Genomic DNA, 71,118 nt, shown 5'->3' with positions numbered 1-71,118 from the left:
TCAAGCTCATCACCCCCTCTCTTCCTTCCGCATGCGACCAGATCCTGCAGCGCAGCATTGCCTCCATCACACTGACCCAGCCTTTTATATGTGCCAACATTCTTCTTTTTAGCTGTCTCCTTCCCCTTCTCTGTCTCCAGCCTCGAACCACTCTCATCTACTTGCATAGGTCGAGTTTGTCTGCACCTCCCTTTCCAGCCACGTCATCCACAACTTCTTTCTCCTTCCCCTTCTCCAAAACTTCCTACCCATCAAACAGAGATCTCCTCGTCCCGTCACCCCCCTTTGGTGGGTCAATCTTTCTCAAAGGGCTAGTAACCTCATCATCCCCCTCCTCCTCCTTCCTTCCCCCTTCATCTCCTTCCCTCGGAAGTTTACACCAAGAAGGTCCGTCACTCCCCCTTCTATCAGAGGAAGAACGAACAGAGCCACTCCCCCAACTGCCCCGGCTCCCACCACCTCCCGACCTAAGATGCACCACAAATTTGCTACCAGGGAACCTGTCACCTCCACCTTTCTCCCATCTCCTTTTTTCTAGGATGAATCGCAGCTTCTTGCTGTATGCTTGCGCTTCGCCCTTGCCTAGCTGCACCTCACACACTTTATCAACATACCCAGTGATGACCAATGATCCACACGTGTAACAAAAGTCCGGCAAAAATTCATACACCAGTGGACACCACAAAGGCTTCTCTTCTTCCCCAACACTGAGAGTTACCCCACGCATCAGGGTTTACGGATATCCAGCCGCACCTTGATGCGCAGGACCTGACCCACCGCGGTATCATCCTCTTCTACATCCATCTCCATAAACTCCACAATTTCACCTCCAATTGCCATCCCCGTCGCCTTATTCATCGCCCCAGCAGCATCTTCATCGCCCTCACCCATAAGGGGATGAAAGCGAATTCCATCCCCTCCAGGACCTTTGTTTCGTCGTACTCCAACATAATCACGAGATCCTTCCCGAACATCCAAGACCCCTCATCCAAAGCCCGCCGTTTCCCCAATGCCTGAAGGAATGTGAAAAAAAAGTGATTCTCACCAAGATCCTTGCAGTTGACACCCTTGATCGGGCACCACCAGCGCCTGCGCAATCCCCTCTGCATTGATAGGTTTCTCCGCCGGCACCTTCCTGATCGCCTGAGGGCTAGAGGGTTTAGCCCTAGCCTGTCCACCGCTGCCCAGCTTGATGCCCTTCTTCTCCGCCTCCGAGAGGTTCATGCGTTGCATCAGTCCCACCACCGCCTCCATTCTCGGATCAGCAGCACATGAGAACACCGGAAACAAAAGCTTCAGGAAACTAGGGTTTAGGGTTCCTGGCACCACACGTGAGGTTTAAGGCTAGCAGATCGTGGCTAGGCTCCAGAATGGAGATCTGAACGTGGACGCGTACATGGGATGGGACGTGGACACTCGATCCAAGAGGCAGACCTCGGATCAGGAACTAGATGGGAAAGGAGAAGAGGGGATTGCCTTCGGGGACCCTAATTGCCGTACCCACCTCGAGTCCCCTAAGCGCCAATGAAACCAGAAAAAAGAAAAGCTTGAAAATATTGTTAGACTAAAGCTTGGAAAGAAGACGTTAATGAGGAAAATTTTCAATAGGGAGGGAAGGGAATGGGATTGGAAAACGTTTGGAGAACTGTTTAAAGACAGTCACCATTTAAATAAAACGCAGGACATTAATGAGGAAAGATAAATAAATTTGAAAAAAAATTATGCACCAGCCGGGGGAATCGAACCCGGGTCTGTACCGTGGCAGGGTACTATTCTACCACTAGGCCACTGGTGCTGTTATGCTGAAACAGAGAATGCTGATTTATATTTATGTTTAGGTTAAATAAGTTGTTCATGAGATTAGCCTAAAGATCCATACTAATCCCTAGTGCAATAGCACTTTGGGAATGTTGAGTACCACTCTTGGTCTATATTTTGTATTCTGGCTCTTCACAGACAGCTTCGGTAGCAGAGCATATGGAAATTCATGGGCTAAAGTCACAGATTATGCAATAACTCATGACCAAGAAACTGAAACAGCAGGCCATCTTCTTAGCAAATGTGTCTTTGCTAAGCAAATGTTGAATTATTGTAACCTTCCAGGAGAACCTTCAAGATTGGAGGTTACTCCTAAGATGATTGCCGCAGAAACTCGGTTGGCAGCCGTGTGAACAAACCAGGAGAGAAGCTCGTGACTGCAAGACTGGACGATAACTAGTTTTAATTAAGCACCTTGATAGATTAAGGTTGCAACCATACACCGCTTATCATTTTTCGCTTCAGCCTTCAGGTATCTGCCAGGGTTGTTTACGTGAGTAGGCATATGGTGGATTTCATTATTTGTTGATATTTACTTTAGATGCGAAATAACTACATGAACAGCGCAACAAGCTAGTGTTGTGTCACTGAACCAATGCAAGGAGGCAAAAAAAAGAATGTTTTTTATCTTTATAGAGTGAGTATTCTAGCTGGAACGTAAGAGTTTCCATCTTAAGCTAGCTTCCCTCCTTTACAAATGTGGTTCTTTCGATTTGCGTGGTGTTGTATCATTTTCAACAATTTTTTTTGAATTCTAGTGAATTAAACAACCCTGACATTTTCTCCTCAAGGTACAGCTGTAGCGGTATGCATCTATCTTTTCCAACATTTCAGTTTTGCATGTGTACTAAGGGCCGCGGTAGCGTGGCAAAAAGAAGAGATCTTAAGCTAAAAAGATGACCTTAAGGTTGAACTTACACGCACAACATAGCATGCGACCTTCTGGTCAAAATGTATATGGTCTGGTCTGAGACCTCGAGCAATAGAATATATTATTTCATTCTTCTCTCTCCACAAATCTCAATTACTAAACTACAGCAAACTGCCACCCACCAGCTACAGTTGCATCCTGCTAGCCGTTGAGTGCTGCGTCTCCTAGTCGTTGGCTTCTGTGGGTGCCATTGGTTTGCAGCAGTGAAGCACTAGTACACAGATACTCATTAATCCCGGTTGGGAAACCTCCTGTAGTAGTCCTGTAGTCCTAGTTTCCCAACACGGACCGCCAATCCGGAACTAAAGGCCTTAGTCTTTAGTTCCGGATTAAGCAACCAGGACTAACCCAGACCTTTAGTCCGTGTTGGTAACACCAACCGGGACTAAAGGGGGCCCTGCCTCCCGATTGGTGTTACCAATAGGGACTAAGGGTTTTTTTTATTTTTCCTGTATTACTTTCGATTCATTTCTTTTTTGTTTCAGTTATATTTCGATATTTGAAATTACGTAGTCTTCTATAATATTGTTTTATGTTCCTACACGCTTGTTCGAACTGAGTATGAAATACATTAATATATTATTATTCAACGCACGTGCGACACCCACAACTTCAGTAAGCGGAAATAAAACCTAGCCACAACCCCCAATTACTGCCCCATCCGCAAAAGCAATAATGACGGTCAAGTTGAACGACAGGCAAGCAAACTAAATTCTATATTATAAAAGTTCAAACAATTAAAACTCTTTCTCACCAAGGTTAGACCCACCGAACCACTCGCCGAGGTCCCACTTACTAGCGTGGGAGGTTTGATAGGAGGTGTGGAGATCCACGAAATTGATATTTCTAAAATGTTTCTACCAAAATTTTAATACTTTTTACACCAAAGCCTTCTACATACCCACCCGGTGTACCCGTCGCATGGAGCACCCTCACGCGCACAATTAAGGGAGAAAATAGATTCCCGCATATTTCTTTCCTTATACATAAATAGGAAACAGAGTAGTATAAATGGAGGAGCATAAATTAAATAGTATAAATTCTTTCTAAACTAAATAAATTAAGATGTCCCTATCAATCAACCAAGAGGCTAAATGCAACAGACCTGCATAATTAACGGAGAAAATTGATCCCCGCATATTTCTTCCCTTATGCAAAAAAAACTCGACTTATAAATATTTCTTTCCTTACTTATGAATCACTCATATGGATAAATAGCAAATAGAGTAGTATACATAGAGGGGCATAAATTAAGCAGTATAAATTATTTCCATACTAAATCAAGATATCCCTATCAATCAAGGGGCTAATTGCAGGTGCTCTGATTGCCGCAGGAAGCCTTTCCAAAAGCATGATGTCTCTCTACCTTCCATCACCACACCTATAAAGCCATACACCTCTAGGGTCAATCAGTGAAGCGTCCCCCCATCAGGGAAGACTTAAAAGTGTGAATTTATCAGTCCCAGGAGGCTGATAACACTTCTATTACAACAGATGGTACATCACCGTACAACTCTTCGCGGTAATGGGCAGTGAAGCGCCACTATCGCGAGGATTACAACTAAAACCCACACCACTACACTAGTTACGAAAAGAGGATCATCAGAGTCTTGCGCCATGCGGAATCCAACGGTGGCCTCAACCACAGGCAAGACTGGGTGCAGGACGAAACCCTACTCGTTGTCTTCGGGGACGTAGTCTGGGTCTTCCACTGTAAAAGTAAGAGAGGGGTGAGTACAAACGTACTCAGCAAGTCCAATCACACCCACGGAGGGGGGGGTATAATAGAATTTAATGCACAGGATAATCCAAGGATAAGGTTACGGTTCATTTGCGGAAAACACAGTTATATGCAGGGGTTCGTTTTAAAAGCACTTTTCAAAACAGGTTTTCTTATACCAAGGAGCACACAGTGTTGATCCACACAGGATCCAAGTTTGAAAATGCTACCGGACTCCCCGTCCGCCGTAGCTCACGGCACAACTGCCGGACACCTTCCAAACGACTCACACCAGCCCAATCATTCCCAGAGAGAAACACTAGTTATGTAACCACACCATAACTTGCCCAATACCGTGGGCACGGCTATTCGAATAGGTTTTAACTCTGCAGAGGTGTGCAACTTTACCCACAGGTGGGGTACCACAGCACGAACACCTTAGTGCCGGTGCAGATCCCAACAAAGCCATTACCCACCTTAGCTAGACCTGACTAGCCACCACGGGATCCGTCAAGGGGTCATTTGACCTATTTGACCGGGGCATAAGTCACACAGAGCTTATCCCTTCTCCTTGATCACCCGTTGCTCTCAGCTCTCCTGATGGCTATCAGACTAACTAGTGGGATTTATGCTAAGCCGTTGCCCATACAACGGTCAAGTGGTTTGCACGACAGGAAGCTAGGTGAGATGACACATCAACTCGGTCCTTAGGGTGACAAGATGGATATCTCCCCTCCACGCTCAACCACACAGGTACGAGCACACCAACGGCAATTCACACAGAAATGCCATCCATCCCGTCCGACTCGTTTCTCAAATCCACATTTTACCCTTCCCCACACACACGCATTTTCTTTATAAAATCAGGTGGTCAAGGTATGGTTGTCACAACAAGGGTGGCTATCCTACCATGGTTACAGCACGTAAAACCATGCAATTTTATAAAACGGGCCATGGGGTTGCGTCTATAAAAACTAGGATAAAAATATGCATCAAAGGGCGGAATTGAACTTGCCATCATCAAACCCTTGTGGGAGGTCCTGATCGAAGCACTGTCCCTCGGGTTCGGGGTCGCAGAACTGGTCCTCGGTTGCTTGGTCGCAGTCGGAAACTCCTTCGTTCACTCCGTGTCCTACGACGCAAACAAACAGGCATGCAATCAAGCGAGAGAACTAAAAGCTTTTATTGTTAAGCTCGAATCGGAAATAATTTGGTTGCGGAGTTAGGGGTGATATCTTTGGGTGGTTTCTTAATGGTATGGCTAAAACTATACTAGAAGCGGAGTGGTAAAGTTTCGGGTCAATCGGAGGTCGTTTCGCACATAAAATGACGAGTTATAGAGGGTTCGGGTGGTTAAACAGGGTTCCAGGGGCTTATACGTAATTATCTGGAGGGGGTAAGGGCCTAATCGCAAATTTCTAGAAATACTCAGGACCTGCTAAAGGTGTCGGGTACATTTAGGTTTATGTAATGGAGGGGTTTGGTTTGAAAAGCTGGAAAGGATAGGGTTTCTTTTGCAAAAAGATAGTAAAAGGGGGGGTCCTCATTTTAGGAGAAAAGGAAAAAGGCCAGGGGCCTTGTGGCAATTTTGCCACCTTCTTCCCCTTCTCCCCATACAGAACAGAGGAGGGGTTGGGGGGGGCGCCGGCGGCCAAATCCCGGCCGGCCAGGGCCAAGGGCGGCTCGGGGGTATGGGGGATGAGGGAGAGGGGGGCATGGGGATCCCATCCCCGGCCTCACCTTGAGCCGAGGTGGAGCGAGGGGCCGGGCGACGGTGGCCTGCGGGTGGCGACCGAGCGGCGTGCGGCGGCGGAGCTGGGAGCGAGGGAGGTGGCAAGCGGTGGCAGTGGAGGCCGTGGGAAGGGTGGAGCGGGGTGGGGCTGCACTTATAGGCCGGCGGGGCGGTGAGGTAGGGGGTTGGCCGGCGGCTCCGCGGACGGCCTTTAATGGCGCTTGGCCGTGCGCGGACGTCGTGGGGCGGCGTGGCGGCGAGGGCGCCGAGGTGCCGTACGTGGAGCTGTGCCGGCACAGGAGCGGGGAGTGATGGCGCGTGCAGTGGGGCGGGATGCGGCACGGCGGGCGGCACGGCCTGTCGACGGGCGGCGCGGCGTGCCGTGCAGCCCCGGGGCCGTGTGCGCAAGCGCGTGGGCGCGAGCGTACGCGAGCCAGAGCACGCGTGCGCGGGGAATGCGGGGAGCAGGGACGCGTGGGCGCGTGCGCGGCGGCTCGGGCGGAGTGCGGCAGCGGCGGGCGGCGCGGCGTCGTGGCGCCGGGCGCGCGCGCGTGCGCGCACGGCACGTGTGGCGCGGGCCAGGGGCGAGGCGCGGCGCGGCGTGGCGCGCGGCTACGCGGCGCGTGCGCGCGTGCGGCACGGCCGGGCGGGGCCGGCGCACAGCAGCGCTCGGGCGCGCAGCAAGGGGAAGGGAAGGGGAGAAGGGAGGAAGGGGGAAAGAAGAAAGGAGGAAGGGAAGAAAGAAAGGAAAGAAAAAGGAGAAAAAGAGAGATTGAAAAGAAATGGGAGAGAGGAAAAGGGAAAAGGAGAGGGAAAGGGAGAGAGGCGCGTCGGCGCCGGTCGCGGCGGCGTCCGCGGCCGGTCGGCCACGCGTGCGGCTTTCGCGCGCTGCGCGAGGAAGGAATCGCGCCGGCGCTGATCGCGGAAAGCGGTCGCGCGCGGTTGTCGTGACGCGGCCGGGCGCTGTGCGGCACAGGGCGGGGAACGTGACAGCGCGCGTGTGGCGGAGAGGGTCAGGGTTTTCCGACGGTTAGGTTTTTTAGTCGGAACGCGTAGTTTAGATTTGAAATTTTCGGGGCGTTACAAACCTACCCCACTTAAATGAATCTCGTCCTCGAGATTTGGCTGGCTCCTAAACAGATGGGGAAATTCCTTCTTTAGAGCCTCCTCGCGTTCCCAGGTTGCTTCTTCTACTCCGTGTCTGCTCCATTGAACTCTACATATCCGTACTTCGGAGTTTCTCGTCCTCCTAGTGACAGTGTCCAGAATTTTGACCGGTACTTCCTGGTATCGTAGATCCGGTTGCAGGTCTATTGTTTCCACTGGCACGTGTTCTCCTTCGGGCACTCTCAAGCATCTCCTTATTTGCGAGACGTGAAACACTGGATGTATATCCGACATTTCTTCTGGTAATTCCAGTTGGTATGCTACTGCTCCGACTCTCTTTAGAACTCGATACGGTCCAATGTATCGAGGGGCCAATTTTCCTTGTACTTGAAATCTTCGCGTTCCTCGAATGGGTGAGACCTTGAGATAAACAAAATCTCCCGGATTGAAACTTATTTCCCGCCTCCTCTTGTCTGCGTAGCTCTTCTGTCGGGATTGAGCCGCTTTCAGCTTTTCGCGGATCTCCGCTACTTTTTCTTCTGCTTCCTTTATAAGTGCGGGTCCAACTAGGGCACGTTCCCCAACTTCCGACCACATTAGAGGAGTTTTGCACTTTCTTCCGTAGAGAGCTTCGAATGACGACATGCCCAGGCTGGCTTGGTAGCTATTGTTGTACGAGAATTCTGCATAAGGCAGACTCTGCTCCCAGTCCTTTCCGTAGGTTAGACACATGCTCTCAGCATATCCTCCATAATCTGATTTACCCTTTCGGTTTGACCATCCGTCTGTGGGTGATACGCAGAGCTGAAATCCAACTTGGTGCCCATGGCTTGATGCAAGCTTTTCCAGAACCTAGAGGTGAATTGGGTCCCTCTATCCGAGACAATTCGGCTAGGCACTCCGTGCAACTTTACTATGTTTTCAATATAAAGCTTTGCCAGCTTTTCTCCACCATAATTAGTTCGTACGGGTATGAAATGTGCCGATTTAGTGAGTCGGTCCACTATCACCCATATGGAATCGTGTCCCTTCTGTGTTCGGGGTAGACCCACTACAAGTCCATTCCTATTTCATCCCATTTCCAGACCGGATAGGCAAGGGTTGCAATAACCCGGCTGTTTTTGATGTTCGGCCTTGATCCTTGGCAAGTATCACAGTGGGCCACAATCGTGCGATATCCGCCTTCATTCCATTCCACCAATATTTTTGCCTTATGTCCATATACATTTTGGTGGATCCTGGGTGGATGGAGTAGGCTGAGTTATGGGCTTCGTCCATGATTAGCTGCCGGAAGTCTCCATTCCGGGGCACGCAAATCCTATCCTCATACCATAATGTCCCCTTATCATCTACTCTGAAACCCGGCGCTTTGTTTTCTCCAGTTTGTTTGCAGATCTTCATTAACTCTTGATCCGAGTTTTGAGCCTCTCTAATTTTATCCTCTAGTGTTGGTTGGACGTTCAGCACATGGCTGGAACCTCGCGGGACAATGTGCACATTTAATCGTGCCATTTCCTCGCATAGATGGTCACCCTTGGGTCCATAGGTTTTCCGACTTAAGGCATCGGCCACCACGTTCGCCTTTCCGGGGTGATACTGAATTTCCAAATTATAGTCCTTGACCAACTCCAACCATCTCCTTGCCTTAGGTTTAAATCCGGCTGAGTGAAGATACACTTCAGGCTCTTGTGGTCGGTGTAAACCTCACACTTATTTCCAATCAGGTAATGTCTCCAAATCTTAAGGGCATGCACTACGGCTGCAAATTCCAAATCATGGGTCGGATAATTCTGCTCATGAGTCCTGAGTTGGCGGGAGGCGTATGCAACGACTTTCCCGTCTTGCATCAGTACGCACCCTAGTCCTTGTCGGGATGCGTCACAATAAATGACAAAATCCCGATGGATGTCCGGTAGGGTTAGCACTGGGGCGGTTGTCAACCTTTGCTTCAATTCTTGAAAACTTCTTTCACAATATTCCGTCCAGGCGAACTTCTTCTCCTTCTTAAGAAGTTCCGTCATGGGTCGGGCTATCTTGGAAAATCCCTCGATAAATCTCCGATAGTATCCGGCTAATCCAAGGAAGCTCCTGATTTCACTAACGTTAGTTGGTCGCTGCCAGTTGGAGACTGCTTCGACCTTCTCTGGGTCCACAGCTACGCCTTCTGCGGTCAGGATGTGACCAAGGAAAGCTACTCTTTCCAGCCAGAATTCGCACTTGCTAAACTTAGCATAGAGCCTATGTGTCCTCAGCTTCTCCAATACTACCCGCAGATGCTGCTCATGTTCCTGAATACTCTTGGAGTAGATAAGTATGTCGTCGATAAAGAACAAACTTATCCGGCTCGTCCATAAATACCTTGTTCATGAGGTTCATAAAATAGGCAGGGGCATTGGTTAGTCCGAAGGACATTACGGTGAACTCAAACTGCCCGTAGCGGGTGACAAAAGCTGTCTTAGGGATGTCACTTTCTCTAATCTTGAGCTGAAAATATCCTGACCTCAGATCGATCTTTGAAAAGTACTTGGCTCCTTTTAGCTGATCGAAGAGGTCATCAATCCTGGGGAGGGGGTACTTATTCTTAATGGTAACTTCATTCAGTGCTCGGTAATCTACACACAACCTCATACTCCCATCTTTCTTTTAACAAATAGGACTGGGGCTCCCCATGGCGACGAGCTTGGTCTGATAAAGCCGATTCGTTGCAGTTCTTCTTGTTGCTTCTTTAATTCTGTCAATTCAGAGGCTGCCATCCTATAGGGTCTCTTGGCTATCGGAGGAGTTCCGGGGATAAGGTCTATGACGAACTCTATATCCCTGTCCGGCGGCATACCGGGAAGCTCTTCGGGGAACACATCTGGGTATTCGCTCACTACCGGGACTCCTTCTAAGGGCCTGGCTTCCATGCTAAACACCATTGTGTCAAACTTACTATCCCGGGTACGGCAGATCACTTGTACTCCTTCGGGGTTTGTTAGGTGTACTACTTTATCGGTGCAGCCTATGAGACCATTGTGTCGGCTTAACCAGTCCATTCCAAGGATCATGTCTATTCCCCCAGGCTTAAGTACTACCAAATCTGCTAGGAAGTCTACCCCACTTAAATTGATCCTTACCCGTGGACAACCCAATTGACAATTGATGTCGCCTCCAGGCGTCCGGGTTTAATAAGGGTGTTTTTAGTAGTACTGTAGGTATTTTGTGTTTCTCCACATAGCTCGAGGATATAAACGAGTGTGATGCTCCAGAATCAAATAATACTGTCGCCAGAGCCGAGTTGACTAGGTACTCACCGAGCACTACGCCTTGGGCCTCTTGAGCCTCCTGCGCGTCGATGTGATTGACGCGGGCCTGTCCAAATGATTGCTGCTTCACCTGCTGGCTGTTGTCGTTGTTGCGGACGGGCACTCGGTTAGCACCGGTCAGGGCTGGTCTGGGCCCATTCACCGTGTTGGAGAAGGCCGATGTAGCCGGCTTGCTCTTGGCATAAGGGCAATTGGCGATGAAGTGCCCTGTCTCACGGCAGTTGAAACAGGCCCTAACATTGTTGTTGTCGGAGGCGACCAGGCTTGTGTTGCCCTGCGGGGCCCTCATGGTATTCTGACTCTTAAGCTGTGCTTCAGGGGCTCGTGATCCTGTCACTTGGGACTGAGTCCTATACTGCATTGGGGCCTGGGATCTTGGTGCAGTGTAGTTGGAGTTCCTCGGCTTTTGGAAGCGGTCCTGTTGGCGGGCCTTACTTTCCAGGAATTTGCGTTTATTATCCTTTCTCTCTTCAGCTTTGGCCCTTTCTGTGAGGATAGCCTTGTTCATCAGGGTGTTGAAGTCCGGATAGATCTGGGGAGTAAGCAAGGTCCGGAGTTCGGGGCTTAATCCCTTCTTGAACATGTCTTGCTTCTTATCGTCGTCGTTCACTTCTTCCGGCGCGTACCGGGCCAATTCTATGAACCGGTGGGTGTATTCTTCCACCGACATGCTTCCTTGTTGTAGTGCGCGGAATTCATCCGCCTTGCGCTTCATAGTGGCCGAAGGGATGTGGTAGCGGCGGAACTCCCTTACGAATTCTCCCCAGGTGATGGTAGAGGCATCTTCGGCTGCGGCACAATAGTTTTCCCACCAGGATAATGCTGTTCCGGTGAGCTGGTGGGCTGCCAGAAGGACTTTATCCCGGTCCTGGCATTCGAATGGTTCGAGCTTCCTCTGAATTACTCGCAACCAGTCGTCTGCATCCAGCGGGTTGCAGGATCCGGCAAAGGTGGGCGGCTTGGTCCTTAGAAAGGCTGTCAGCTTGTCATTCATATTCTGCCCTCGTGGCTGCCGGTTAATGAGGGCATTGGCCAGAGTCTCCAGTATGAGGGTCTGGTTGTGGATTATCTGCGCCAAGTCTCCGAGGGGCGGGGGTGGTGGTAGTTGCTCTCCTTCTTGACTTCCTCCTCGGTTCTGGCTTACTTCTTGTTCTCCTTGGGGAAGATCTTGTTCAACGGGCTATGCTCCGGCACTAGCGGCTACTGGGTTCCGGCCACGGGAGGCCCTCGCAACGTTCCGGGGGGTCACCTGTTGATTGGGTAAATTAGGGTTATGATTATGTGATGTTTAAGTTGTTTAATTTGTATATAGGGCAGAATCTACCTTCTGCCTGTATTCATATAATCAAGCAGCACACAACAAGTTAGCACACAATCACAAACAACAAACACAACCCTTTTTATTATTGCAAGGGGGGGTACAACTTGGGGGTACGACTAGGTCTCGTGCTACTCGGCCAGGGTCTCATCTTAAGGGTACGACGTAAACAGAAAGGCTGGGGAGGGGCATTACTGGGATGGCGTCGGTCACTCTACTTGCGTGGTGTGTCTCCTTCCGGGGCGGACAGGGTGAGAGGTTCTCGCTCGCCGTCTTCTAGGCTCCCATCGGTCAGGGGCTGCATTGCAGCATCCCCTTCGTCGGCGGCAGCAGAACTTTCAGGATTCTCGGGTGGGGCTCGTGTGCTCCCAAAGAGTGATCCCCACCCTATGACGGGTGTCCCGAGTAAAACATGGTCCTCCCCTATCGCCGGGACTGGTGTTCCGCTTTGGGTCCAATCTTGCATACGCCGGTCTCGGGCTTGCCTGAGGCTCTCTTGGGCGACCGCTTCGCTACTGACCGTGGCTGCGGCTCTCGCCTCGGCGTGGGCGGCTCGGATCTGCTGTATCCTTACTGCGAGCTCTGCTTGCTCGGCTCGATGGGTCTGCTCCCTTAGAAGGTTGGCTTGCTCATCAAAAAGTTGGTCCAGGGCGGCTAGGTAAGTGGCCACTTGGTACAGGGGGCCTTCTTCGTGGCGACGTCGTTCCAGGTTTCTCATGCGCGCTTCCCAAACTGGGGTTCTGATGGCCGGCGGGAAGAACTTCGCTGGTGTGGGGGCGAGGTGTTCTTCAAAAATTCGGCACAAATAACGGAGTGCTTTTCTGATGGCCAAGGGGTAGGTGTCCTGGTGTCTAAACCCCGTGGCGGTCGCTCGCCAAGGTTGAATGTCGGGGTAGCGGTTGCTCCTGGCGATGACCAGGATCACCCTGCAGCGGAGGGTACCATAGTGCTCGTACTCTCGGCTGTAGTACCTTGGGCGTTCTGCGACGCCAAGATTCTCCAGGGTGTTGATCAAGAGGCTGGGGAATCCAGGTGCAGCTTGGCAATCGCCCTGGGTCCATCCTTCCTCAGCCATCTGAAACAGAAACAGGGTAAACAACCTGGTACAGGTGCAAAAGGGGGTAGATGATATTTATTATTACAACAAGGGTGGTACAGTTTTCATAGATACGTGGTCATTAGGGTAGGGTTTTAGCTAGGGGTGCTAATCCTATCATGGGGATTCTTCCTCGGTCCTGATAGAGCGCTTCTTTATTGGAAGGAACCGATCCATCTCGTTTTCGGTCTGAGTACCCTTATCCCAATGGGTTTCCATGGGTTCTTCTTCTTCTTCCTCGATCCATCCACCTATTCCGTTGCGGTTCTCGTATTCTTGCATCTGGGCTTGGAGGGCGGCTAAGGAATACTCGGCGCTTGCGGCTCTTGTCCGTTGTTCCTCCAGCTCCTGGGTTATCTTTTCAATCCCACGAATTAACTGCCTCAGTTGTGCCGCCTGTTCGCGGTAGAGGGCATCCAAGCCAGTAAGGTAGATGGATAGGTGGGAAACCGTATCTTCGAGGTCTTCTTCTTCTCGTCCAAGGCCCCTCATTCGGGCAATCCAAGTGCGTCCTCGTCCCTCAGCGAGTGGGAAAAACCCCATAGTAGTCCGCTGAAGGTGGTGCTTGTAGAGCACACGCAGCCGTCGCAGGGCTTTACGGGCGGCCTTTCGATAGATGTCGGGGAAGCGGAAGCCAGTGGTGGAGATGAACCAAGGGTCCACTTCAGGGTAGCGGGTGCTTCTCTCCACAAAAACCATCATGTCGCACCGAAGGGTGCCTCCTACGATGTACTCACGGTAGGCATACTCCGGTGGTTCCCTAATCCCAACGCGTTCCAGGCTGAGCAATAGTAACTTGGGGAGGCCAGGCTCTGCGTGGCAGATTCCGTTAACCCATCCATTGCTAGCCATCTGGAACAAGGCAAAGACCAGTGGTGAGTGTTTGTGCAGAAAGTTTCTAAACCGGGACAAGTTCTAGGGTCTGAAAAGGGGTCTCGTTCCTAGGGTCACGTCCTACGGCCAGCCTACGGCTCTGATACCACCTGAAGCGTCCCCCCATCAGGGAAGACTTAAAAGTGTGAATTTATCAGTCCCAGGAGGCTGATAACACTTCTATTACAACAGATGGTACATCACCGTACAACTCTTCGCGGTAATGGGCAGTGAAGCGCCACTATCGCGAGGATTACAACTAAAACCCACACCACTACACTAGTTACGAAAAGAGGATCATCAGAGTCTTGCGCCATGCGGAATCCAACGGTGGCCTCAACCACAGGCAAGACTGGGTGCAGGACGAAACCCTACTCGTTGTCTTCGGGGACGTAGTCTGGGTCTTCCACTGTAAAAGTAAGAGAGGGGTGAGTACAAACGTACTCAGCAAGTCCAATCACACCCACGGAGGGGGGGGGTATAATAGAATTTAATGCACAGGATAATCCAAGGATAAGGTTACGGTTCATTTGCGGAAAACACAGTTATATGCAGGGGTTCGTTTTAAAAGCACTTTTCAAAACAGGTTTTCTTATACCAAGGAGCACACAGTGTTGATCCACACAGGATCCAAGTTTGAAAATGCTACCGGACTCCCCGTCCGCCGTAGCTCACGGCACAACTGCCGGACACCTTCCAAACGACTCACACCAGCCCAATCATTCCTAGAGAGAAACACTAGTTATGTGACCACACCATAACTTGCCCAATACCGTGGGCACGGCTATTCGAATAGGTTTTAACTCTGCAGAGGTGTGCAACTTTACCCACAGGTGGGGTACCACAGCACGAACACCTTAGTGCCGGTGCAGATCCCAACAAAGCCATTACCCACCTTAGCTAGACCTGACTAGCCACCACGGGATCCGTCAAGGGGTCATTTGACCTATTTGACCGGGGCATAAGTCACACAGAGCTTATCCCTTCTCCTTGATCACCCGTTGCTCTCAGCTCTCCTGATGGCTATCAGACTAACTAGTGGGATTTATGCTAAGCCGTTGCCCATACAACGGTCAAGTGGTTTGCACGACAGGAAGCTAGGTGAGATGACACATCAACTCGGTCCTTAGGGGTGACAAGATGGATATCTCCCCTCCACGCTCAACCACACAGGTACGAGCACACCAACGGCAATTCACACAGAAATGCCATCCATCCCGTCCGACTCGTTTCTCAAATCCACATTTTACCCTTCCCCACACACACGCATTTTCTTTGTAAAATCAGGTGGTCAAGGTATGGTTGTCACAACAAGGGTGGCTATCCTACCATGGTTACGGCACGCAAAACCATGCAATTTTATAAAACGGGCCACGAGGTTGCGTCTATAAAAACTAGGATAAAAATATGCATCAAAGGGCGGAATTGAACTTGCCATCATCAAACCCTTATGGGAGGTCCTGATCGAAGCACTGTCCCTTGGGTTCGGGGTCGCAGAACTGGTCCTCGGTTGCTTGGTCGCAGTCGGGAACTCCTTCGTTCACTCCGTGTCCTACGACGCAAACAAACAGGCATGCAATCAAGCGAGAGAACTAAAAGCTTTTATCGTTAAGCTCGAATCGGAAATAATTTGGTTGCGGAGTTAGGGGTGATATCTTTGGGTGGTTTCTTAATGGTATGGCTAAAACTATACTAGAAGCGGAGTGGTAAAGTTTCGGGTCAATCGGAGGTCGTTTCGCACATAAAATGATGAGTTATAGAGGGTTCGGGTGGTTAAACATGGTTCTAGGGGCTTATACGTAATTATCTGGAGGGGGTAAGGGCCTAATCGCGAATTTCTAGAAATACTCAGGACCTGCTAAAGGCGTCGGGTACATTTAGGTGTATGTAATGGAGGGGTTTGGTTTGAAAAGCTGGAAAGGATAGGGTTTCTTTTGCAAAAAGATAGTAAAAGGGGGGGTCCTCATTTTAGGAGAAAAGGAAAAAGGCAAGGGGCCTTGTGGCAATTTTGCCACCTTCTTCCCCTTCTCCCCATACAAAACAGAGGAGGGGTTGGGGGGGCGCCGGCGGCCAAATCCCGGCCGGCCAGGGCCAAGGGCGGCTCGGGGGTATGGGGGATGAGGGAGAGGGGGGCACGGGGATCCCATCCCCGGCCTCACCTTGAGCCGAGGTGGAGCGAGGGGGCCGGGCGACGGTGGCCTGCGGGTGGCGACCGAGCGGCGTGCGGCGGCGGAGCTGGGAGCGAGGGAGGCGGCAGGCGGTGGCAGTGGAGGCCGTGGGAAGGGTGGAGCGGGGTGGGGCTGCACTTATAGGCCGGCGGGGCGGTGAGGTAGGGGGGTTGGCCGGCGGCTCCGCGGACGGCCTTTAATGGCGCTTGGCCGTGCGCGGACGTCGTGGGGCGGCGTGGCGGCGAGGGCGCCGAGGTGCCGTACGTGGAGCTGTGCCGGCACAGGAGCGGGGAGTGATGGCGCGTGCAGTGGGGCGGGATGCGGCACGGCGGGCGGCGCGGCCTGTCGACGGGCGGCGCGGCGTGCCGTGCAGCCCCGGGGCCGTGTGCGCAAGCGCGTGGGCGCGAGCGTACGCGAGCCAGAGCACGCGTGCGCGGGGAATGCGGGGAGCAGGGACGCGTGGGCGCGTGCGCGGCGGCTCGGGCGGAGTGCGGCAGCGGCGGGCGGCGCGGCGTCGCGGCGCCGGGCGCGCGCGCGTGCGCGCACGGCACGCGTGGCGCGGGCCAGGGGCGAGGCGCGGCGCGGCGTGGCGCGCGGCTACGCGGCGCGTGCGCGCGTGCGGCACGGCCGGGCGGGGCCGGCGCACAGCAGCGCTCGGGCGCGCAGCAAGGGGAAGGGAAGGGGAGAAGGGAGGAAGGGGGAAAGAAGAAAGGAGGAAGGGAAGAAAGAAAGGAAAGAAAAAGGAGAAAAAGAGAGATTGAAAAGAAATGGGAGAGAGGAAAAGGGAAAAGGAGAGGGAAAGGGAGAGAGGCGCGTCGGCGCCGGTCGCGGCGGCGTCCGCGGCCGGTCGGCCACGCGTGCGGCTTTCGCGCGCTGCGCGAGGAAGGAATCGCGCCGGCGCTGATCGCGGAAAGCGGTCGCGCGCGGTTGTCGTGACGCGGCCGGGCGCTGTGCGGCACAGGGCGGGGAACGTGACAGCGCGCGTGTGGCGGAGAGGGTCAGGGTTTTCCGACGGTTAGGTTTTTTAGTCGGAACGCGTAGTTTAGATTTGAAATTTTCGGGGCGTTACAATCAGTCGCCCCATTGCTGCTACCATCTGGTTTCCTCTTCCAAGATAGGACCTCTCCGCCGATTGGAAGGGGGCTAAAGCTGCGCCAAGCATCTGCTGCCACAAGAGCAACAGGACGTCGCATCCAACGCCAAGGTCTGCCTCCTACCCATGTTGCAATGTTTGTTGTGAATAGCAGTTTTATGTTGTTGGTTAGGCAGAAAATATTGTTCATCAGGGCGTTGAAATCATATCTTAGGTCACTGGCATCCCACATCATCCGCATTTCCCTGGTCGCCGCCGGCGTTCCCTATTCTCCCTACCCCTCCTAACGTCGCACATTGCATGGTCGTTAGCACCAGCGCCTGTTTGTCCGGCTTCTGATTTGTCTTGCAACCGCAAGCAGATGGCAGGACTCCTCCGCCGGGAGCTGATCCACCAGCATAAGGATGTGGACGCTGCCGGCAAAAAGGATCCAGCGGAGCATGACCCTCTTCCATCGAGCACCCGCAGGTTTGGCTCCCTCCCATCTCAGTTCTTGGTGGTTCAAAGAAAATTGTTCTTGATCCTTTTGTCCCCCTTGTACTGCAGAAATTTATGGATTTGATTCTTTCTCTAATAAAGTATAAGCGAAGCATGACCTTCCCTCTAGAGCATCTACAGGTCTGACTCCCACTGGGCCAAGCATCTCGTGGATTGTTTAATTTTTTTCTTCTTTCAGTTCTTGACTGGTTCCTCAAAAAATCACAAGAATTGCCTAATTTTTCTTAATAGGTTCTTGGGATTGAAATCATAGGTTCTTAATTTTCCCCCCTAAAAATGTAGGAATTTATGGATTAGCAAAATTGGTGTACATTTTGCCCTTAAACAGGACATGTTATGTAATGTTTAGTTTACTGCTTAAATAGAAAAATGCAGGAATTTGATTTAGGACATACTCTTTTCTTAGAACAAGGTGAGCGAGACCAGCTTTAAGCGCAGTTTTGCAATGCTCTTTCGAAATTCCGAAATTCGCACAATTGAGACACCATTTGTGATACCTTTGCCACGCGTGATGATGATGGTGTGGGTTTGAGCCCGTTGAGCTCCCTGCGCTAAGATAGTCCATGGGTTCGCTGTGGGTCAAGCTCGGTGGGCCCTTACCCCCAAAGGCAATCATTTTTTAATCTTTCAATCATTTGCAGCAAATCTTTTTGCAGCTATCATGGTGGGGTAAGGAATGTTTCATCCCTTCCTTGTTACTCTTTTTTTAGGCTAGTACGCTAATAATATGTATGCATTTTGAGTGAATGCGTCCAATGAATATCCTATGTATTTCATCAGTTATTTCCATATTTGATTTGATTCACTAATTTCTTTACTAATCTATAAGGTATATTAAGAATTCATCCACTAATTCTATATAATTATACTGATGTTCAACCGGTTTTGTAATCTAAGGAATAAGAAATTCGATTAGCTTGTATTAGATTAGATTAGGTTGCTACTAATAAATAAATTAATTTTTAATATGCAATCCAATTATTTTTAAATAATTATTCGTTAAATACGTGCCACGTGCACGTACATCTCCACTGGCTTTTACGGTCCACGGATGTTTTTTTGGATAGAATACTGGGATCGTCCAAACCACTCAGCAATCGCGCCATTAATTGCTATCGGATTTTCCTCCTCCCAATCCCATCTGCGTTCTTGCTCCCACACACCGCCCAGGCAATCCGGCGGAAACACCGGAGACGCTCGACGCCGGACCTACTTTCTCACCAAATCGTCTTCGCGCGGCACATCCCAACTGGCCTAGCGCCCATTCGGCCGTATACCCCACCCGAAGGCGCTCGCCCCCCTCGCCGCCGTCCTGTCAGATGCGCCGGGCGCCCCTCCCCCAGCGGGATCCAGCGACACAATCGGTGGAGGCATGCGGGCGCGGCTATACCAGGTGAGTTCAATCGCCCACATTCCTTTTGTTCGATCCACATCGCGCATATTCCCTACATATTGAGATGCAATCGATTGACCTTGATCCATGCGTATCGGGGGGCGGGTCTCCTCACAGGGGCGGCTCCCGTGCCCCCTTCCGCCACTCCCCCGCCCCCTCGACGGACCCGCTGGACCCTGCATCGTCGGCCCCCCAAGAGGTGCGCCCCCCACAGCACGGCGGCCTGCGTCGCGGCTGCCTCCACCAGCGCATCGGGGGACGAACCCCTCTTCTGGGTTGGCACCAATCTTGCCGCCGCCACTGGCCGCAGCACGCCGAAATTCGGCAGCAACACGGAGGGGCAGTCACACCTGAAATTTGCAGCATGGAGCGGCAGCCAAGCGACCCCATCAGCGACGGTAGCAGGTTAGTTCATCTGCTCCCCAAATACGTTCAATTGGTAGTGCCTAGATGCAAGCCACATGCATGAGTTCTGGGTGTTACTGTGTGTTCGAACAGCAGTCAACTGAGTTCATTTCCAATAGGATTTTGTTACGGCATGTTTTACATTTGTTGATGTGCATCCCGTTATAATTTTTATTCAACTTCATATCGATCACAGATCATCGCTTGGCATCGAAATCATAGAGCACCAGTGAGCAATCACTCTCCGATTTATCATAATGGATATGTCGTTCGCACATTCCTCACAACTAGAAGCTGACCCCTTTGTATAGGTGCATAGCAGGCAGCACTGTCCGTGGCATCCAAGATGCTGCCTAGTGATGTCGAACAATGAGCTGAGCCCACTAGCAATACTGTAGTAGTAAATTTTCATAGCATAAAAATTTATCATTGTGTTTCCGCGTGTTGCAAGGATGCATGCTAGGGTAGTATTTTTTCATAATTCAGAGTAGTATTCTGTTCATATTCAAGTAGTATTTTCACACTTTTGAGTTGTATTGTTTCATAATTAATGATAAATACTGTAGTAGTAATTTTTTCCCAATGACTACGTCAATTGGGGCAATATCTAGAATAGTAGTAGTACAAGCAATAAGGGACTAGTAATTTTCAGAGCATAAAAAATTATCATTGTGCTTCCATGTTGCAAGGCAAATGCATGCTAGAGTAGTACTTTTTATAATTCAGAGTATTATTTTGTTCTTATTCAAGTAGTATCTTCACACTTTTAAGTAGTATTGTTTTATAAATTAGAGTAGTATTTTTTTTCTTACTGAAGTAGTATTTTATAAAATTTAGAGAAGTACTTTTATAATTTTGAGTAGTATTTTTCATAATATAGAGGTAGTATTTTTTTTGCACTTTATAGTAGTTCATAACGAGTGAATCATGCGACCATGAGGTCATGCTACCAAACAACAATACAGCCACTTCAGCAGTCCATCTGAAGTCATACAATGGTGGAAATAATTCTGCACGTCATTAGTCACGTTTTTTTCTTCTTCTTGTAAGCTATGCACTACTGAAGCTGATATGATGAATAATTGAACTTATCAATTTGGGCTTCAAGATACCAAATCTGAAGTTGGGCATTGCCACTGAAGTGGAGGAATAGAGGAATGCAATAACTTATAAAAAAATAATTTTATTTAAAGATTTTGTTTTGCCAATCAACTCATCAAATACTTAATTTCCTATTGTACAAGCATCTAGTGATTTGTGAGATGCAATATATATTATTAGCACATATTTACAGTTTATGTGTGATTCACTTTGAGTATAGTACTTGCAAGTCTGTTTCCACGCCCTTTTTTTGAGACCTCGGAACATGGTCCATCTATAAACATAAGTTTGAGTTTTAAGACCTTTAATTTGATTGTTGCTGTTGTGTGAATCAAACAATTTGTTATGCTTCAATCTACCTCATACTACCTTATTTGAGTTTTACGGTCACGGCACCAATCTGACGCGTTTTTATGGCCACAAGCGCTCGCCGGAGCTACGCATGCAACGCCAATCCAACCGTTTTTACGCATCAAACGATGACCCATGCATGCAACATAAATCCAATCGGGTTGAGCACGCCCAGAATATCTCGTGATGCCAGCAAATCAAACGAGCGTTAAAACAGATGCATAATACATGTTGGATTCGATTTTTACTCCCGCTCGTGAAAACGGAGTAATTTTTCAGCTAGAGTGCTCACCGGAGCTCCGGTGGAGGCTACACCGTACGTGCTGAATATTATTCAGCTTGCAGTGAGCTAAATAGACCAGCCCTATATACGCGCGTGTGTGTATATATATAAAGTGGGATTCACTACTAATAAAGTGCAATAAAGTTTTATATAACATCTATGTTATATTTACTACTTCTATCAAGATTGTGAACATTGCAGTGGAATTCACTAGCTGGTTTGACGACTTGCTCATAAATAAATTCTGGCTCATAAATAAATCCTGGCAGAGCTTCTTGAATTGCCAAAACTTTTTCCCATGGAAGGACCTAATCCCACGTCCTAGCGATCTAAAAAAAAGTGAAAAATACTAATTATGATAATTTTTAAAATTAGTTGAAATATTACGAGATGTTGTTACTTACTTTCGCTTCCCAAGAAGTATATGTCTTGTAAGGATCTACAAAATTGTGAATGTTCTTGAAAACATAGTTTGCGCATAAATTATCGCCCTGTGCTTGCCTCAAACACCTTAAAAGACAAAAGAAGTCATCATGAATATATAATAAAATAAATAAAACGTGCAAAGTAGCATCCAGTATGTACCGAAAAGTTTATCTTGAATCTAAGCTCGCCTATGAAATTACCTGGTTCTTTTTCACTAACTTTTTCCAAACCCTGCGGATGATCGAGAATGAATAAATATATTTATCGATAAGTACATGTTAGGAATTATCATAATTAGTAGTTACCTTTTCAACAAGTCGGTCATGCTTTTGTAATCTTCTGGATCTTTCTTTAATGAGTCCATAACAATCGCTAAGCGTATGTTAGGGTTTACCACAATTAGTATCCAGTGATCTCTGCAAGATTATATAAAGCTGTAATGCGCTTGTATAATATATAAAGCTGTAATGCGCTTGTATTTGGCTTTTATTTAGATTTGATATACAAAAGAAAAAATTTTAATTTATATTCATATGTTTTGATCTATAAAATATATAACTTTCTACACATTATATTTTTATTTCGACCATGCAAATATGTATTAGCTAAATAAAATTTTAAAATTATTGCTTTTCGACAGGGAATGAGTTTTCTCATCACATTACGCAAAAAATGAGTTTTTTCATAATATTATTGCCAATAATAAGTTTTTTAGGAACTAGTTAGTGTGAGTGTGTGTGAGAGTGTATGTGTATGTGCGTGTTATAAAAATTTGATAAAAAATCACCTCAATAAAATTAAGTAGCAAACTAAAAAATTATATAAAACACAACAACAAATATGAAGTACATATAATCGAATTATGCAAATTGTTCATCACATATTTATAAATTAATACATAATGATTCTAATTAAAGATCAACATCTACTACTGGTATGGTAATAGACTTCCTCTTCACATATGTCCCTTAATTATGATCGCAGCACAAGTATGGAGCGTCCTTATTGGCTAACAGGATGCATGGATCAGCATTCACCGCGAAAGGCGGAATCTCAACAAACCTATTATAATACTCTGACACGTCTATCTTGTCCTCGACTCCAATGATGTTTCTTTTTCCTGAAAGAACTATGTGCCGCTTTGGCTGATCCGTTTGCTTGTTTATCCTCTTCTTTGGCTTGCTGGACATATCCTTCACATAGAAAACTTGAGCAACATCCTAGGCTAGGATGAATGGCTTGTCTCTATACTCAAGATTGTTGAGGTCCACTATTGTGATTCCGTATTGACCTTTTGTTACCCCTCCTCCAGCCAGCTTCACCCATCGGCACCGAAATAGAGGTATCTTCAAAATGGGTTCATAATCCAGTTCCCATATCTCCTCTATGTAACCATAATACGTCTCCTTTTTACCGTTGTTGTCTGTGGCATCCATATGGACACCTTTATTTTGGTTGGTGCTCTTTTTATCTTGGGCTCTCGTATAAAATGTGTTTCCATTTATCTCATACTCTTGGAATGTTAGGATATTCTAAGATGGTCCCCTAGCCAACCATGCTAGCTGTTCTGGTATATCCATATTATGCATTAGATGCTTCCGCAACTAACTGGCGAAAGAATCCATGTGTCGACGTGTAATCCAGGCCTCAGACTTTTCTAGAATTCGGAGCACAGAATCTTCTTATGTTCATCGATGTACGGATCCACCAAGGAGGATTGTTGAAGAACCGCGTAATGTGCTTTTTTCAATGACTGATTTGTACATGCATATGCTTTCTTTCCTAGTGTGCCTTTTCCACGTAGCGTCCCCTCATACCGCAATTCACGAACCCCAATCGGTTTAAGGTCATCAATAAAGTCAACATGAAACTTGATGACCTCCTCTATTCCATATCCACGGCGATGCTTCCTTCAGGATGAGCATGATTACGAACATATTTCTTTAGTACTGCCATGGACCTCTCGAAAGGGAACATATTGTGTAGGAATATAGTTTCGAGAATATCAATCTCTTTGACAAGGTGAACTAGAAGATGTGTCATAATGTGGAAGAATGATGGTGGAAATATCAACTCAAAGCCAACTAGACATTATACCATATTATTCTGCAGTTGTATGAGATTGCCTAGATCAATTATCTTATGAGAAATTGCATTGAGGAAAGCACACACCTTTACGATGGTTAATCAAACATTCTCAAGCAGAATCTCCCGCAACGCAACCAGAAGAAGTTGAGTCAAAAGCACGTGACAGTCATGAGACTTTAGTTTTGTGAATTTCTTCTCTAGCATTTTTAGGATTCCTTTTATATTTGAGGAGTATCCAGATGGGACCTTGATACTGCTCAAGCATTCAAACATGCTTTCCTTCTCTTCTTTGCTAAGAGTATAGCTGGCAGGACTTAAGTAGTGCCGTCCGTTTTCTCTCATTTCTGGATGTAGTCCATCTCGCTCTTCCACACGTTTCAATTTCTGTCATGCTTCTAGTGTATCTTTTGTCTTCCCGTACACTCTGAAGAATCCTATCAGGTTGATGCAAAGCATCTTCGTGACGTGCATCATGTCAATTGCATTGCAAACATTTAAGACTTCCCAATATGGTAGCTCCCAAAAAATAGACTTCTTCTTCCGCATGGGCGCCATTCCGTTTTCGCTCGGAACAGGTTGGCTACCAGGTCCCTCGCCAAATACTACTTCTATATCCTTTACCATATCAAAGACTTCCGTACCACTATGGTGCATCGGCTTTGTACGGTGGTCCACTTTCCCACTGAAATGCTTGCCTTTCTTTCGTACCTGATGTTTGATGGGGAGAAACCGACGATGATCCATGTATACAACCTTTCTACAGTGAGTCAAGTACATACTATCTGTTTCATCTAAGCAATGTGTGCAGGCTCTATATCCCTTGTTCGTTTGTCCTGACAGATTACTAAGAGCAGGCCAGTCATTGATGGTTACGAACAACAATGCTCATAGGTTTAAGTTCTCCTGTCGTTGTACATCCCACATCCATACACCTTCTTAGTGCCACAACAATAACAGTTCTTCTACCAATGGCCTTAGGTACACATCAATATCATTCCCAGGTTACTTTGGGCCAAGGATAAGTACCGGCATCATGATGAATTTCCGCTTCATGTAGAGCCATGGTGGGAGATTGTACATACATAGATCACAGGCCAAATAATGTGGCTACTACTCATTTCACCGAAAGGATTCGTACCATCCATACTCAAAGAGAAATTTATGTTCCTCGCATCCTGAAATGAACCGGATTCCCAATTCAAGGAATCCGACTCCCTATATCATTATGATAGTCCCTGGATCAAGCGCTATCACATACAGAACTCATTTCAGGCATAATATCATAGTCATACTTCGCGTAAGGTCAAACACGGGTTTAATTATTACATAAATCCAAAGGATCTGTAGTACGGAATTTATTACAAGCCTCTCGGCTACAACGAACAAGCAGAAAGCGCAAAGCGGTAGCTAGGTCTTCGGCCGTCCTTCATCTTCGGGAACCTTCTCCACAGGCGACTCGAGCGTAGCACGGGCTTCAGTCGTACCAACCGTCATCGTTGGGGTCGAACTCCGGATCGGAACCTGCATCGTACCAGGCTATCCCCAAGGAATGGGATAGGTTCACGTCACCATCCGAATGCAAGCTTTATTGTGGTCTATTCTACGGATATAACAAAGCTCAAGAGGTAAAGATGAGGTTTTCCTATGCATGCAATATATATATATACACGTATACACATCTTCTTCCATTCCCGACTCGGGCCCTTCCGGCATTCCGGACTCCCGGTCAACGCTCACCGTACCTTCCTACCACCAAGTCGATGCGAGAACTCCCTCTCCTCGCATCTCAACTGCCCCCTGGCAGGAAGTCATTCTAGAGGGAGGTAGAAGTCATGAGTAACACTAACTAATAAGAGCAACAGAGGAGTAGGGATGTCCATGACCGAGGACGCGGCTATACGTATAGTTTACACCCTGCGGGGGTTGTACACCTGGACCCACTCGAATTGACACTAGCCGGAGATCAGCCGACTAATAGACGAAACACCGGTCTATTAAAACGGAACTAGGAGCCACGGCACCATCCGGCTTTCCCGGGTCTTGGGCGCATCCTCCCAGAGGAGGTCGCCCCGGGACTGTGAAGCCTCCCATGCGTCTCGGGGAACGTGAGGTTAGCACCTCCTTCCCCTGCACCGATACTCGATCCTCCTACCGGCTTGGTACCGCACTTGCTAACCCCGGACCGAGCCCACCCTCATAATGGGTAAGTGGTGTGCACGCTTAACAAATTCCCACAAGTCATCATTACTCTCACTCGGTCCTTAACAGCCGAAGCGAGCATCTTCGTCAAAAGCGTCTCCACCACAGTGGTCCGCGACTGCACCCTTAACGGGTGCCTCCAACACCTCATCCTCGTAACCAAAAACTGTACCCGCCACAGGTACTCCGTAGGGTGTGCCAAGATACACACCCCAAGCCCTCGATCCACGATCGAGTTAGGTTTGCCCACTCCCGGCTAAAGCCCTAAACACCAACTCCTGAATATCATAACTTCACACACGCCGAGACTATCCATCCATTCCCACACATACACATTCAAGGATTGACAAGGCATTTCATATAGTAAACAAGCGAGATAGGATTTCAAGGAGTATGGGTACATAAAATAGGCCATGCAGGTTCATCTCGATAAAATTACACACATAACAATAGCAAATCTAATCAAGCAATGCCTAATAGGTATTCAAATCATAGATGGGCGTGAACCTGACCTCTCTTCGAAGTCCTCTTGGGCTTCCGGGTAGTCCTGGCCGTCGGTCAATTCCTCGTAGTCGGGTCCTATTTGTAAATACTGGTAAGAGTAGGGACCAAAGTGCAAAAAAAATAAGATTCAAATCACCACAAAACCTACTCTAACAGGTGGTTTATAATTTTTGAGGAATTATGGAACTGGTTTCATAATTTTCGGAGGTCCGGTCGATTTATTATGAATTTTATAAGGGTAAACCTATTTCTAAAATTAATAAAAGGATTTTGGAAAAGAACACAGTCAGCAGTGACACGTGGCAGCACCAGAGCGTGCCACGTGGCATGCTGACGTCAGCATGACGTCACCAGTGGGGTCAGGGCCTGTTGACGTCAGCGTTGACCGGACAACGGTCAACTGGTCAATGGGTCAATGGGTCCCACTGGTCAGCCTCACCCCGAGGCTGATAGGTGGGGCCCTGCTGTCAGGCCAGGTGTAGGATCAAGAACACCGACTAGAGGGGGGGTGAATAGGCGGTTTAAAACTAAAATCAACAACACTAGAGAAATTTAATTAGTAACAAAAGAAAGTCCTATGTCATGCTACTACTATGTCTAGAAAGGTTTGCAATCTAGGGTGACAAAATATAATTCAAGCTCTAGTAAAGTAAATTTCTCAAAATAACAACAATTAAAGAGAGCTAGAGAAATAACTAAGCTTGACACACAAATTTATCCCGTGGTGTCGATGACTTGCCGGTCACCCCTAATCCACGTTGAGGTGGATTCCAAGAATCAACCGCTCCTCTATCAAGAACCTCTTGATCTTGAGCCGGCTAAAAACAAGGAACCACTACACACCTCGATTTCACTAGAGTTGCTCTTCACCACTCCGGTGAGGTGAGCACAAAACCTCTCACAACCGAAATCGGGGCTTCTCAACAATCTCCTTCAAGAAGCTCCACGAAATCACCTTCTCCAAGCCGTCTAGGGAGCGGCAACTCCCAAGAGTAACAAGCCAATAATCCTTGCTTGAAGATTCCCTAGTGCCACAAAGCTCAAACTCTTGATGCAATGCACTAGGAAGCACTCTCACTCTCAAAAATGCAAATCCTTAGCAAGTGTGTGAGAGAGAGGGATGTCTTAGCTCTAGAGAGTCAAGAATGCAGTCCAAATGGCCAAGAGAGAGACCCAAAGACCGGGCATTGGGTATATATAGACATCCCATCAAAAACTAGCCGTTACAGTCTTTTCTGCGAGATCGCGGACCGTCCGGTTTCAAAAACCGGACCGTCCGCCGTTATAAACCAGAGAGTCAGAGACATTTAATGCGTGTCAGAACTAGCCGTTACAGCCCTGGCGGACCGTCCGCGCCCAAACAGCGGACCGTCCGCAGTTAAGTGTTCCACGACTCCAGAGACATGAGAGTCTCTGGAACAAATATGAAATTAGCCTGCGGACCGTCCGCCACCAAAGGGCGGACCGTCCGCCGTTCATCCTAGACGAACAGGCAGAAACAACAATGTTTCTGGATCAAGTTATCAGAGAGCCTGCGGACCGTCCGCGATGCACACGCGGACCGTCCGCGGGCCACACAATTTAGACAGACCAGAGAACATCCTTTCTGGAACAAAAAGAATTAGAGTGGCGGATCGTCCGCCAGGGAGAGCCGGACCGTCCACCAGCCACAAGATATTTCCACTAAGCTTTCTGAAGCGGTAGCGGACCGTCCGCGCCCAAAGGGCGGACCGTCCGCGCCCGCACTCAAACAAGTTCTTTTTCAAAGACCCGGCAAAACGTAGTTAGCCCTCATGCATGCACTTAGATATTTTGAGCAAAATGGCACTAGAGACCTGTCAAGCACGAGTACATGACCCCTCTTGATAGTACGGCTATCTATCCAACAAATCCGGTCACTTATCATCCACTAAACACCTTGTGACCGGTAAAATTCAAAAGACCCTATTTTATACCTTCGCCTTGAGCCCAAACTTTTCTCATCGTCTCCAAAAATCCACACGTTCGCAAATAACTCTCATTCATCCGTGGATCAACCTATACTCATTTTCTCAAAAAGAATTGTTAATCCACAAACCGTTGTCATTAATTACCAAAACACGAATTAGGGGCCTAGATGCTTTCACCAGGAAGAAAAGAAAAGAAAAGAAAAGAAAAGGAAAAGGCATCGGCTCGGTTTTGGGCCAAAAGAGGTGATGGGCCGGTTCGAGGCCCAACTAGGCTCGGCTTAGGCTTCATGGGTCAGCTCGGCCTATGGCTCAGCAGGCCGGCCTGGGTCTATGGCCTGGCTACATGCTGTGGGCCGGCTCGGCCTAATAGGCCAGCCCACAGTCGGCTTCCCTCTCTCTCTCTCCCTCTGACATCATGGGCCCAGGGGGCAGCGCCTCCCGCTTCCCCCGACTGGCGAGGCCCGCGTGTCAGTCACTCACCGGATCTAGTGTGGCCACCAGATCCGGTGCGGCTCGGGCCAACATGACCCCGTGTGCGTGTGTGCCAGGGTGTGTGCGTGTGTGGACGCCTGAAGGGTGCTCGGGGAAAGGCCTCAGAGGCTTGGCCGCGACGCGAACGCGACGTCGCGGCCACGTCGCGGGGTCGCCGTGCACGGCGAGGCCGTGGCGCGGGCATGGAGAGGCTGGGGCGTGGGCATGGCGAGGCTGGGGTGTGACGCACGGTTCGGCTAGGGCATGGCCGGGTCTCGCGGCATGGGTGCGCACGCACGCGCGCGGGTCTTGGCGTCCTAGGGCCACAGCGTGGCCGTGCCGTGCACGGGGCACCGACATCCCGAGCCCGCGGCACGACGTGGCGGCGAAGGGCGACGGCGGCTGCGGCTAGCTAGGCGGCGCGACGGGCTCCTGCACGAGAGTGGCACAAGGCCGGAAGGGAGAGGTGATCCTAAGGCTGGACTACGGAAGGTTCATCGGCATTACCGGCAGCAGGGGGAAACGAAGGGAGAGGGTGGCGGCGGCGCTCACCTAGGGCTCGCTGGCGGGAGACCTGAAGCAGTGGAGGGTCAAGGCAGGCGGGTCGGTGCTGTGTGGGGTGAGCTGCGGCGTCGGGGTCGTCGTACGGGCGTAGGCATGGCGGAGCTCCGGTGCAGCGATGGCCTTCTCCTCCTCGCGCAGCTCGACGTCCTCCACCTCCTCGCGCTGCTCCTTCTCCTCCTCTCCTACTGGTGCAGCGGCGACAAAAGGGGAACAGGCAGAGCAGTGGCTAGGGTTTGGGGGAGCGGCCTTGGGGTTCTTAAGGAGCGGCCCTAGGGTTTGCGGCGCGGGCCCGGACGCCGAGGGCGGCGATGCCCGGCGTCCGTGCCACGGCCACGCGGCGTGCATCCGGCGGCTGCGGCGCGGGGTTAGGGTTTGCGGCGCGGGAGGCTGGGGCGCAGGGGAAAAAGGGAGCGCGCGTGGGCGGTTACGCCGGGTTGTCGCGGAGCGGGGCGGCGCGCGGGCTGGCAGGTGACGCGAGCGAGCGGGGCCATGGTGGAAGGGAAAGGGGAAAAGGGAGGCGCGGCGGTTACGGCCTCTGTCGCGGAGTGGGCGAGCGGCGGAGGGGAGCGAGAGGAGGCCGGGGTCGCGGGTGACTGCGGGAGGAAGGGGGAAGCTGATGGGTGGGTCCCACTTGCCAGCTGCCCCCGGAGAAGGTGAAGGGGCGCACGCGGGTGCGGCCGGTGGCGGTGGGCTGGGCCGTGGCCTGCGGCCGTGCCGCGTGGGCTGTGCTTCGCGGGGGAAAAGAAAGAGGAAGCTGGGCCGTGCTCGCGGGCTGGTGGGCTGAGCATATGGGTTTCGGCCCACGGGGTTTAAGGGAATAGGTTTTTTTTGGATTTGAATTTGGTTGGCCCAATCAAATTCAAATCCCACACAATTAAAAGCAGCAAATTTGAAAATTCAATCAAGCAAAATCCAACACCAATTTCAAACCAAGATAATTCGCACAAAGTTTTTTAAATTCACGATTTTTGGTATTTAAACTCTCTATGCTAACCTGGAATGTTACACATCCAGTGCAAAGTCTTCAAAAATTCTATCTATTTTTCTCCACTTGGAGCCATCAGCCGGGTGTCTCAACATCGTGTCTTTCTTGGGATCTTCTTTGTGCCACCGCATCAACTTAGCATGCTCTTTGTTTCTAAATAGACGCTTCAAACGTGAACTTATAAGATAGTACCACATGACCTTGGCAGGAACTCTCTTCCTGGGTCGATGCTTCCCCTCGACTTCCCCAGGGTCCTCTCTCTTAATCTTATACCGCAATGCACCGCATATGGGGCATGCAACCAAATTCTCGCACTCATCACCGCGGTAGAGGATGCAATCATTGGGACATGCATGTATCTTTTGTACCTCCAATCCTAGAGGGAAAACGAGTTGTTTTGCTCCGTATGTTGTGGTAGGCAACTCGTTATCCTTACGAAGCATATGTTTTAAATATTTTAGTAATTCACCAAATCCCTTATCGGATACACCATGCGTTGCCTTCTATTGTAGCAACTCCAGAGTGCTGCCAAGCTTCTTCAATCCATCTTCACATCCCGGGTACAACAATCTTCGGTGGACTTCTAACATCTGCTGGAACTTCATCCTCTCCTTCTCACTTTCACAATCTTAATGCGCATCGCGCAACGCCTGCCCAAGATCGTCGGTGGGATCATCATCTGCTGCCTCTCCTTCCGGAATCTCTTCCATTGCAGTATAATCATCAAAGGCACCGAATCCAACATGGGCAGGAAAGTTGTCTTCACACTCTTCTTCTTCATTTTCCTCCATTATAACCCCTTTTTCTCCGTGACTTTTCCAACAAATATAATTGGGCATGAAACCATGGGCAAATATAGCTATGAACAGTCCTTGAAGAGGAGTGATCCTTCTTGCTTTTGCAATATCTGCACGGGCAGCACATGAAACCATTCCACTTTTTTTGCCTCGGCCACATCAAAAAATGATGCAGGCCACCAATGAACTTCTTGAAACATCGGTCGACATTCTACAGCCATTGCCGGTTCATCTGCATTGCATGATATAGTATTTTAAAAAATCCATCACACAAGATGAATAATAAATTAAGAGGTCCAAAATGCAACATTATTCAACAATATCCAGAATTAAAAGGTCCAAATATCCATCACATACCATGATTAAATAAAATATCTATTACACAACATGATTAATTAAAACGTCTAAATTATCCATTACAACATGCTAGCACAAACTACTCATGAGACCTATTGACCGATGCCTCGCGAACCACCTTGCAAACTCTGGACGCCAAATGATCTATTTCTGCCATCCCGGACGCTTCACGCCTCGCATTGTGTCGAGCCATCAACTCACGATCATCATCCGTACCATGCAACTCGATATCTTGTGTCTTGCATTACGTAGCACGAGGCAATTAAATGCTTTCACAATCCAACAATGAATAAGACCCGAACAAGTCCAAAACGCTCTTCCATGCGAAACTCAAGGGAATGTCCGATGCGCTTCAAGTGGTTGCGTACCGACGCCCAAACGGACGCACAGCGCTCTAATGCATCATGTTGCAAAGCTATTTCTATGTATTAAACATTAATAACTCAGTCAGGGTTCACAACTTTGCAAGAGGTCCATTATATACATCATTAGATCATCAAAATAGTTATTGTAAAAATAATAAACTAAATCACTTGCTTACCACATCTTGTTGTAAAAAATAAAACTAATTTCACCACTAAAATTATCATATTCAGAGTTGAAATGGATACATTTTGTTACACGTATCAAATAAATATAAAAAATGAATATATTCTCATAATTACAATAACATGAATAATTTAAAGGTCATAAATATCCATCACACAATATGAATAATAAATTCAGAAGTTCAGAAATAAAAGGTCCAAATTATTTTGACACTCTTCAGTCATCCCACGCCATATGGGATGCAATCAAGGTTCACAACTTTATTTCAAGCTAAATATGCTAAGACCATCGAGAAGTAAAAAAGTCTTTATTTTGGAGCATCTATCTATTGTTAACCTTGACACTGCGGTGATGACGCTGTCATTCAGGGTCAACATTGATATCTGCGATACAGTGCGGAATAAGGAAGTGACGAAGGAGTACGGCCTTGGTCAGAATGGTGGCTTCCTCACCTAGCTCAAAGGTGAGGATTTCTTCATTGGCACCAAGACCGAACTCCTTCATCACATCCTTATACCGCAACGTGTCGTGGATATCAATGTTAGCTCCGAATGGCAGGTCATCACCGCAGGGTCAAGGATAATGATAGATACATATTCCAAAACAAAGATTTTTTTTCTCGATGGTTTCAATATAAGCCTGAATAAATACATCATTAGAGTGTCAAAAGAGTTCATTCATAATGCAAAATAAATACCAAGTATACATCTTTTTTTCACTTTCAATAATTATTCAATTTGAAATTTCACATTCACATATTCACATTTCACTTTTAAAATGAGAGTATGTATGTATGGTCATATATACATACTCTCATTTTAAAAATAGAAAATTTCTAATATACTCATTGTCATAACCATAGTTCCTCTACATAGTATTCCCCTCTGTCTATATATTACTCCCATTCCAAAAAATAACATTCTACTCTATATACTCATTTTGATGAACTAATACAAGTAAATCACATCTACACATGCAAACCTTAAGTAAATTTGAGCTCAAATGGTGTATAAATAAAAAAAATTCAACCATTTAACCTGATCTAAAAAAACCTTAAAATCTCTATTTCTAAACCATGAAATGAGCTCCACTAGTAATGGAAGTTGAGAGGATGAAGTTTCTAACCTTTAGAACCATTGGATGGAGGGGAAATGAAAAACCTTCACAAATCTTAGAGAAAATGGCCATGAACTTCCCACACTTGAGCCAAGAACAAGAAGAACACGAATGTAAGAATGGCTCGGGTAGGGGGAGGAAGAAGGGGCTAAAAAGGCCTGTGGAATTTAGTCCTGGTTCGAGCCACCAACCGAGACTAAAGAGGATTATCTTTAGTCCTAGTTGGAGGCTACCATCGGGACTAACTGTGCCGCGCACCATTAGTCCTGGTTGGAACCACCAACCGGGAGTAATCATGAACCTTTTGTCCCGGTTGGTGGCTCCAACCGGGCCTTTCCCAGCTCCCCCCTCCCCCCGGGTCCTTAGCTGTTGGACCCGGAACTAAAGGGGGTGGATGAAAGGCATGTTCTCTACTAGTGAAGCTTGCCTCCATATCCTCTAGCCGTTGGCCCCTTCCATAGTTCATCAGCATATAAAACAAAGAACATGTGAAGGTCAACCACATCTATTCTCAAATAGAAGGTTTCAATAAACTCCTGCAAAGCCCACCAAGTCCAAACTTAGAAAGTCCAAACTCTCAATATGGCCAAAACCACCCACCAACACAATTTCAACAACCTTTTAACCATTTTCAGTGCTACTTCTCCCATGCAATGCATGGTGATTTTCATTTCCCCTATGGGGCCTACCCTAAAGTTCTCGGCCAGTCTCATACATATCACGAGGAGGCCTGTCTCTAGTGGTGTCCATTATAAAGTCGAGCCACCCCTAACCACTCCTGATACCCTAAAGACTATTGAAAGGATCTTGGTGATGCCTAGAGGAGGGGTGAATAAGCATATCTGAAATTTTTTGAAAAATCTTCACAGCAGTTAAATCTGTCGGAACTTCTGACACTGTGTAGGAACTTTCGACAGGTTGGAACTTCTGACACGGGACCAGAACTTTTGACAATAGGAAAGTTCTTATACGGAATTCAAAAACTGCATAACCTAATTGAATCAAAAGTTGAGCATTGATGCTAGGAGACTTCTGCAAGACAATAGGAAAGTTCTTATACGGAATTCAAAAACTGCATAACCTAATTGAATCAAAAGTTGAGCAATGATGCTAGGAGACTTCTGCAAGTGATCTTTACAAGCCCAACGGCACAAGAACGTAGATCAACACAAAACAAGCTCTAGGTCAACAAAAATTAGATAAATGCAATAAGCATAAGAGGCAAAAGATTTGTTCACCACAAAGGAAACTACATCTCCGTTGAGGAGCTCACAAAGAGTAGGATCTTACACTAACCATTTTCCTCCCTCAATCAACCACAAGGAGGATTGAGTCACTTACTATAAAATCCACAAAGGATGGGTAATACAAGTTTCCCGGAGCGCGCACACACGAGAGGACACTCAATCGAGCAATGCTGAACCATCTAGAAGCAAGCTTCAAGAGTAATAAACGCAAATCGAAGAATGAAGATGCTTCAAGTGCCCTTGAGATGAACGTGGATGACCTCACACTCAAATCCCCAAGTCTCACACCTCAATCTTTCTCTCACCCAATGCCTAGCTCAAATCAACTCAAAGATTAGTTCTTGGAGGGAGTGGGGAGGAGTATTCGAAGCTCATGGAAGTGTTTTTCACAGGGAAGGTTAGCCGCAAGTGAAGAGGGGATAAGTGGGTATAAATACCCGAACCCTAAAAAGTAGCTGTTAGTGTGCAGGATAACTAATTGTCGGAACTTCCGACCCCTTGTCAGAACTTCCAACCTAATTAAATCAGCTGGCCGAGGACCCCCTGTCGGAAGATACTGAGAACATCCAACAGGTGTCGGAACTTCCGACAACTGCAGAAACTGCAGTAAGATAAATCGAAAAGTGTGTGATTTGTATCTCTCATAGGTGGTTAGCATCTTAATTAAGCACTTTGACATCTTCATAATATCTATTCGCGTCCCTCTTAATAGTACGGTGTTTCCTATACTCTTTTTTTATGCTTCAACAATGTCCCATAATATCTATTGGCGTCTTTTGTTGCTCTTTTTTATTTCATCGAATTTTAACCTATTGATGACTTGATAAACTCATGAGCTCCTTAATTATGCATGTCATCAACACCAAAACCCACTTAGGGGGTCAAATACACTTTCAACTGTGACATTTTCTCTTAATTTTTGAACGGTACTAGGACTAGGACAGCTGGGGCTATGGGACTATGCATTCCTCGAAGACCATCAGTGGAGAATTAGCCGTTACTTTGAACTAAAGTCACGTAACTTCAAGCACTCCAGTCCGTTGACATATTGTAAGTCACGTAATAGGTTATCTGCAAGATTTTCTGGGATAGTTAAATACGGGGAAATGAGACTGAGAGAATAAAAAATCATGAACTTGACCATGAAGGTTCGTTATGCAACGTGCATAAAATTTTCCTAGTTTTCTCAGTGTCAAATTGTTATATAAATCGTGAACGGAGTGTAGCTCAATTTGTTAGATTCCTTATTGTGAAATCTACACCTCGAATTCGAATCTCTGATTCAGGGCCTATTTGGGACTGCTCTGCTTCACAAATCGCAGCTTAGCTTCATGATCTTCACAGCAGAGCAGCTCAGCTTTGAAGTTGCAGAGTTTTCGAAAGTGTTTGGCTAGCAAACCAACTTCAGCTTCAGAAAAAAGAGATTCAGATTGGAAAAGTCCCTTATGCCCTTGAACGATGTATGAGAGGATTTCATTTATGATTTTTCATCTAAACGCTTAATTAAAAAATAACAATACATTATAAATAGATAATAAAGTACAAATATTCCAAAATAATTCTATTACATATCAAGTCTCAATGATCTACTACTCATACTACATCCAACTTTGAGAAATAGCCGTTGCTAATGCATCACGAAAAACATCCATAGTAGGCGCATTGGGTACTGGAGATGATCCATCCGAGGGCACTACATACTTGTTATACCTTTCCGGTATTGTAGGCTCATAATTTTCATCACACTCCGCATGTTCAAAGTCTAAATCACCATTGTTATGCTTACGGATGAAATTATGGATCACCATGAATCCTATCGGTATCATCTTTTGCTTCCATAATGGATACATCGATATTTTATAGAGAATTTGTCACTTCATTTTCAAGACTCCAAATGACCTCTCAATAACACTACGAACTCGTGCATGAATACGATTAAACTTTTCCTTAGGAGACCTTGGTTCTACACCTCTATGCCATTCGGGTAAGTGATACCTCTCACCCTTGTATGGTGCTAGGTATCCCGGTCTATTAGGATATCCGGCATCAACAACATAATACTTACCTACAAATAAAAAGTATATGATATGTTTAGATAATAAAGAACTAGAGTTGCAAAATTAAAAATGTAGAAACCAGCCATAAATTACCTACCCTTGGGAGGGTGTGGGAAGAACTTTCGATCCAACTTCATTGCATTATACAACACTGTGGTGTCATGCACAGAACCCGACTGCCCCACAGAAACATAAGTGAATCTCATGTCAAAGTCGCAAATTGCTAGGATATTTTGAGTCGGTATCCCTGTTTTTCCAATATACCTTACTTGTTCACTAGGGGGTAGAGATACCCTAATGTGTGTCCCATCTAGAGCACCAATACAATCTTTGAAGTGTGGAAATACCCTTCTATCATCTGCTATCTTTTTGTGGACGGTACGAAAGTTTGCATCTTTTGGAACAAGAAAATGTTTTGCCATTTCCATCAAAGATTCTAGAACCTCAGTAAATTTCCTACTAATAGTTTCACTAGAGTGATTGAAACGATTTTGACATTTCCTATTGGACTCATTTCCAGAACATATGAACAAGAAAATTGCAAGAGCCTCATAGGTGTTCATGTGCATAGATGGTTGCAGTCCATACCTTGATCCCAATAAATTATGCAAATCCATGAATATTTCCGTGCTCATGCGCAACTGAGAATGACATTCACCTGGAGTTCTCAGGATATATTGTAACCAGCCCATGCCACTTTGTTCCGCTATCCTTGGTGGATTTTTGTTAAGGTAGAGATCAACATATTTCTCTGCCACTTTAGCACCACACAAAATCAAGTTCCAAAACTCAACACTATCATCATCTGACTCCTCCGAACCATCACTCTCACTTTCATACATCTGAAAATAATAACAAGTAGCAATAGTAACAATGTCATGGATACAAGTAGTAGTAGTAACAATATCATGATTACAGGTAGTCAAAAATATTTCTCAAAGCCTTCAATTCCCATACTTGTCATTGTACCTCCTTGTAAGCCAATTCAAACAAATTTCTCTAGTAGGAAGGGTCAAGAACATTTGTCTTTGTTCCTTTTTCACAAACAATTGGGTAGCAATGTCATGCTCATTGCTACCATATTGTGCCCCACAATCCAAGACAACATCCATCACTTCTTTGATAGAAACGACTTCAGCTTGCTTTTTTGATGTAAACGACTTGGCCGAATCAGCAACCTTTGTAATTTGTTCTTGAATTAAAAGAGCTGTACTTGACTTTTGCTTTTTAGGAACCTCTAGAACAACACGAGCTCTTCTTTTTTTTTATTTCCATTAGCAGGAGATACCTCCTGAACCTCCTCATCCTCTTCCTCTATATGACTAATCATGCAACAAATTGTCCTCCTCTTCCTCCTCTCCTGCTCCATCTATGTTTTCAGTATCTTTTTGGCTTTCGGGTATAACAGGATTGTCACTCATCAGGTTCCAATGATCAGTTTCATCATTAGAAATGTCACCAAACATTTCTCTAAGGAAGTCTTCATTTTGCAGCACTTTCTTCTTGAATTTTCCAGAACCTGGCACATCCTAAACAGGGAAGGTAATCAGAACCCCAAGAAGGTATTGTGAACATAGATGAACAGCTAAAATTTGTGAACAAAACAATACTTACCACTTTCATTTTTTTCCACCATTCATTGTCCATGTTAATTACTCCTCTTGTATTGTCCCAACCGGTTCCGGTTGGATTCCGCAGTAACTTTTGCCAAATTGACCAATCATTCTTCAACCTATCCCACTTGTTCTTGATTTGTGTCTTTGATAACTCGATTCCGGTCATTTGGTAAAATCTTCCCGACACTTCAGTGTAACCTAAAGTATTCAAATGTGTATTTGGCCTATTCCCTCTCCTTACTTGTTCAGCGAATAACTCACATACAATGCGATTATAATCATCCGTCCATTCCATAGAATCACCCTAATCAACAATTATGTGGAGCAATATTTTGAAGCATACATGACAAGACAAATTATCTAATTGACTAGCATACATACACTCAGCAGCAATGGAATTGACCAGCAGCCATGGAAGAAATTGAGCGAAGAAATTATACCGATTTCGGAAGACTAGAGATGCGGGCATGACCCCTGCTGCCTCCCGCGCCGCCCCTGCCCGCGCCGCCCCTCCCAGCGCCTCCCCTACTTCCTCCCGCGCCGGCCGCGCCCTAGGCCCCGTGGCCCGCGCCGCCCGCGCCCCCCGCGCCAGCCGTGCCGCCCACGCCGCCTGCGCCAGCCGCGCCGTGGCCCGCGCCGCCCGCGGCGCCCATGGACATGGCCGGCAGCTAGGGTTTTGAGGGAGCGGACAGAGGAATGGGAGCGGACAGAGGGAGGAAGGAGGGGGGGGTCGCAGGTACGGGAGAGAACAGAAGAAAAACATTTCATTCCAGGTGTGTAATCAATGGCATTGGTGGGTAATTTTCCCCCAACTTCATGAGGGAGTTCAAAACGACTATTCGTGAATTACCATTTTGGCTGCTTCATGGATTTCGTGAAGTTGGGGCCAACTTCACGTTTTTTGGTGAAGCTGAGCTGGTGAAGCTGTGGGTGTTTGGCTACAGTTTCACGAAGTGAAGTCGAATTTGGTGAGGTAAAGCAGTCCCAAACAGGCCCTCAGTATAGATGTTCATGTTCGCATTTATGGTAAATTATTCTCTCAATGCGTTTGCCAATTCTTAAGGATGAGTGTAGTATGTGTATATATGTATTTGCATTTGTGTATTTTAAGAAAATTCTATAGAAATCAGTATTTCATAGAGAAAATTCCTATTTGACATTAGGTCTAAATTCCATGCCTTGTATGACACTCCGTTATCTTTTTCATCCAATGACCATTAAATACCTTATGAAAAGACAAATTTGCCCCTATTTGGCTCATGTAGCAATCATTGACATATTAATATTTTGTGCTATAAAAAACACCTATACACGTAAGGTTTAGATAAACTTCAACAAGTTTACAAGAATGACTGTTGTAGGATGAAATCAATGAACTTTAGATGAATTTTAGTTGAGTCAAATAAAGGATTTGAATTCATCTGAAATGGAGTAGGGGTGAAAATGGGACAGGAAAATTCCCATCCCGACCGGCTCCGTATCCCGTTTTTCCGTATACCGGAAGAAAACCATGGTTACGGGAATGGGACGATTTTGCGTTTTTCCCGACCATTTTCTATTCAGAAATTACCATTTTATTCCCATTTTAATTCCCACTAGGTTCATGCCCGTGCATTGCAATGGGCGGAAAAAAATTCTATTGCAGCACAAAAATAGATATCCTGAAATATTGAAAATTATGTAGCCACATTGTATAAAGTATATCATAAATAGTTCGTTCAAATTGTGTCATAAAAAGAGATAATTAACCTAAAAAATCTAAACAAGGGTCCATGACAAATGACCTATTTTATATCTTTATAATGCACCTAAGATAGTGTTTGACGAAAAAAGTCAAGTCTCCATCTATCATATCCTACTTCCTTTCTGCAAACAGAACAGGTATGAATAAAACATGCTATTATGTTGACATTTCGTCCAACACTATACAACCCAGCTTATCTCCTCCAGCTAATTGAACATATACTAACCACATTAGAATCTGCAAGCTACTGTTTCTATTTTAGAGCAGTGGAACATGAATATCACATTCCTACCCTCAAAGTAAGGAATATATGATTTCCTTCTGATAAAGGAACATTGTTGACATTAAGATGGATTAACTCCTGAATAACTTGATTTGCCTACCTATAACCAATTGTGAGTGAAACTAAATGTCCCGTGGCTGTGGTACTTTACTAAAAATGCAAGCATAGCCACAATTGCATTAACTCACAGGATCAATCATCCACAAATACATATCTAGAAAGTCAAGGAGAGTTGAACTGAAGAGATTTTGCAGAGTTTGTACTGCACCGTTTGTTCATTCCAATTTGTTGCAGGAGCTAAGCAGAGTAGCAGCATCAAGCACACACATTTCTTACCCAACTATGTCAAAAAATATCTGGTGGTAAACTGATGACAATCTGCAGGGCTTCTGTGTACCATTCATTCCTTTGAATTTGTTATAGAGCTAAGCATACTACAATATATATCAAATGCTTTTACCAATAAAAAACAGAGAGAGATAGAAGAGCTTTCGTAAGTAAGTGACACAAGGCAAGTGAAACCAGGCACTTGGATGCAAGTTATGTCCAGAAACAATGCACATACATGGTATTTATTTACTCAAACTATGGGGATGCTGCAGCAAAAGACATTTGCAAGGGTAATGCATATGTCCACAAACAATGAAGCATGAGTAATGATCCTAATGGAGGAGCTTTGAGCAAGAAATGACAGAATAACAGACCTCATCCAGCAAAGCCATTCTTTAAGATCATTCCTCACAATCTTCTGGGAGTGATCAATGTTTGGTGCTGCATGGAAGTTATCTCCACTACTCTTGTTTCCTCTTCCCTACAGGGATAAGAGTTTTACCCCCAACATAAAAATGTACTTTTGCATAACTTTAGTGAAATAAAATAGTAAAAGATGTACAAACTTAAATTTTCAATGCCTGCTGAAGTTGAATTTCTTTTCTTTCCCCCTTTTGGAACTAAGGTCAAGTTCCCTGAATGCAGAGTATGGATGCTAACCTGTGCATTTGCTGTCAATACTAAATATATGCAAGCGGAAAGATTTGACAAGCCCCATTAGAGTCATATATTGGTGAACTGAACTGCTTAGAGTTCATTACCCGAGACAAACATCTCTCTCCCTCTCTATTCCCTTTGTCCTCTGCTTCTCTTTTCTCTCTGTTGTGCCCTAGGACAGAAATCACCAAACAATAGTAAGGATTTCATATCAAATGCTGTAACTGAAACGAGAACAAGTCAGATACTCCTAAATGAATTCCAGCCCCCTTCCGGCCATCAGAATCAGATGAAATCCCGTTCGCCATTCGGCCATCAGAATCAGGGGGAAGAGAGGACGAGAGAGGTCCGCCAGAGGCGGAAGTTGGGGACCGGACCTGGTGCATGGGCTTGGGGATGACGATGTCTGCCGGCGTAGACGTCTCCCAATAGCTCGACACGATGAGGATGGTGCTCGACGGGAGGACCGCGTCCCCTTGCGACGACAAGGCGGTGGATACGCGCGACGGGAGGGCGGCTTTGATGGGTCGACTCTGCGGCGGCGCCTCAGCGCGAGGGGCCGGCGGACGCTCCGCGCAGCACCGTCCGACAGGGCTGCCGACGCTTCGAGGGTCGTAAGGATGGCATATCCGCACAGCGTGAAGGAGTACGCTCCCCAGGACGGGAGGGGCTGCTTCGCTGGGTCGGCAGCGCGGCGGCTCATGCGCGACGGGACGTCCGGGTGGCCAAGGCTCCGAGCGGCTTCGGTGTTGTCGCTCTGCCCGGCGTCAATGCGAAGTAGGCCGGGCAACGATCCGCGCGCGGCGTCGCTGCCGAAGCGGGCCGGGCGGTCGATCCGAGGTTTGATGGGACGACGGCGCAGCGGCGCCTCCGCGCAACAGGACGGTGTGTGCACGCAACGGCGGCCGGGCCGGAGAACGGGGAGCTAACGAAAACGTTGTAGCCTTCTGGACGGCGCCCGAATCATAGGATTTTCAAACGATTCCGAACGGACGACGGACGAAACGGGGGACGAACAGCCCACACGTCTATGGAGGCCCAAGGCAAGTGGAGCTTGGCAGTGAAAGTTACAGCACCTTGTAGCCGCTTATATAGCGCGTCCATGCCGCACTCTCCTTTGCCTTCACGAGGTGGTACAAAAATAATGCTTCTACTATCGATAAAGCCAGTGCAGATGTGCGGCTGCTTTGCGTCTCTCTGGCTCTCTGCTTAGCTGCCTCATGGTGTGCTTGCTGCCGGGCCTGCCACATGGAACAACAATAGTGAATTTTCTCCATTTCGTAAGGATGCTCAACTTTTTTACCAAGAATTGTGGAGAAAAATATGGATGCTCAATTTATCACCAAATTTATGTTAGTCTTGCAGGAACCCCTCTTTCGTATGAACTCACTCATGGTTGACTAAGCCTCTAGTCATCACGTCATTACCGCATATTGGCGACCGTACTTTGGAAGGCAGAGATTTTCTTAGAACTAAGTCCACGAGGAGTCTCCCCCAGGGTCAAGTTCTTTTTATTCCAGTTTAGTTTTTACTGATAAGGCAGACTAAGTTGGGTATGCCTGAGGACTAAATATGGAAAATATGTGACACATTGGCAGCCAAAGAGAGTATCTTCCCCTGTCAGAAGCATATAGGACCCCTTCGATCATTGTTTATTACAGAAGTAGCTAGAAACAAATAAATTTTCATGCACTCACCATATTTATTACTTTGTGATCAATAATTGTGCATTTAATGTGTAACAACTAGCACTGTACTTGTGTCCATTTCTAGATCAACAACTGGCCATTTTTGTATTGTAATGGTGTATTATGGATTACTGTTGGGTGTGTTCCAAATGTATTGTGAACAGCCATTTCTTAGCGGAATTACTTAGCTTTTGTATCGCGCTGAATCTAGCTTATACCACTGTCACATATGCAACTAAAAAGAAGTTATCATAAAATATGTTGTTCTCATCATTTGTTGTGTTTGCAATATGGATTTACTAAGGGCAGTACGTCCCAACCCTCCACCTCAGCTAGTTTCATAGTATTAAATATTCATGGCACTAAATACGTTGGCATGTAAGCAAAAGGTTGATGTGATAGGAGAGTTATTAAAGAGAGAAGAAAAAAGGTGAAGAAACCATTTCTCATACAAGAAATCATATCTATGCGAAAACCAACAAAATGAAAGAAGGGACAGTGAGAAGAAAGGAGAGAGAGAAGAGATATGGTTGCATAATGACTTATTTATAAAAAAAAGATCTTAGGATATAGTTTCGATATGTCGTGTCATATAGACACAACAGTTATAGAAACTATCGATAGTATCTTAGGTTGGGATTACCCTAATATGCTTACTTGTCTGTGCAGACCAAGAGCAAGCGAAAGTCAATCAGATGGTTGAAATCTATTTATGGTATACCTCACGGATAGTAGAGCATTTTTCTTGATTTCTTGTCTGTATATAAATTTAAATATTGTCCAGGGTGCGTTGGTACTGATATGCTGAAAACCAAATCCAAAGTACATAAATGCTTATTTATTTAATTTTGCAGGTGAAGAAATAGCTGAAAGCTCTAAGGGCAAAATATGGATAGAATCTCAGGCGATCACTAATTCAAATTTCAAGTTTTGTCTAGTTCTTGTACCTGATGGCATATGAATATGTATTGTTGAAACTAGGTGGTATGAAGTATGAAATGAAGCAAGTGTTTTTTCAATGCCAATTTCTGTGTGCCAATTTCTGCTTTATTTATCAAATATGTTGTGTGAGAAAAATTTTATTGCTCTGATCCTAGAAGGTATCTGTTTCATGCTACAATTATACATGTATTTTGAAGAATGCATTTTGGTATTGGATATCCTATGTAGGGTCTTGAATGGAGGGGTGTAGGCATCTTGCTAAACCACAACTCTCCTCCCTCCCTCTCTTGCAAGCTAATTGCACAAATATTTAGCTGGTGACCAAATCTTAACAGGTGATGGCATGAGTATGTTCCCATCTCAAATTTTGAGTAGAATGGTAAAACAACTACTAAAATTTCCCATCGTTTCCTTGAACGTTTGTAAAGTTTCTGCCAAAAGTACTCAACATAAGAACTAAATCTACTGACTAGTTATCAATAATTGATCAAAACTTGCTACAATTTTCAACTACATTGGGTTTGTACTCTCATGGCTATAGATATTCAAAAAGGTCAAAATATATAGCAATACACAAATAACAGATGTAAAGAACAATTAGTAGCACAACACAATAATGGATGTAAATATTGAATTTATATCATCACACTAATTTATTTAATATAAATGTAATAAATATTTGTCTACTTTTTATTATTATATAAATTCAATTTTTACATCATGTATTGAATTCTGCTAATACTCTTGCGAATAATGGATATACAAATAAAGTTAACCTTCCATACTAACTACTAAGCAAATAGCACAAATGATTTATTGTAATTGCTACATGAAGCAAACCGCTACAGCCAGATATCGTAATAAATACAGAATACTGTAGGTCGGATCCGGAGTGACAAAAATGTATTCTTCTCCTTTTCCACCCTGAAGTTACGACAGATATACATTACAGACCAGCACAGATAGCATGCGGTGACAAAAATGTATTCTCCTAGATCTATCCACTTATAGACAGATGGAATGAATGCCGTGGTCCTCCCATCACCATACGTGATGTCCAAGGAAAACAAAGTTATCAATGTGATATACTACCTTCCAAAGTTCCAATGCTTCATTTTCACAGCTGTTGTAGAGCTAGGGTAAGTCAGTCCGTGAGCCCAGGTCTGCCATACCAAAACTTCCATGGGAAGTACATAGCTACAGGGCACATGAATCAACTCCCCGGCCACATACTGACCAATAAGATCCCAAGCTCCACCGTATGACTTGAATGATTTGCTGGGATAAGATCCCAAGCTCCACCGTATGACTTGAATGATTTGCTGGGAGAGGTTGCTACCATAAATGGAGAGCCAACTGGGCCAGATCACCGCATCAATACTTTCATGATCTCTGTCTCCTCATGATGTCCTGCTAGCTCGCTCGCTAATTTCAGCATCACATTAACATGTGCATTTTGTGGTTGTGGAGGGTGTTAGGATGCATCTATCAGCCCCGTTGCAGAGTCCACTTCGCAGGGAGGTCACTTCCTAACAGAATTGCTTTCTCCTAGCCAAGAATGGAGGATTGAACAGCCGGCCAACACATGCTGCCTTGCGGGTGGTACAGCCAGCCAACGTTGTACCTGGTATCGCTTAACGTTCTTTCGAGCTGGTATTGCAGACAGAATGGCAGATACAAAGGTACCAAGTGCACAATAAATGATCATTTTGCACTCTTGCTAAGTCTTTTCAACATAGGTTATCTGCAAGACAGGGGAAAAAAGAGCTTTCATCAGCAATACATTTTCATTTGGTATCGGGTCTAAGAACACTGTTAATCCCTTCTGCAGGAGAAGTAAGAAAAAGACTGCAGTTTTACAAATTCCATTGCATAGTCACTGCCCCCATATTTTCATTGAACACTTGGAACCATTGAGCAAGAAACAGTAGTACTGATACAGACACTTGACTAATGGGACACAAGCTAAACAGTTCAGATCTTCAAACCCGACCTCGCTCATGATATGCCAACTCCAGACCATGTGGTCTGCCATCTGCACTTTTGGTTGAACGATATGTACTGTAATACAGCTGGTTTTCAATGTGCATATTATTTTTTAATGATTTTGCTGCGCTGTATGTTATAGGACTTGTGACAAGTTGTGAAAGGGATCTAGGCATCCAAGTTGTATGGGCTAGAAGGTTCTCCAGGTCCCCTACACATTTTGAGCTATTTAATTCACAAGGGCAGAGGAGGTTGTGATCTCTACACAGCTTCAGAGTAATGTACTCTGTACATAGAAAGAAACTGGTACAAGAACTCCTGTCCCTATGAAATACCAACTCCAGTAATTTATACCATTTCCCTAGAAAGACTTATCTCTCATCACACCCAGATTCTGTTGGCACTCTATTTCTGTGGTACAGCAGAAACCTTAAAAGGTAGCAGGGTTTTTCTAGTTCTCCTGACAATTTTAGACAAATGGACTAATCTAACCATAGTTCGAAAGGACGAAATGGGAAGAAATTTGCACACAGTTAAGGCTATAACATGATTTGTTGAAAAGGATGGACTGCATTGACTGGCCATAATTGCTTCAGTTCGGCAGCAATGGACTGGCTGCATTGGATGAAAAGGATGGCACGGGAACAAATTTGGACACAGTTAAAGTTGTACTCCATCATTTTGGTAGTCGATGTGACAGCCATAATTGACGTTCTTTTCTTTTCAGATTTTTTTTAAAAAAAGGTGATTTTGACTTCTAATTGTTTCCATACTCAATACAGTCGAATATCAAGTTAACATCAACAAGTTCAACCAATGCAGTCCATACATTGCTGTCGAACTGAAATGCCTAGGAAATCTAGTGTACTCTCATCTGCTAACCAAGTAAGAGATGCCTTCCAATAACACTGTTTAAGTTGTGATAATGACTAACAGTAGTACTGAATCATAAGACTGTTCTTGGACCAAAAATCTAGTCCCTATGATTGGATTATTCAAAGGAGGTTTGGTTTTGATCCCTCTTTCGCGTAATATGTGTCCTATTGACGTTTATCTGTACTACCATTGGAAAGGATGTTAAGAGATGTGGCTCTTCTCTGTGTGTCATTATCTTCTGTCATGTAGCCACCTGATACTGGTATACGGTCGATATCGGTTTGATGGTAGTCTATCAGCCTAAAGGAATTAACAATCTCTGGATGAGCTTGGCTATATCTGTCCCTTTAATTTTGAATGGTAGCATATATTGATGAATAGATTTAATATGATTTATCTCTGTAATATGACATAAAAATAGAAATGTGTAGCTCAAGAACAGCACATGAACACAAGAGGTCTGGATTTTCACACCATGATGGAAACCAACAGATGAGTGTTTAGGATTGGTGCAGCAAACTGCACAAAGGTAATAGTTTTCAGCCTTGTGCCACAAAAATGGGAGGATCAGAATGAAGGTCTTTCAAAATATTAGTAGTGTACCTGTAATTCCTTCTGCCAGAAAAAAACATCAGTACTATGCCTTGGTGTTTCTGTCACTGCGAGACTCATTCAAGGATTTTTCAACTAATCCTGCTAATATCCGTTTAACACTTTAGAAGCATCTTCTTTATCAATATAATGAGAAGCACTCTTTTCAGCTTCATTTAAAAAGAAAGATAAAATGAACAGAGCAGGACTATATATGCTATTGTATCATGTTGAAAAGAATGAGCTGAAAATGAATCATTTTTTATTAACAAGGCAAGAGGTGGATCTATCATTCTAGCCACCGATGGGATAAGTCTTTATACTGTTGGTCTTTGTGGTCCTCAGTATGGTGGTCTTGCTGCCCCCAACCAGGACAGCATTTAGCATCTTAGACTAGTTTTCAGGACAGCATCTAGGATAGCATCTTAGACTAGCTTTTAGGACAGCATCTTAGACTAAGCATCACTAGCTTTTAGACTAGCATCTCAGCATATGCTTGGCTGTCTTGGCCAACTATAAATATGTATCCCCAACCTCTAAGGTGGGTATGGCATTGTGTGAGAAGTAAACCAGAAAATTGCCCCAACTCCTACTGTCATCCTCTCGATGAGAGTAAGAGTTTCGATACTAGCAGCCACAAAAGTAAATATGCAAGACAACAAAAATCACAAATGGATATAAGAAACCCTGCTTAGAGTTTTGTCCAAAGCTATTTGACCTAGCTCATACTTCAGCCTCTTAGATAATCAAGACCGAATAGGATAATTTTATTGGAACCCTACGAAAGAGTACTTTCACTTGAATCATGACCATTACCTGTGCACTTACGAAAGGTATAAGTAAGAAAAAAGCATTCTGCTATGCATTGTACTTTCACCTGTTTAAAAAGATGCTTAGTTGGTGCCTCGTAAGCTATTGATTGGGACAGTACAATGGGCTAATCTTCCTTTTCCATAAGCCTCTAGGAATGCTGGCTAGCTTACATCTAGGTGTTAAAATAAAAATGACGAAAATTCCAGTCATGCTCTAAATAATCCAAGACCGTAATTTAGTATATATGAGGTCTTCCAGACATTATCTTCCACCAATATTTCAACGTTGCTGAATGTGGCAATGACTAGTGTGGAAGGACGAAACTGCACTCAGAAGAGATCAGCGCTGGTGGGTATATTCAGAGCAGTTTAGCTGTGGTTGGTTGGCTGATGAAGTTCATAAATCTGAGTTGTCTAGAACAGTGCCGCTTGTGCATTGAATGACATTTAAATGAAGTTGGTGAGCTCTCTTGAATGTGTGTACAGTGGCAACCCCCCTATCCCCCAATTCTGTTACCTACAAAAGCCATTGGAATGCTGCCTCAAGGTTGTGCGGCTGAAGAGATCGCAGGGAAACCAGGAAGGAGACAAGTATAGAGAATCAGGCTGTCTGGGTGAAACGGCAAAGGGACTAAGGACGTCAGAAGGGTAGAGGCCAGCTGACTGAGCTTGGTGTCTCCTTCAGGCTCCTCTCGGGGCTTCCATGGATTTGATCAGCAGAAGGGTGGTTTTCAAGGCCCTGGTGTTCCTCTGCTTCATCAGATCATCTCAAGGTACATTTCGCCTACTCCTGCTTCTGTTCATCTAGAGACTTAGACACTATCACACTTCTGAATGATCTCCCTTCGAATTACTTTGCTCAGCTCTGGTTTTTAAAAAGGATCTAGTGATCAAAGGTTCGCCCTCAGATGTTCGAGTTCGATAACTGACAGCTTTCTTTCATTCTTTCTGTATGTGTGTCTGTCAGCCTTTTCTATTTCCGAATGTTTAACTTGACATCTTGGCTTCACTCAGGAGTCAGAAGTTTGGGATAAAGTCCTGACAGACTGGTACAGTTTTACCCATGCAGCCTGGCATCAGTACTCTCTAGTGTCAAATTTTAGTATAGTTTTCCACTCAGAAATTTTACAGGTTTTTTTTGGTCCTTATAAGTGGCCTTTTTATAGCATCTTAATTAAAATATTGAGACATACAAAAGGTGTTACTTAAGTAAAAAACCTATGATTCTCGCACAAAAATGTTAAAATAAAAAAGTTGGAGATGGGGAAAGAAGGGGGAAAAGGCGCACCTTTTGCTTTTGCAACAATGTATAATAACCAGAGGAACCTGATGAATGGTAATAAGCAGATTGAGGTATCTGGTAACAGTTCAGAGAATAAACAGATTGAAATCTTACTCTGCGACCAAGCTGCTTTAGAGAATAACCTGGAACATTTGAAATTGCAGGAAGGGATCATTTCACCAAACTGAATCTCCCTCCCTTCCTGAAGGCAAGCAGGTTCCCCACGTTTCAGCATGAGGCATATGACTACATCATTGTCGGCGGGGGCACTGCTGGATGCCCATTGGCAGCGACCCTGTCCCAGAAGTACAAGGTACTCCTGCTGGAGAGAGGTGGGTCTCCATACGACAACCGCAACATCACGTTACTGGAGAACTTCCACATTTGCTTGGCCGATGTTTCGCCAGAATCACCAGCACAAGGTTTTATATCCACCGATGGTGTGATCAATGCCCGTGCAAAGGTCCTGGGTGGTGGAACCTGTATAAACGCCGGCTTCTACAGCCGGGCAAAACCAAGGTACACAATTGACATGTTCTTATACATTCTATCCTATCTTATGCCTATTTGATCTCAGTTAAGTTTCAGTTCCAATAGATTTTAAGGATATACAAACAGGCTATTGCTTTCACACACTTAAATTCAGCTGACAGATGACCTATATGTATAGATCAGAATGATATATAACAGCTTAACTAGACTGTAGGTGTGGTAATGTCATATGCTCCAAAAAACATATAAACTGGCCAATGGAAGAAGCCTAATTTAGTCAGTCTAGTTGACAAACTTCTTCATCGTATTGACTGGTCATCTACTGCTCCTAATACTCATGAACTAAGCAGTTCTACATTATGCTCAAGCAAAGGTAGCCCTCCCTTAGCTGCTATTTACACTACAAACGTTACAAGGGAGCCATAATGGTCATACCCAATATGTGCTTCGGGAGACCTACCCATAAAAATTCCAGAATTTACAAAACCATTAAAACAATTATCTCTACACCTGAATGGTCTATGCATAACTTTCTCATGTCACAGTGCTGAAATTTGTTTGGAAGTTGTAGGAGAAACAATAGATAGTGATTGTGAAATGGTTCCTCTTGCTATTACAAAGAAACTGTAACTAACCTAAAGGAAAGCAGGTAGGCTATCTTACCATGTGATAGCATAGAATGAGAAACAATCTAGCCAAATTACACTAAGGTTCATGGTGACTCAAAGTGCACATAGCTTCACAGTGTTCCTTACATTACCAAAAGTTCGGAAGAATGCACATTGCCAAAGTGGAATGATCAATGCCAATTGTTGCTGAAATTTCTTTTCTAGATGTTTTTTGCTGAATGGTAAGGATATAAGAATGATTTATGAACCCATCATGTCAGTGCTACTAGCAGTAATGTTACTGTTGTAATTTGTAACACACATTCATGTGGTTGTCCGTTCAGCTTCGTGCAGCTGGCAGGCTGGGACGCAGAGCTGGTCAACCAGTCCTACCCTTGGGTTGAAGAGAGGATTGTTCATTGGCCCAAAGTCGCACCTTGGCAAGCTGCACTCCGGGATGGACTGCTGGAAGCAGGGGTCTCACCATACAATGGATATACTTATGATCATCTCTATGGAACCAAGGTTGGGGGCACCATATTTGATGAGACTGGGTACAGGCACACAGCTGCTGACCTCCTTGCTGCTGCAAATCCTAACAACCTTAGGGTGCTGCTTTATGCTAGCGTGAACAAAATAGTTTTCAACACGAAACAAGGTGAGGTTGTTAAGTAAACAAAAGTAATAATTCCCCAATTCAATAGTAAACAGCAGTCATCAGTATACATCGAGCAGAACGAGTGAACACTTCAAAGACGTATACTATTTACAGTAAACTCATCTCTTGCACAGGGCATAGGAAGCCAAGGGCTATGGGCGTTCAATTCAAAGATGAGAACGGCAGGCACCACCAAGCCTTCCTCAGAGAAGAGAGGGGTAGTGAGATCATTGTTTCTGCCGGTGCAATTGGCAGCCCACAGCTATTGTTGCTCAGTGGAATCGGACCAAGGAATGAACTTAAGAAGCACAATATTTCTGTAACCCTCCGCAATGAACATGTTGGTAAAGGAATGTCGGACAATCCAATGAACTCAATCTTTGTACCTATGAAGAAACCGACAAAGCAATCTCTCATTGAAACTGTCGGAATAACCGATGCTGGTGTGTTTATTGAAGCCAGCAGTGGATTCAGCCAGACAGATGATAGTATCCATTGCCACCATGGAATCATGTCAGCCGAGGTTTGGAGTCTGTTTGCCTTTTCTTTTACTTGTATATGTAGCTTCTTACATGTTTACCAGCATCCTGATGCATGACACTAAATATTTTATGCAGAAAAAACACCCTAGATCTTAAGAAAAATCACTCTCTGCATTGTCTGCTAAGAGCCAACTTCCCAACTTTTCGAAAGCTGACATTTCTTAAGCTTAATCTGTGGGTGCTGAAGATAGATATATAAAAGGAACCAGGAATCTTGTTAAATGCACACAGAAATTCATATTATTCAGCAACTAGATGTTAACGTACAATGGCATAATTGCCAGGACATCAAGTATATCAGTATAATGTTTCAGCAATTCCCTGTTATCAATATTCTAAACCAGAAGTTTTTTACGAATTATTTGTAGGCAATAAGTTGCAAGGAACAGAACGAAACCTTCTTGAGCTAATATAAAGAAAATAAAAGCTTTAGCATATGTTCACTCCTCCATTTCCAGAAGCATGATAGCTTTCAAGCTTACCTCTAATGAGTTTTGTAACTTCAATGCAGATTGGCCAGCTATCAACAATTCCGCCAAAGAAAAGAAGTTTTGATGCAATCCAAAAGTATGTGGATAACAAATATAGCCTACCGAAAGAAGTATTTGATGGAGGTTTCATTCTTGAGAAGATCGATGGCCCACTGTCTACTGGCAATTTAGTACTTGTGGACACTGATGTTGATAGCAACCCCAGTGTCACCTTCAACTATTTCCAGCATCCAAAGGATCTCAGCCGATGTGTCTACGGGATAAAAACCATTGAGAAAATTCTTAAGACAAACCATTTCACTAACCTTACCGCCAATGGTGCTGGCTATCTAATGGAAACACTGCTCAATATGAGCGTATCAGCTAACATAAACTTGATACCAAAGCACACGAATGACACCACATCCTTGGAGCAGTTTTGCAGGGACACAGTAACAACCATCTGGCATTACCATGGTGGATGCCATGTGGGCAAAGTGGTTGATCAACAGTACCGGGTGATCGGCATTTCAGGCCTGCGTGTGGTTGATGGGTCAACCTTATTTAGATCACCAGGAACGAACCCACAAGCCACAGTCCTGATGATGGGCAGGTAAAGGACAAAAAATATATTTGTACACTTTTCGTCTATTGTATAAAAAAATTATGACTTCACTGGTTAATTTTACTTTTGTTGTATTTGGTGCTCAGGTACATGGGGGTGAAGATTCTAAGGGAAAGACTAGGACACGCAGCAGGAGTATAACAGATTCATGGACCTTATCCACTTTATCATGTAAGAATGTGACTTAGGAGATAAGTACATAGTGATTTTTGAAGCGATTCATCATGATTAGCAAAAGAAAGAAAAGTTAGGAGTTCCATTTGTAATGTTATTGTTCGTGCGGAAGTATATGGTCCATCACAATTGTGCATTGGCTCCCCATATATACCACTCTTGCTTCAATAGATCTCAAAAACGCTCATATGAGAATGTTCTACATTTTGGACAATATAAGAGAATCACTACACACTGTAGTCACAGAATCTGGGAAACTTGGGCCCGTCAGAAGCCATTTTGCAGAGGTGTGGCAAGTCCGAATGAGGACGAGAGTGGAACATTGCAATTCCATTCCACATTCTCTGGACCTATGCCGTGTGCTTTAAGCGGACTGCAATTATTTTTGCTATTAGAATTGGCTCTTACCAGATGTGCATGTCAAACCACTATTGACTATGGTGTACCATAAAAAGTTTATCTCCTTACATCACAAAACTCGTCAATTTTTTTCCAGAAACGAGCCTTATGTTGCTAATGAAAGGGTACTTGAACTGTTGAACAAACCTATCATATCAAATAAGAAAAAGGAAGAAACATGGTACCTAATCTTATGAGCCATGCTGAGGGCTTCCCCACAGCCCATTCCGCTAAATCATATCCCACTCCAACGAACTGGTGTTCTGACGGGCTGCCCCAGAGCAACCTGCCACAGAAAGAAAACGACACTGTCACATGGCATGTCTGTGGGTTGACCCGCGCAGCTTTCTGGATCCTCTCAATATGGTGACGCCTATGATCCGGGGCAGGCACATTGGAGCGGGCGGAGCCAGGATGCGGGAGGGAATGGTTCGTCGTTGGCTGGGGCATTACAGCGAACACCTGGTACGCACCCCCGGTCAGGTAGACACCGATGGCCGTCGATGCGAGACGCGGCGGCGGTGGAAGATGGTGGCCCGCGCGGTGCCGAAACGCGGCGGCGGCAGGTTGCTTCGGGGTAGAAGTAGAACTCCGATGAATCGACTGAGGCGAGCGCCGGCGCGCCGGCGAGCCGAGCATCTCAACAACCGTCTCGATGGGTAAAGCCCGCTTGGCTTTTACCGCGTCCCGTGAAAATTTCACCGGCAGCCCACCCTGTAAAGAGCAAAGAGCCAAAGACCAGGACAGTTTAACCCGCCTCTTCTTCCTATCCGTCTCGTCCCCTTTCCCCCTCCATTTCCCTTCCCCTCCCCTGCAAATCTAATCTGCAACGCCGGCCGAGCAACAAGAAGCGGAAGATTTTGAATTCTGATGCTGGTGGTCTGCATTGCAATCTCGGAGATTCCATTCCACTGCTCAAGGCGGGTGAGATGCCACCGCCGCTGCTTCTCCCCTTCCTCCTCCTCCTGCTAGCACCAGCTCCAGCTCCCTCCGCCGCCGCCTCTTCTTCCTTCGCCCTCAACTTCTTCCCCGCCGCCGCCGCCCAGCTCGCGCTCTCCGGCGGCGCCAATGCCACCGCCGCCGCAGTCTCCATGCCCTCCCCGGGCGCGCGCGTCCAGTACAGGACCCCCATCGTCTTCCCCTCCGCCGCCGGGGGGCTCGCCTTCTCCACCTACTTCGCCTTCGCCCTCCCGCCTTCCGCTGCCTCGTCCCTCGCCTTCTTCCTCACGCCCTCCGCAGCCCCCCACTCTCCCCCCGCCCTCGCCGTCGTCTTCTCCGCGCGCCACGTCCGCGTCGACCTCGTCGGCCGCGCCGCCCTCCACGGCCAGGCCCGCTATCCCCCCGCCCGGAGCCGGACCCGTAGCCTCCACGCCTGGATAGACTACAACGCCACCTCCGCCACGCTCCGCGTCCGCCTCTCGGCCACGCGCAACCCCGCTCACAACCACCCGAGCCCGCCGCTGCTCTCCTTCCCGCTCGATCTGTCCCCCGTCCTTCGGAGGGGGCCTGTCCTCGCCGGCTTTAGTACGCCCTCGGGCAACTGCACCCTATTCAGCTGGGCCTTCCACGCCGCTCCCTACCGGATGCACTCCCAGCCGCTCAACCCCACCGACCTGCTCACCGCGCCGCCGCCGCCACCAGAGCGCCGCTACAGCCCCTGGGGGGCCGCCGTGTCCCTGCTGTTCGCGGCCGCTTGCGGCGCCATGGTCACATTCTTCGTGCTCTTCCTCTGGTACTCCGTGACGGCGCGCCGACCCGTCGCGCCGGTGGAGTACCCCATGCACACCTCCGACGTCGTCTACCAGAAGATTGTGCTCGTCGGAGTCAAGGATGACGCTGCCACCGCCGACGATGATGGCCATCCGCCGTCCGGCGCGGCTAACGAGTAGAGTAGACGATGCTCCTTCTCGTCCTCCTCCCCAAGTACTAGCTCTTACCCTGCTGCTTTGTTTCGTTCCAGTTCAGTTCAGTTCAGGTTGCTGCTGCCTTTGCAATTGTCTTGTAATTACTACTGTAGTACCATCAGTCAGAGCGCGGTGGAAACTGCAGATTTTGCCATCAAACATAACAGCGCAAGCTCTGCACTTTCCACCCAAATCAAGTTAGTTAGAAGCTCCTCATGTTTCAGTTCGACGGTTCCTAATCATGGTGCAAGTTTGTAACACCACTGCTACTACTGTATTGTTTCAGTTCGAGGTTCCTAATCAAGTTGTAAGTTGTAACACCACTGCTACTACTGTATTTCATTTCTTGCACTGATGCTGCTTAGTCAGTGTGCTTGTGTAGTTGTGATTTGCTTCCCAGCTCTAGGGGACAAACATGAACATTGTTTTTTGCTTATTACTAAATAATAATGCTCACCAGAAATGGGTTGAAATTCGACATGACTTTGTATCATATACATCCATACTTGCTCAAAAAAAGACCAAGACAATTAAAAAGGGGAGGTCGAATTCCATGCCTTTCTTTTCATGGACACGTGGCATAAGAAATGCATTTTCTGTCAGCTCAGTTAGCATCCTTGTTATTGCAAGCATCCTGCCGACAAATCCGGCACATGGTGCTATGAAATTTTACAGGCTCCATGGCTTTGGAAAAATTCATAATTAATTATGATATTCTACTTTCTACCAACTCCACCAACCATTTTACACGTGAGGATATATGCTTGAACAAGACAGATGACAAAGTTTCAAATTCAACAGTGATTCATATGTACAATATTCAGTTATACTAAATAGACACATATTTACACCAAGACAAAACCAAAATAAAATGCACTGTGCAGTATGGAGATTCATTTACGTCTTTGCACGCACCAGAATCCATTTCCAAACCAACAGATCCTGGGTCTAACAAATTTTGATCATTTGACACCATTCTCATGAAGGGTCCACCTGGACCTTCCATCTATGGATCTACACAGCAAAACGCCTAGCTAACTCTACAGCTTTGGCAGCAGCCAACCCAGGGTCCAACCAAGAAGAAAACCAGCACCAGCAAGACCTAGCCCGACTGCAAATAAGATCGCGTCAAAGAAGCTGCCTCCCTTCTTCTGCCTTCTACCTTTTCTCCTAGTCCAATCTTTCTGCTCTTGACCCTGTGTAGGCTTCTCCTTCAGGGTCATCCAAGGAAGTTCAGGTATTATGGACGATATCTGATGCTCTTTGTGGTTGAGCTGAAGGACAATATTCTCCAGCTGCATTATTTTCAGCCACTGATTGCATGCAAAGAGATGTGAGGCCTGTCGGAACAAAAGCTTAATGACATCGTCTTTCTCATTGTGCGCTTTCTTGGCAGCCATCTCGGCTTCCCTAGCGCGGGTTTGTGAGTGACGAAGTGCCTCCAAAATCTTATCCCGCTCCGATGCATTCTGTAGTGTTTGTTTGCTTTCTGATCCTGTAGTGCTACTGCTAGAAAAATCTTGTGACACACTGCAAGAAAATTAGATGAAACAAATATGTGATAGGATACCAAACAAAACTACAGGAAAATGGAAGGCATCTAAAGTTTTCAACTGCGAGAAAGGAAGTATATCTATATGGATTGTGTAGGGTTACTGACAACAGACATGCAAAATGAACTAAGGCCCCATTTGATTCCGAAGGGCTAAACTTGAGCCCCGTCACATCAAAGAGAATCTTGCTATTTATGAGTATTAAATAAAATCTGTTTACAAAACATTTTGCACAGATGGGTGCTAATTCACGAGACGAATTTAATGAGCCTAATTGATCCATGATTTGCAACATCGATGCTACAGTAACCATCCGCTAATTATAGATTAGCGTACCTCATTAGATTCGTCTTGCAAATTAGCCCAAGGGTTTTGCAATTAGTTTTGTAATTAGACTTTATTTAATACTTCTAAATGACAAGATTCTTTTTGACGTGACAAGGCTAAAGTTTAACCCTGAACCAAACACCCCCTAAGTCTTGCTCAAATTTGAACAACATCAGAAATCAATAATGAATAAGATTGCATGTCCCACCACTAGAACCATAAGTATCAAGCATGACCATCCTTATGCATGCTGATTCTACTTGTCGTATGCTGTTAGTGACTTCTATACCTCAGATACCAATACGTAAAATGAAACAAAATTGGCACGAGGATAACGTGGTGAAGCTGAAGAATGCACACCTTAATGTATATGTGCTTGCAGTGCTATAGCTACACTTCACATGGTCACATTGTCCAGGAAGAGGATGTGACAGTCTTCCTGCAGGAGATGATGACCCCCCATAATCACCTATATGTTTGTGAGTATATGGTTCTGTCCTGTGAACAGGTACTGTCTGGGTAGGTCTTGGCAGATCACAGTTTTCAATGTGCTGTGTTGCTCTTTCTGCGACCAGTAAAGCAAGCTCATTCTCATCAGCGATCTGCCACCATGGTTGAGTCTTTTCACCTTCTTTCCAAGGTACATCCATATCAAAATCAGCCTTCTCTGGGTTCTTCAAAGTTTCTGGGTCAATACATTCGAAATCTGGGAATTCATTATCCTTGTAGAAACAATTGTTGGCAGTTTCCCTGCACTTAGACGCTTGAGAATAGCAGCCAACAGTCGTCAGGTCTTCTAAGCCTTTTTCAGGAGAATACTTCATCAAGGCTGATGAAACCATCCATGGAGGCTCAAAAATATCCCCACTCTTCTTAGTTTCGTTGTCAACTGCTTCACAAAATAATGTTTCCTCGTGTTTAGGCTTTGGTGCTGAATACTCCACTTTCTTCTCATCAATGTCCCTGCCCAAACAACATAGCCGCTCACTAGCAAGATCCTTCTGGATCCCGAAATTTGGCTGTAACTGAACCCACCATCTAACATCTGGTGGCAGATTAGAATTCATGGGATTCCAACTCAAAGGCATGAAATTGGAAATGGGACGATCTTCAGAATTTCTACAGTTCCCATGGTTTGTACCATGTTGTTGTTCAGCTGACGACGGACAGCAGGCTAGTTTTGGGGCTCTCTTTCTGTCCTCCTGAACCAGGCAACGGTTTGCAGCACGTTGCCAGGCAGCCCTTGCTTCAGCAGCAGCCATTATTTTCACCAATCACAAAAACTGTCCATAACAACACAAAAAGAACGTCAAAACTTGATACGAAAGGCCTGCCCAAACAGAAGAAATTGGACATAGACCCATCTCAAAGTTGCAATCACATTATCCACGCAATGCATAAGTCGTCATATTGACAAATACTGAAATGTAAGCATACTGCCTTGACAATGTAGATTTCAGTTTTTTGGTCCAAAGAAGCAAGTGCCAATGAATCAGGAAACTCACTATTACTTTGTATGTTAAAAAGCAACATCAAGTCAATCGATTAAAGTGCCAGACATGCAAGCATCATTGAAAACGGTAAACTGAGTAAGACTGCGCAGAACACAAACTGTGGCCAATGCTTAAGCATCATACTCCGTAGCTTAGAAGACAAATACCCATGCATGAACAATGGCTAGACACATAAGAATTTTATGTTTTTTGTCCTCCAGACAACATATAGCTGTAAAGCAGTAGGAGCAAAAGGATACATAACTGGATCGACAAACCATTACAATTTAGCTCACTATTTTTAGCTTATTAGGAATTTAGCTTATTAGCCACCGCAAAAACTCTATTCCCTTGTAAGCCATCGGCTGTAAAATTTAATCTCCTCTAAACCATCGCTGTTCATTTCGGTAAGTTTTCTGTGTGCTAACAAGTGGGTCCGCATGGACTTCTCTCCTTTCTGCGCATTCTCCTCATCATTTGCTCCCGGCTCAGGCTCGACGGCCGCCGGGACACCGGCACACGAAGGCATGAGCTAGAGGACCGAGGGAGGTGGAGGCACCGACTCGCCGCAGCAGTTCGTTCTCCTCGCCGACATCGCCGAAGTACGCCCGCACCGGCCCCGGGCAGGAGGAGCCCACGCGCGAGCCGAGCGTTCTAGCGCCGCAGCCGCTCGTTCTCCTCACCGACATTGCCGGAGTACGCCCGCGCTGGCCCGGGCAGGAGGAGTCCGTGCTGGCCCGAGCGTCCTTGTCTGCGTCGCTGCTCGACGGGGCCAAGTGGACCATCCGGGACCCGGTGAGCATGGCGACAGCGGTGGTGGTGCGGAACACGGGAAGCAAGCCGGTGGAGCTAACGAACGCTCACCCCCTCCCCCTGTTCCACCAGCTACGCTCGCTCGCATGGTGGCCTCGCCGCCATCCACTCCCACCACCACCGCGTCCCCTGCCGGATCCCGGCCGCCCTAGACCTCGAGTCCGCCGCCACGGCTGGTGGAAACACGCTCCTCCACGTGGCGGCCACGGCCGGGCACGCAGACCTCACGTCGCTCCTCCTCCGCCGCGCACAACGCCGCGCTCGACACGCCGCTCCACCTCGCTGCCCGCGCCGGGGCGCACAAGGTCATCGCGCTTCTCGTCGCCTCCTCCACCTCGACCTCCTCCGCGCCCTCCCTGCGTTCCCTGACCCGTGCCACAAACAGGCGCAGGGAGACGTCGCTGCACGACGCCATGCGGCGCGGCCACGAGGCCGCGTCACGCACGCTCGCCACCGCGGACCCAGGCCTTGTGGGGCTGTGCGGTGGCGCCGGGGAGTCGCCATTTTACATGGCGGCGGCAGGAGGTGGATGGAGGGGCTAGACGGTCAGCTTTTAACATCCGTTAGCACGAAGTTACGGCAGGATGGTCAACAATGGTTTGTAGGGGATTAAATTTTGCAGCTGATGGCATCTACGAGAAATGAGTTTCTCGGTGGTTTGTAAGGGATTGGAAGTTTTGCTGATGGCATTGAAGGGATTTTCCCTAAAAGAAAATGTCTACCAGACATAAAAGCTTAGATCTGCACACCCCCAATCCCGCGATCAAGAACCAAGCTCCGGTTCTTACGATTCCCATCCACTGCCACTCCGCCAAAAAAAAAAGAAAATCGCCTACACGGATACTAACAATAAACCAACCACGCAATTAATCAACAGAGAAGGACCTGCATAATCAACTGAGAGGGACAACCGGAGGAGAGAAACAATCGGAAACACGCACCGGACCCGCAAGCCTCGACGATCCGGGGCGGATCCGCCGGAGGGGAGAGGAAGGGGGCGACCGTCGCCGCGGCGTCCGTCCTCTCCTCGGGTTCTTTGCGCGGCGGGGGTGCTAACCCATCGGCTTTATGGGGTGGGGGCGAGGGGCTAAAACAATGGACGGCGAGTGGATCCGACGAGTCCCACAGGAATGGAGGAAGGAAACGAGGGTCGATAGCTAGCGGATTGGATGGAGTGGCAGTGGGGGGTGGTTCCTCTGCTCCTCTTGCCTGTCGTTTCTTGGTCTTGGGGCCTCGCGGAGGACAATGACGTGTAGGCTGCTGGGAAAGGGAAAGGAGGACAAGATTAGAGTTGATCTTCTTCGCTTTCATCCACTGTTGTGCAATTACTCTCTCGGAATGTTTTACCACGGACACGGAGCATCGATTAACAATGACCTGCCACTTTTCGCCTGGGTCTCCGCTTCCTCGTGTAAACTCGTGGATAAATTTGATTTGATTCCTTCAAAATTCATTTGTTTCTTTTTTTTTGCGGGAGGATGAAAGGAAATGGGAAGACCGAAGCAAAAAAAAGGTTTTTTCATTTTATACCCTCACCCACTTCTAATACGGAAAACATCTAGGCTTTTCTCAAAACTAGCGACAAATGCACAATCAAGCATCATTGAGCAACACCCGCAAAAAAAAGCATCATTGAGCAACTTTCCTCAAAATACCTTTTTTAAAATTGAAAATCGAAAAGTTCATCCATAAAAGCCTATTAAGGAAATTTTGGTTATTTGTTTATAGGAAAATTTGAAAAGAGTAAAGACTACCTAAAATTCATAAAAGTTCCAACAATAGATTTTGTCCAATCCACTGTTCGTAGGTACTACTCTCCAACGTATACATCTAGCATCACTGAGATCTTGAAACCATTATCTCCACATGTGAGCGTAGAAAGTAACGCTCATACTAGTAAAAGAGACATGGTGTATGTATGGATTGCCCTGCATAAGAGAGGTACTTGATACAACCTGATATTTTACTGGAAAAGAAAAAATAGAGTTTTTTTAACCCTCTTCACAAAGGGAAAATGAGTGCTTATATAGAAATTTATGTACGAAAGAGGATGTTGCGTCGCTGGGGTTTTGTTGGGATCCTGAGCATGCAGGGCAGTGGGTGAGAGCTTGACGCTGGTCTTAACCGGGGTATGGATATTTGAGGAAAATAAAATATATTCGCAAAAACAAAATTAAGTGTGCTTTCGATCTCTTCTTAACGCGAGGATCCTCCCAATTTGGAAAATTCTACCCATGTGAGAAACATCTTAATCTAAAAATAATGTGTGAAACATATCACTGCTAGAGAAAAAAGTAACAAAGGGGAAAACGAAGGTAACAACACGGCGACTCCGGTAATGATATGGATTTAGGGTTACCTGTACTCCTGGGTCTAGAGAGAGCTTTAGAGATGTTGCCAGCTCGGCAGTGAAGGCGGGACGCTGCGGTGCCACCGGCTTGGGTGGTGAAGGAAAATCGGTTGGCAGTGTCAGGCAGTGGCATCCCAACGAGCCGGGTTAGTGTGCCAGTGGACGGCGATGACGATAGCCGTAGGAGACGGAGCAGGAGGACGGATGGGTGTGCTTGCCGGAGATGAAGATAATGAGGATAGGAGTTAAACACCGGAGACGAAGATGATGACGAGGCTGGCGCCGTGGTCCCTTTAAATCTGGACCGGGGGAGGGGAGGGTGAAGCGCGGTCCTCGCCAGTGTCGGAGACAATGCCGACAAGTGAGGGATGGCAACGGGGCGAGGAGGAAGAAGATAAAGTAGAGATGGAGCCAAAAAAGGGGAATACGTACTCTCTCTGCATTTATCTTCAATATATTCTGAACTCTTAATTAATAGGCTACCGTGCAAGTGGATCTCTGTATGCAAGTCACTGGTACTTTTTTGTCGTAATAATTCTACCGTGCAACCGTCGATCATCACCAACTAAAAATCGACCTGTGAGGAAAACAATTCGTACTTCTTGCGAAAGTCTAGAATACAAGAATACAAGAAACATGGGAGTTAATTCGATAAATATAATGGTAGACGACGCAACCGGCCTGGCGTCCGGCGACGGAGCACCACCACCCATTGACGTGCGCACATCCATCACCTGATCAGATGTGGCTATAAACTTATCCAATTGGAGGTCCCCGCTCCCGTCAGCACGGGGCCGGCGTATGGCTCTGGACTAAACGAAAAGAAAAACACTGAAGACACGGCAATGATAACCTTGTACACTTGAGAATATACAAGGAGGGGTTAGGTTTGCCGGTGGGACGGCAGCGCCTGACTCCAGTCCAGGGGCGACGACGACCGCCACTAGTTGATCAACCGCCGTCTACGCGACGCTAAGGAAGCATGTTGGGCACCGGTCACCAGACATCAGCAAACCTTTACAGTGCTTCTAGCACATCAAAGAGATCTACTTCTAGGGATTATTCGTGTTGGGGAGAGGGGCAATGGTCGAGGAAGCACATTCGGAAGGAGGCACACTTTTAACCACTTGATCTTGATTGTACCGAAAAAAAGATCGACGACCAACCAGATGTTCATTAGCCGCACAGGGGAGAGGAGAAGAACCCAGGTGGTAATTGGACTAGCCTCTCAAGTAGGCAATCAGGATTCAAATTCTCGCGGTGCCGTTCTCGCTAGAATTTCGAGTGCAGGCATCGGTCAAGAATATGATAGCTAACGCCCTTTACGCGGGTAGAGCTAGAATTTGAGTCGCACTATTTTTGGCGGACTATGGCACCATCTTTTGCACGATCCAAAGCACAGCATGGCATATAAAATTTTAGACGGTGCCGGCATGACACGAACATGAGTGTCGTGCTGTGCTTAGGATCTCAGCATGATAGTGAGCCGTGCTTGGACCAGCACGGCACGAAAATAGCCTGTCGGCCCACGCGTAGCACGTTATTCTTGTATAATAGTTAGTGTTGCTTCCTAATTAACAGTCGATGTGGAAGGAAATCACATATTTTTCTACTATGCATGGTTTATGTGCTTTCTAATTGAGATATGCTGCCTTCCATAAGCAGTGTTTTTCTTATTAGTTTTAATTATTTTTCTCATTGTTGGTAGTAGTAGCAACGCATACGCACGGTAGGTTTGTTGTAACTATCTCTTCTTGTAATGACAAATACGCATGTAATGACAAATACGCATGCCAACTGCAGGTCTCTGGAAGGCCATGCTTGGGCTAGACCAGCACGAAGGCATGCCGTGAGTCGTGCTTGGACCCGATAAAAAAACTTACCGTGCCAACATAGCAGAACGTGCCTAGAAATTTAGACCCGACACGGCACGAGGCACGAGAGAGCCAGGCCAGGCTGGCATGGCACGGCCCAAGCCCCACCTCTAGATGCAGGGGGCTATTCTAGCCTCTTGCCACTGTATAAATGTTCATTAGCCGCACAGGAGTTCTTTTTTACATAGAAAAAGTATAGTTTAGACCTCCTAAATATTACAAAAGTCCGATTTTAAATCTTAAACTATGAAATCCAACACCGCAAAAAATTCAACTATTGAAACCGGGCAAAATTAATCCTTGTAGGATTTTTCTTTTTTGGATTTTGTTTAAAAAATTCTAGTTTCAATTAAAATTTTGTAAAAAAAAGTTATATGAAATAAAAAAATGAAAATAGTGAATTTTTTTCTTAAAAAGTAGCATATGTTGGTGCTTTACTTGTTAGTTATTTGGATATGATTTATTTGTGATCCTAGTCTATTTTTTGTTGTATTCATACTTATTATATTTTAATAAATATGATCCAAATAACTTAATATATAGGTTATAATTTTTGTAAAAAAATGATGCTAGTTTTATATTTTTTCTATTTTATTTAAAATGAATTGATTTTGAATTTTATATCAATCCACATTTTTTAAATCATCTTTGAAATCAGCTGAAGGATTGAAGTTATACGGTTTTGACTATAGGATGATCTTTGATGTTTGGTTTTATGTTTAAAGATTCCAACATGTTTGTAATGCTCCTCCTCAAAGGATCATAACCGAGGGTAGATCCATCAAAATTCATCGGTTCGAATGATGGGAAACATACAACAATGTCTAGCTAGAGGTAGAGTGTCCCGACGATGTGGCGCAAGGGTGACACGGGTGGATCTAGGAGGTAGGCCGGGTGGGCCCAAATACGTTTATTCTAGGTTTTTCTCATATATATATATATATATATATATATATATATATATATCTTTATATATTACTAATAAAAAAATAGCTACTAGTTATTTTATTATTGACAACAATTGACAATTGAATTGAGAAGACGAAGAGTGAGAAATTATATATTTTCTATAAGATAAGATTGACTTATTCACTAAAATATTTAAAAAATTTAAAAAATTATTCTATTGGACCACCCTAAGGGTCCCTTTGGTTCGACTTCGGGAGCCAGATTCGCGTCCAAAAATCTAGTATCCCAACCAAAGGCCTCCATCGGACGAATCGATTCCGAAAAATCACCTGATTCCCGCAGGTCACTTTGGAATCGGGTGAGACACCATATTTCACCGATTTCGCTCCCTACCGACACCCGCCCGCCGCGACCCCGACGCCCCCACCTCCTCCCACCGCCGCCCGCCGCCGCGCCCCCCCCCCCCCGCCGCCCGCCGCCGCGCCCCCCACCACCGCCCGCCCCCCCGAGCCGGCCCCGCCGCGCCCCCTGCCGCGCCCCCCGCCGCCCGCCCGCCCCCCTCGGGCCGGCCCCGCCGCGGCCCCCGACGCGCCCCCGCCGCCGCGCTCCCTGCAGCGCCCCACGCCGCCGCGCCCCTTGCCGCGCCCCCCGACGCGCCCCCAGCCGCCCCCCGACGCGCCCCCCGCCCCCAATGCGCCTCCCGCCGCCCCCGCCGTCCGCCCCCCGTGCTGGTAACGAAAAACAGAGGAGAAAGAGATAAGGAATGGGAAAAGGGAGAAGGGAAAAGGGAAAAAAAGAAAGAAGAAAGGGAAAATAGAAAGGAAAAAAGAAGAAAGAAACACAGAGAAAAAAATGAAAGAAAAAAGAAATTATTCAATTATTTTTATAACGTGGATATATATTTTGTATAAATTATTATATATGTCAAATATTAACAAACATGAATATTTCCTTTCCAAAACGGTCATCTACATGTCCATACGATTAATTAGCATATAAAGAGCCTTATGGGATCTCAGGGGTATAACAGACATTTCTTGCAGAATTGTAGCTGACAGTTGTTTCAGCCAAACAGCTTTCAGCTTTTCCACAGCTGTCAGCTCACAGCAGCTTTTCCAAAGCTGATTTCAGAAATTAGATTTTCAGAAATCCACAGCTGAACCAAACACACCCTAGCGAGAAATCCTAGATTCGCTGCTGCTACTGTAGCTTGTGACCGTGAAACCTTCAACAGTGCAGAGTTGAAAGGTTTAGTCAGCATGCAGAAAGAAAGAACGCTACGTCTAGAATACAATTTGTTTCTTTTCGAAACACGGGAATAAATTTTGCCATAAGACGTCCCTCGATCAGGCTACATGCGCAAACCGCGAACCCAGACCCTTCTCTTTGGAACCTGCTGTGACGCTCGCCCGTTCGTCGCGGCGACAAGCAAGTCACGACGATGACAGCGAGAGGAGCTACTCATCTCTCTGGGTCACTCTTTTTCCCCGGTGGTGGCGGGCCGGCAACCTGCGACTGTTTCTTCTTCCCTTTCCACGCACACCCGCGGTTTTCCGAAAAGCTCGTGCCGCCGGTCCCAAACCGTTGGCATTTTCCTTTCCGGTGACCACAGAAACCGCTGCTGCCACCGCTTCCCACGCTCCCGGTGTCACTCCGTCTCCAAGTCACTTGAGACACCATTGGCTCTTGAGCCCCCCGACACGGCGACACGCTCCGGGCACTTGGCGCTCCTCCTACGAACGGGAGCCGCGATTTTTTAATTTTAATCTTTTTATCTAATATTTTAATAATAACTCATCTGATCTAAATTTCCAAGAACTAGTCTTTTTGGTCACGTCAAACCTCGTGGCAGGACTCCTTGAAGGGTCGCGCTGCATGTTTTGGCGTGACCGACCTGCCACGCCAGAGAATGTTGCTGACATGGCAAGGTTGAGTCGCGCCACATGCTTTGGTGCGACTGAGTCGTGCCATGCGTCATGGCGCGACTCAGCCTTATACGGCTTCACAGGATCTTCCTCCTTCTTTGTTTCTTTTTTGCTACAACCCCACCCGACTTGAGCTCCATGCCACCGTCCCTCCTCCTCTACCTCTGGATACACTCCGTTTTCCACCCGATTCGAAGGGGAAATGAATGGACTAAATCAATCTATTAAGATAACTCCTCCATTCCAACCAATTGATTTTTCTCTATTTCACGATTTTAGTTGCATTTGAGTTGGTTAGGGTTAAGGTAGAGTTTGAGTTGAAATGGTGGATTGATGAGTGTAAATCGGGTAGAATTAGTTGTGTTGTATCATGCAATTGATCATGGTAACACCTATGTATCTGTATAAATTGTTGCATGTATGTTTGGATGGCATGATTATATATAGATAGATAGATAGATAGATAGGGTATGGATATGGCATACTCCCTCCGTCCCAAAATAAGTGTAGTTTTAGGAGTTGGACACGAGAATTAAAGAGGGGTAAAAAAGTAGAGAGTGTGAGGAGGGGTAGAGGAGGAGAGAGATAGAGATAGAGTTGTATTGGAAAGTGAGAACTACACTTATTTTAGGACAAATTTCGAATCGTCAAACTACACTTATTTTACGACGGAGGAAGTATATACAAAAATTTAGAAATAAAATGATATGGTTAGTGTTTGAAAATATTGATTTAGTATGCGTTGGTGTAATATATTTGGAAATATAGATGTCGTACGTAAAGTTATTGCTAGCACATTATTAGTTAAGTAAAAATGTTGATATGAATTTGAAAAAGTTGAGGATATAGATAATGGTTGCTTGTAGTTGTTATTGTGAAATGGTTATACGAAATTGGAAGTGTGATTCCTATTGTGGAATATTTATTCGGAATGCACTTTTTTAATATCTTATATTTTGGAGATGCATTTGCTAAATTGGATATGTGGTAGTTTTGTTGTTTAAAAGTATGGAAGATATTTATTTTGTAAAACTCATAAATGTACTGTATTCCAGTGTTCATATAATTAATCCGTGAAAAGTGAAAAAAAAACTATATAAAAATAGTGAAAGATGTAGCATTAATTTAATTTAACCATACTCTGTTCCACGATAAGCGTCACCGGAGCAAGATATATTAGAAGTGTAGAGGGTACACACGTGGGACGATAGGTGTCGGTGTTTAACCTATAAGCCCAGCAAGGATACCCCTAAGGTGGTAGATTGTAGGTAGGTGTCGTCAAGATCAGGAAGTTGAAGGTGCCAGGAACACGATACTTTACATAGGTTCGGGCCGCCGAGAGCGTAGTACCGTACGTCCTGTGTGTTGGTATATATTGCCTTAGATGCTGTAATGGTGGTTGATATTTTGAAGGAGGTCTCTGCCTGCTCTTATATAGTCTAGGGGGGATAAGATTATATGGAAGTCCTAATCTAATACTAGCTTAGGAATTTTACCCAAGTACTACTCAGCTAGTTTCCTTCTGTTCCGACTAGCTATACTCCTGTACAAATAGTTACAACTGGTGTAGGGTGTGAGCCATATCCTATCTTTTATCTAGAAAGTCTATACCAAATGCGTAGTCCTGTGGCTTCGGATCTTGTACACCGTTCTTAAACATCAAAAGTGTAGGATCAGAAGTGCAGGGGGTTAGATGTTTTCCAGGCGGATTTTGCCCGATAGGGAAAAATCATTTTCCAGTATAGAGTCACGCCAAACTCTCCGGCATGACTCCTTTACGTGTCGCGCCAGGACACTTGAGTCTGAAGTTGCCTGCGAACAATCTGGTTCTTGCTAACACTTGCGCGACTCATGAAAATCATATAGTGACCACTCGTCCCGTAGAGAAATAAATGTAGTGATCCAAAAGAATTGTGACAACTCACTGGTTAATATGGAGGGTTAAACCCTAAGTATCTATGGAGGAAGATATAGAACGAAGAAAAGAAAAGAAATAAAAAGAGGTCAAATTTGGTCGAAATTCATCCAAATTTGAAAAGTTTGAAAAATTTTGAAAGCCAAACTCTCTGAAAAGTGTCAAACAGTAGAGAAAGTCAACAAGAAGTCAAACCTCATATTTGAAATTCAAATTCAAAGGAAAAGGAGAAGTAATGCAAATGCATGAAATAATGAAAATGGCCATGTATCATGTTTAGCAGTTAATAACTTGAGATTTTGTTGACTAAGTCAACCTTAGGTCAACATGAAAAAGTTAGTGCAAAGTATGCACTTTGCAACGGAACTAAGTTCGAAAGATTTGAATAGTCTTTTGATCATGTTTCAAAGCTCCAAAGCTTGAAAATAATAACAATTCAACAAAAACTTCTTGTTGTATAAGGCTGAGTCGCTCACGATGCATTGCATGTGGCGCGACTCAGTCACGCCAAAGCATATGGCGCGACTCAACCTTGCCATATTAGCAACGCCATTGCTCTCCAGCATGGCAGGTCGGTTACACCAAAGCATGCGGCGCGATCCTTTAGAAGTCTTGTCACTTTGGCGTAATTAAAAGGGCTAGTTGTTGGAAATTTATATTCAGATGTGTTATTATTAAAATATTAGATTAAAAAGATTAAAATTAAAAAATTATATCCGCCGGCCTTGACGTGCACGGGGCATATGCGGCCGGTCTCCTCCCAGCGGCCAGCGCCCACCGCCCGGCCAGCCACCGCGCCCGCCGGTTACTCCGGCAATGGTCTTCGTCTCTTCGAGTACGTACGACCAGTCGATTGGGCCACCCGTTTCTGTCGGTGGAGCCCATGGGTGTAGCTCAGCCCGATTAGTAGCGGTGAAGAAGAGCCGATATTGGGCTTTGGCTTTCGTTGTTGGGTTACAGACAGCCGCAGCACAGCCCAAAGCCAAAACGGCAGCATTATCATCCATGGCGCAGGCTGGCGCCGCCCGCCTGCTCGCAGCGCGATGACGGCACGCCCTCACTGGCGGCGCGCGCCATCATCCCCACCCCGCAAATATCATTATTACTAATAGCACCTCTTCAAATACCAATTTTAAAATAATATTAATACTTTTCTATTGGTGAGAAAAGATTACACCACACTATACTATTTTTGATAATATAGCACGACACGTCGGCACGCCAGCGTGGATCGATGATGCGAAAACACCTTCTCAACCCCGTGTCATCTTCTTCCTCCCCGTGGCACTCCCTTCTAATTCGTCTGCTCTTCTTCGAAGCACAGCCGTAGCAGAATGTTTCTTGCCCACATTTTCTTTCCTTCTCCACCGAAACAAATCCAAGCACAGCAGCACCAGCCGTCCTACTCTCCTCTCCAATCAGAAACCACCAACAGCAAGATCCCTCTCTGGGCCTCCATCTCCCTTCCTGAACCTTCTACCAGCTGGTTAACCGTGCTCTACGGAGCTGCCTGAGCAGGGGGTACCAGCCTGCAGCAGCTCCAAGGGGTGCCCAGCGAGGATACAGGTGGAGCGCAGCCGCGCGGACCCCACCGTGCTGCTCGTCACCTACGCCTTCGAGCACAACCACCTGCCGCCCCAGCCTAGGAGCTGAGGAGCAACAGCTGCAACCACCAACCAGCACGGGCCAGAAGACAAAGCCAGTCCGGAGTAGGCTGAGCTCGGTCGGGAGCAAGAGCTAAGGACAGAGCCGGTAGCGTCTGAGCCGGAGCCGGACCACAGGAAGTTCTCGCAAGTCTGGCCGAGCCGGAACGGCAACAACCGCACCGGTGGCGCCGGTGGCCGAGGAGGACAAAAGCTTCGACTTTGGTTGGTTCGACCAGTACCCGACGTGGCACCACGGTCGGCGCTGTACGCGCCGGCGCCGCCGGAGGAGTGGGAGCCTGAGCTGCAGGGGGAGGACGTCCTGTTCGCGGGGCTCCGCGAGCTGCCCGAGTGCGCCGTCGTGTTTGGCCACCGCCGCGAGCTCAGCTTGGCGGCCGCCGCGCCGCGCTCCTGATGGCCGTTTATTAATCTCCCTTTTACCTTTCACCTTCCTTCTGGGTTTTTAGTTTTACTCGGAGCAATTTTACTAGTACATAACAAAATCGATGCACGGGGGATTATCTGCTCGAGGCCGGCTCCTACCTTGCTTTCTGTTCCATTTTGATTGGGTGCGCGCGCGGGCGGGCGTTCACCATCCATGATAGTCCCATTTCAGAAGTGGCTTGCCATGTGATTTCAACCAAAAAGCAGCGAAAGGTTTGGCATTTTTTTTGGCGCTTCGTCTCGCCATTTGTGATCATCCGATGGAGACATAGCTCTTCGGCCGCCGGAGCTCGCCCGTGCCTTGCTCCCAGTCCCAGGGCTGCCGAGACACGAGCTTGCTCGTGGCCGCGCTTGTACCGGGGCTGCGGCGGCTAGCGGAGCTCGCCCGCGCGGCTGCCGTTGCGCTCGACTGCGCTAGATGAGAGGCAGGGTCGCTGGCCTACAGTACCAGAAGGGTAGGACCGACGCAGGAGCAAACGGAGTAGCCACGGTGTTTGAGGCAGAGAGAAAGGGAATGGAGAAGAAAGCCGTTAAGATGGTCATTTCGTATCGTCTATCCACGCTGGCCTGCCGGCATGTCATGCCACGTCATCAAAAATGACAAAAGATATTGTAATTTTCTCTTACCAATAGCAAAAATGCAGGTATCATTCTAAAATTGGCATTCGAAGAGGTGCCTTCGCTAACGATGG

At 46.3% G+C, this 71,118-nt stretch overlaps 4 protein-coding genes, 1 non-coding gene and 1 pseudogene across 9 annotated transcripts; 4 read left to right on the top strand and 2 right to left on the bottom strand.

Moving 5' to 3' along the window:
* Positions 1–1,722: 1,722 nt before the first annotated feature.
* Positions 1,723–1,795, bottom strand: TRNAG-GCC. The gene has a single exon. It is a non-coding gene; the product is annotated as a tRNA-Gly (tRNA).
* Positions 1,796–18,740: 16,945 nt separating this feature from the next.
* On the top strand, positions 18,741–20,912 carry LOC112898508. Of its 4 annotated transcripts, none has more exons than XM_025966847.1 (4): positions 18,741–19,052; positions 19,170–19,457; positions 19,654–19,686; positions 19,780–20,912. In XM_025966847.1, exons 1-4 carry the CDS (start codon positions 18,979–18,981, stop codon positions 19,853–19,855), a joined length of 471 nt encoding a protein of 156 aa, XP_025822632.1. In that variant the 5' UTR covers positions 18,741–18,978; the 3' UTR covers positions 19,856–20,912. The 4 variants fall into 4 exon arrangements, 2 of the variants coding, with proteins under 2 accessions (XP_025822632.1, XP_025822631.1); XM_025966846.1 differs by having other exon boundaries at positions 19,777–20,912; XR_003229838.1 differs by lacking the exon at positions 19,654–19,686.
* Positions 20,913–48,534: 27,622 nt separating this feature from the next.
* On the top strand, positions 48,535–53,073 carry LOC112896494 (protein HOTHEAD-like). Its single transcript, XM_025964479.1, has 6 exons — positions 48,535–48,799; positions 49,473–49,827; positions 50,753–51,066; positions 51,201–51,589; positions 52,120–52,691; positions 52,790–53,073. Exons 1-6 carry the CDS (start codon positions 48,730–48,732, stop codon positions 52,842–52,844), a joined length of 1,755 nt encoding a protein of 584 aa, XP_025820264.1. The 5' UTR covers positions 48,535–48,729; the 3' UTR covers positions 52,845–53,073.
* Positions 53,074–53,757: 684 nt separating this feature from the next.
* LOC112896496 lies at positions 53,758–55,600 on the top strand. Its single transcript, XM_025964483.1, has one exon. The coding sequence runs from the start codon at positions 54,206–54,208 to the stop codon at positions 55,163–55,165; it is 960 nt and encodes a 319-aa protein (XP_025820268.1). The 5' UTR covers positions 53,758–54,205; the 3' UTR covers positions 55,166–55,600.
* Positions 55,601–55,939: 339 nt separating this feature from the next.
* Positions 55,940–61,991, bottom strand: LOC112896495. Of its 2 annotated transcripts, none has more exons than XM_025964482.1 (3): positions 61,726–61,991; positions 57,421–58,343; positions 55,940–56,710 (listed from the first exon to the last, which is right to left on the bottom strand). In XM_025964482.1, the coding sequence occupies exons 2-3, from the start codon at positions 58,320–58,322 to the stop codon at positions 56,221–56,223; spliced, it is 1,392 nt and encodes a 463-aa protein (XP_025820267.1). In that variant the 5' UTR covers positions 58,323–58,343; positions 61,726–61,991; the 3' UTR covers positions 55,940–56,220. The 2 variants fall into 2 exon arrangements, with proteins under 2 accessions (XP_025820267.1, XP_025820265.1); XM_025964480.1 differs by lacking the exon at positions 61,726–61,991 and adding an exon at positions 60,308–60,602.
* On the top strand, positions 59,780–70,533 carry LOC112898250 (annotated as a pseudogene).
* Positions 70,534–71,118: the final 585 nt, after the last annotated feature.

This window comes from Panicum hallii, chromosome 6 (assembly GCF_002211085.1).
Source record: "Panicum hallii strain FIL2 chromosome 6, PHallii_v3.1, whole genome shotgun sequence".
NCBI classification, from domain to species: Eukaryota; Viridiplantae; Streptophyta; class Magnoliopsida; order Poales; family Poaceae; genus Panicum; species Panicum hallii.
The sequence above is the reverse complement of the archived record's forward strand: the minus strand, read 5'-3'. Positions and strand labels throughout refer to the sequence as shown.

What these genes read in the sequence shown, in the direction of transcription:
- LOC112898508 (XM_025966846.1), top strand. Translation starts at nt 18,979, where the DNA reads ATGCGCCGGGCGCCCCTCCCCCAGCGGGATCCAGCGACACAATCGGTG. An exon ending in CCCATCAGCGACGGTAGCAG is followed by an intron (nt 19,458 to 19,653) that starts GTTAGTTCATCT and finishes TATCGATCACAG; the next exon opens with ATCATCGCTTGGCATCGAAA. An exon ending in ATCGAAATCATAGAGCACCA is followed by an intron (nt 19,687 to 19,776) that starts GTGAGCAATCAC and finishes ATAGGTGCATAG; the next exon opens with CAGGCAGCACTGTCCGTGGC.
- LOC112896494 (XM_025964479.1), top strand. Translation starts at nt 48,730, where the DNA reads ATGGATTTGATCAGCAGAAGGGTGGTTTTCAAGGCCCTGGTGTTCCTC. An exon ending in CTTCATCAGATCATCTCAAG is followed by an intron (nt 48,800 to 49,472) that starts GTACATTTCGCC and finishes TTGAAATTGCAG; the next exon opens with GAAGGGATCATTTCACCAAA. An exon ending in ACAGTCCTGATGATGGGCAG is followed by an intron (nt 52,692 to 52,789) that starts GTAAAGGACAAA and finishes TTTGGTGCTCAG; the next exon opens with GTACATGGGGGTGAAGATTC.
- LOC112896496 (XM_025964483.1), top strand. Translation starts at nt 54,206, where the DNA reads ATGCCACCGCCGCTGCTTCTCCCCTTCCTCCTCCTCCTGCTAGCACCA.
- LOC112896495 (XM_025964482.1), bottom strand. Translation starts at nt 58,322, where the DNA reads ATGGCTGCTGCTGAAGCAAGGGCTGCCTGGCAACGTGCTGCAAACCGT. An exon ending in GCAAGCACATATACATTAAG is followed by an intron (nt 56,711 to 57,420) that starts GTGTGCATTCTT and finishes ATTTTCTTGCAG; the next exon opens with TGTGTCACAAGATTTTTCTA.